The sequence below is a fragment of the Nicotiana tabacum genome, chromosome 17 (assembly GCF_000715075.1).
Source record: "Nicotiana tabacum cultivar K326 chromosome 17, ASM71507v2, whole genome shotgun sequence".
NCBI classification, from domain to species: Eukaryota; Viridiplantae; Streptophyta; class Magnoliopsida; order Solanales; family Solanaceae; genus Nicotiana; species Nicotiana tabacum.
In genome coordinates this window covers 47,786,499-47,858,587 of record NC_134096.1, presented here as the reverse complement: position 1 = coordinate 47,858,587, position 72,089 = coordinate 47,786,499, and the positions used below count along the sequence as shown (strand labels likewise).

Below are 72,089 nucleotides of genomic sequence, written 5' to 3'. Positions count from 1 at the left end.
ACAAAGCCAGGTTGGTGGTTCAAGGTTATAATCAAGAAGAAGGTATTGACTATGATGAGACTTTTGCTCCAGTTGCACGAATGGAAGCCATCAAAATTCTCATTGCTTTTGTATCTCATATGGAATTCAAATTGTTCCGAATGGATGTCAATAGTGCATTTCTAAATGGGTATTTAAAGGAGGAAGTCTTTGTGAAACAACCACCTGGGTTTGAATGTCATGAGCATCCTGAACATGTATTCAGGCTCGACAAGGCACTGTATGGTTTAAAGTAGGCACCTCGTGCATGGTATGAAAGGTTGTCCGGGTTACTTTTGGAAAATGGGTTTACAAGAGGGAAAATTAACAATACTCTCTTTTTGAAGAAAAGAGGGAGGAACCTGCTGATTGTACAAGTATATGTTGATGACATCATCTTCGGTGCAACAAATGATTCCTTGTGTGGTGATTTTTCAAGCTTATGGGAAACAAGTTTGAGATGAGCATGATGGAGGAACGTAACTTCTTTCTAGGTTTTCAAGTCAAGAAAACCCCTAAGGGAACAATGATAAGTCAACATAATTACATCAAGGAGCTTCTCAATAGGTTTGAGATGGAAATTTCAAAGACCATTGATACTCCTATAGCTACAGCCACTCATCTAGATATGGACGAACCCCGTTCCCCTGTGAATGAAACCATGTATCGGGGTATCATTGGTTCACTTTTGTATCTCACAGCCAGCAGACCTGACATTGTGTTTAGTGTGGGATTATGTGCTAGATTCCAATCAAGTCCAAAAGAATCTCATCTGAAAGCTGCTAATAGGATTCTGAGGTTTCTCAAGGGAACACAGGACCTGGTTCTCTACTATCCCTCAGGAAACAATTTCTACCTAGTTGGGTATGTTGATGCTGATTATGCTGGATATTTGGTGGATATAAATAGCACATCTGGGATGGCACATTTTCTGGGATCATTCTTGATTTCATGGGGAACAAAGAAACAAAACTATGTGGCTTTCTATATTGCAGAAGTTGAATATGTGGCAGTTGCTACCTGTTGTGCTCAACTATTGTGGATCAAGCAACAACTGGAAGACTTTGGTGTGTTTTCTAACTGTGTTCCATTACTGTGTGACAACAAAAGTGCTTTCAACATGGCAAAGAACCCAGTTTAGCATAAGAGGACAAAGCACATTGATGTGCGACATCACTTTCTCGAGGACAATGTTGAAAAAGGTCTCATCTGCATGAAGTTTTGCAAAACAGAGAACCAGTTAGCTGACATCTTTACCAAAGTATTGAGTAGAGAGCATTATCAAAAGAATCGACTGAAGCTGGGATTGATAAAGTTGAACTAGGAACCTGATCCCTCAATGATTGCCTATGAAGGAATGAAAAGGTAAATTGCTAAAAAGTATTTTCTGGAAATTTCTAACTCAATTCTATATCGTTACAGGTAAACATGCATGGAAACTACAGAGCAAACAAGCAGGTAATGACATTGCATTTTGGTAAAGGAATAAGGCTCATATTTACAAAATTCAGTCAGAGAACCTGGTTCCCTCGACTCAGGTTAGTAGTTCCTTTTACACTCATATGCATTTTAAATGGCTATAAAAGTGCCACGTCATTAAAAATATGTCTGCCTTTTCTCTCATCCTTTTTAAAGCCCAAATGGCACACCTATTACAAACCGACCCGTCTACCCAGTCCATTACACCCATTTGTAATTGGTCCCTTATCTCCTCTAAATAACCCCAAAAGACATCTCTCACAACTATCTACATCAAAGCCATCAAACTTTTGTCTTCTCTCAAAAACCCTCTCTTTCTCGTGTCTTTACTCCCAAAAATCACTATGTCTTCCCAGAATCTAGTGTATTCAAGTGCTACCAATGTCACTCCCACTGCGTCTTCGTCTCATGAAGCACTGTAGTGAGAGCTAGAGTCTCAACTGTCACCCAGTGAAAACCCCCACTCAAACCAACAACCAACCATTATTTTTTCTCCAACCCCATCAAGTTCTGGTTCTTATCTTAATCCTTGGTGATATGATCATTGGTTCTCAAGGGGGAGGAGAAGGAAATAGAGTTGGAAGTGGGGAACTGGTGCCTCATGATAACTTGGTGCCAGTCAGTACTACTGGGGAGACAACAGAGGGACCTTCTCCCTCTACTCAAGAAGAGCACTTTGTTCCTACTTGGGATGAAACCCCATGCTCTACAAAAGAGCCCATGGACAGTACTGACCCTACTCCTTCTCATCACTTTGATGCAGTTCCATTAGACTTTATAATCCCTGAGATGAGACCTTTGTCTGAAGAAGAGAGGGATAGCAGTGAGGAGGACTATGATGATGTGACAGTGGCAAGTTTTATTGTTGCTAAAAGTGGTAGGGCAATTCCAAAAGAGCTCGTTCTTAAAAGACCGACTACTAGACAGCAAAAGAAAGAAGCTCTTAAGAGTTCTTTGAAGAGAAATGAGGAGAAAAAGGAAAGAAGAAGGTTGGTAAAAGGGGGAAAGTTAGTGAATAAGTAGGATGTGCCTCCGGAAAACATTGTGAATATTGAAGATGAAGAGGTAAATGAGGAACCTGCATCCTTGGCTCGTAAATCCTCTAAGAAATATGTGCTTGCAAAGCCCAAGAGAGGATCGTCTGTGAAAGAGGTGGATATTGATGAAGAAAAGAGTGTTGAGGAAGAGGAGTGTGGTGAGAAATTAAGTCTGAAAAGAAGGAGAAGAGTGTGAGGATGGATGTCTCAGAAGAGGAAGGCAAGTGACAAAGAGGAACCTGGTTCCTCCAATAAAGCAAAAGTGGAAGTGTCTGAAGCTGAGAGACGAGAAAACCTGAAGAAACAAAAGGTGTTGTGGGGCAGAGCATACGCTGATATTCTTGATATATCATGCATGAGGCAACTTTTTGCAATCTGTGAGTTTCAGAAGTGGACTCATTTGTTTACTATTTAGAGTCCCAAAGTTTATGAAGAGGAGGTTTGTAGTTTCTACGCAGACCTATTCACTATGGAAGACGACAATATCTGCCTGAAGGTTAATGGAGTGGATTTTGTGATGGATGAAGCTGTATTGGGAAGTATCTTGGGTGTGCCCACAAAGGGGATCTCATATATTAAAGGGACATGTTCTCCTGACTTTAGGAAGATTATTCTAAAAGCTCAGGTTGTTCAAAGAGGGGAACGGGTGCACAAGAAAGCTCTCCTTCCAGAGTATCAACTTATGTTTGAGATGGTAAACAAGGTCCTGTTCCCACGTGCAGAGAGGCATTCCATCACTTCAAAAATGGACTTGTTCCTCATGGAAGCACTGGATGCATACACGTCCATCAACCTGCCTGGTATGATGATTGAGAATATCAAAAAGGTGGAAACCTTCAAGGAAAGGAACCATGGTTTTCCTTATGGGTTCTTGCTCACTAATAAGTGGGGATTTTGACTACTTATTAGTACCATTTTGCTTTTGTTTTAGTCCAAAAATATTGATTTATGTTTCCAAAACTAATGAAAGTGTGCAAATTACAGGAATGTTGGAAGTTTGGTCTCCCATAATGAATTCCGACTCAAAAATGAGTATTCCAAATCACAAGGCAAGAAAGGTCCTAGAACTAAAGAAGTGCGGTCCGTAGAAAAAAGTGCGGATCACAGAATTCCTTCTGGGACCGCAGATCAAGTGAAAGAGCCCAGCAGGAATTTGGCCATTGTGCGGCCGCAGAACAAGGTCTGCAATGACAAATGATTCAAAGTTCATAGAGTGTGCAAAACACTAAGTCCTGAAGCCTTGCAGAAGTGTGGACCACACAAGAATTTTGCGGCCGCAGAAGATGCTTCGCAGCCGCAGTCCAGAATTGTGCAGCTGCAGAATCCATAATCTTGCAACTGAAGAAATCTGCAGACCACACATGGAATTGTGCGGCCTCAAAACCTCCCGAGGGGCATTTTTGTCACCGAATTTTGGGCCACTAGACGAGTTTTACATTTTTAGGTCAAGTTTCGAAGTTTGAGCTGGTGTAGCCGTTACATTTTGCCATTTTAGGACGTTTGTGACTATTTTAGTGTTTAAACATTATATTTTATCATTTTAATCTTAGATTATGGGTTTAATTAGTATTTCTTCTTTATTTTCTTCAATTCTCACTATGAGTAGCTAGATTCGTGTTAGGGTTGTGACCCAACCCTAGTGTGTAAACCTTATGAGTATTTAATTTAATATCTATTTATGATTGGGTGTTGATTATGTAGCTTAATTTATGCTTCAATTTTAGAATTAATGATTGCAAGCATTGATTCATGCCTGTTTGACTTAGTCTCTACTTGAGAAAGAGGGGCCTAGTATAGGATAACTTAGCTAACAAGGAATTGGGCAAATTGAGGGTCTGATTATCCTAATTAAAGGATTCAAACTAGAGATAGTGAGAATCCGACTTGAGCTCATATCAACTATTTTGTTTGATACCTATTTGGACCTGAGAAAGCCAAATTGGGCAAAATCACTATTTGACCGAGAGGTATTGAGTGGGTAACATAGAGTTGAGAGCTATAATATACCCAAATCAACAAAACAAGTACTAACATATTTAACCCATTAGGCAAACACCTAGGTTATGGTCACATCCCTAGGCTTTTTAATTACTTGGAAAATACCAAAAACAATCATTTGCTTCTAGCTTCTTTTCTTAGCTTATAATTGATAGAGTAAAATTAGAATTAGAAATCAAAACATTTTGTGGAAGTGCAATTTAGTTATTCCATTCGCTTTCTTCAAGTGCATACTCCTAACACCCCAAGTAACTCCCTATGGAAATCGACCCCGACTCTTGTTGGGTACTATTCTTCCAACGATCATTTCCACTCACTATTGAGTGCGGATTGGAAGTGGATCAATTTTTCTCCCTTGTCGGGGAGTTAAAACGGTGTTAGCTATATATTTGGGTTTGTTTTTGGAATATCTTCTTTTCCTTCCATATTACTAACTTATGTGAGAAATCATAGGTACAACTATGGCGAACAATGAGCTCAAAAATTTGCCTTTGGGGGATTTGGATGCGGATGACGAGCAAGTAGAGGAGGTACCCCATGAGCCACAAGCCAATCGGAGAGGCCGGGAACCTCATGACAATGTGCCCGTACCATCCCCACCTCCACCACTAGAGGCTCCATACCGGATATTGCCTAATGAAGGTTATGCTAGTGCAATAGTCCCTCCCCGTATTAGGGAGGGAAAATTCCAAATCACCAATGTGATGCTCACTTTGCTTGAGCAATGGGGTTTCTTCATCGGTGCTCCGACATAAAATGCTTGTAAATATTTGAAGGGGTTTGTAGACACTTGTTGGGGGAGCAAGCAAACAAATATCTCTGAGGATGCATTGAGGCTAAGGCTTTTTCCCTTCTCTCTACGGGGGAAAGCTTTAGATTGGTTGGAACGACTGCCAAACCATTCAATTCACACTTGGGATGAGTTGGCAGAAAAGTTCATTACTAAGGTCTTCTCTCCCGGACACATGGATACACTTTGAGATGAAATTTTGGCATTCAAGCAAGAGTTGACTGAACCACTACACGAGATATGGGAGCGATATAGAACATTGGTTAACGAATGTCCCAACAACGATATAACGGAAAACATGATTCAACAAACCTTCTATCGTGGGATTAACACAACTAACCAATGTGTACAGAATCAACTAGCCGGTGGGAACTTTATAACTACGCCTTATGCGGAGGCGTGTGAGATTTTGGATGAGATGGCAGATACATAATCCTCTTGGCAATCCCGGGCCAATGTTCCACAAGGTGACCCGAATATGATCCACATTCACAAAGAATTGCAAGACCATAGGCAAGCCATTGCTGAGTTGACAACTACCATGACTCAACTAGAAAAGGCCCAACTAAATCAAGTGCAAACTCCGAAGCAAGTCAATGCTATGGAAGGAGTGAACATGATGGTGAAGAAGAGGAGGACCAAGGGTCCACAAGTGCAAAATCGAATGGAGAACTATGTGCAAGAAGATGGTTGTTTTGAGCAAGATGGTTCCTATAATGAACAAGAAGAAGAAGTGCAATATGTGAATAATTTTCAAGGGCAAAAGAAACAACTTCCAAGGCCCAAGCCAACAACAATGGCGACCATAAAACAATCAAGGCAATTGGAATTCTAGAAATCAAGAAAATTGGAGTAGAGGCAACAATCAAGGGAATTGGCATAACAACAACAACAATCAAGAAAATTGGAGTGGAAACAATCAAGGAAATTGGGGAGGTAACAATCAAGGCGGATGGAACTATAATCAAAGGCCCACAATGTACCAACAACCAGGCAACCTACCTCCTTATCCTTCCCATGGTTTGAGTTCTTCAAACAATAAGATAGGGCATATTGAAAATATGTTCAAGCAAATGATGGAAAAGAATACCGATTCGAATGCCCAAATTGCCTCACACAACACATCAATGCGCAACCTATAAGTTCAAATGGGGCAAATCTCTCAAGCTCTAAATTATCTCCCTAAGGGGGCACTACCAAGTGACATGGTGGTAAACCCAAAGGGTGGTAACAACACGGGGCATGCCATGGTGGTTATCACAAGAAGTAGAAGAGTAGGGAATGCACCCACCTCAAGTGGAAGGCAACTTGTTGATGATGATCAAGTGATGCAATAAGAAGAGATCCCGAACAATGTGGTACAACCTAATGATGAAGTTCGAATTAATATTGATGATAGTGTGGAAGAGACTCAAGAGGATATGAACCCATCTAGGGAACACATTATTGACATACCGGAGCCGGTAGGTGCAAAAGGCTAAGGCATCATTGCCTAAGCCTCCACCTCCATACCCTCAAAGACTTTCCAAGAAAAATGGTGAGAATCAATTCGAGAATTTCATTAAAATGATGAAGAGTCTCTCAATCAATGTGCCATTAGTTGAAGCTTTGGAATAAATGCCCGGTTATGCAAAATTTATGAAGGATCTTGTAATAGAGAAGCGGTCAATGAATTTTGAAACCATCAACGTCACTCATCAAGTGAGTGCAATTGTAAATTCAATGGCTCCTAAGTTGGAGGATCCCGGTGCTCTCACGATTCCTTGTATAATTGGATGTGCCGAGTTTGCTAAAGCTCTTTGTGATCTTGGGGGAAGTATCAATTTAATTCCCTATTCAATTTTTAAGACTTTGGGAACTGGGCAACCAAGACACACCTCTATGAGATTGCAAATGGCCTATCGTACCATAAATAGGCCTTTGGGAGTGATTGAAGATGTTTTGGTTCACGTTGATAAATTCATTCTTCTGGCGGATTTTGTAATTTTAGATTGTGAGGTTGATTATGGAGTGTCGATTATTCTTGGGAAACCTTTCCTTGCTATGGGTAAGGCTCTTTGTGATGTTGAAGCTGAGAACTCACTTTTTGTGTTGGTGATAAAATATGGTATTCCATGTGTGCAAGTCCATGCGGCAACCAAATAGCAATGAGGTGTGTTCTTTTGTGGACTTGGTGACCGATGTTATTGTTGATGAAACAAGTGCTACAAACAATTTTGGTGATATGTTGGAGGCCGTCTTGGTCAACTTTGATGATGACGAGATGGATGGCTTCATGGAATGTGTGAACTCTTTGCAAGGAATGGGGTCATACAACTATGCACCCCGAAAATTGTCCTTGGATCTTGAGAATAGGACAACTCCTCCTACAAAGCCTTCTATTGAAGAACCTCCTACCTTGGAGTTGAAACCATTGCCTCCACATCTTCGGTATGAATTTTTTGGTCCTTATTCTACTCTACCAGTTATTCTTTCCTCTTGTTTGACTAATGTTCAAGTAGATTCCACATTGGCGGTGCTACAAAAGAGGAAGAAGGCTATTGGGTGGACCTTGGTGGATATTCGGGGGATATGCCCCGCCTTTTGCATGCATAAGATCAAATTGGAGGATGGTCCCAAAACATCTATTGAATATCAAAGGAGACTCAATGAGGCTATGCAAGAAGTTTTCAAGAAGGAGATTATCCAGTGGTTGGATGTTGGGGTTGTCTACACCATCTCTGATAGTTCGTGGACTTCTCCGGTTTAATGTGTCCCAAAGAAGGGGGCATGATGATGGTCACCAATGATAATAATGAGTTAATTCCTACTAGAACGGTGACCGATTGGAGGGTGTGTATGGACTATCGCAAGCTCAACAAAGTCACAAGGAAGGATCACTTTACACTTCCTTTCTTAGATCAAATGCTCGATAGATTGGTCGGCCGTGCTTTCTATTGCTTTATTGATGGGTACTCGAGCTACAACCAAATTCTCATTGCTCTGTAAGATCAAGAGAAAATAACCTTTACATGTCCCTATGGTACTTTTACTTTCAAGCGGATGCCATTTGGTTTATACAATGCACCGACGACTTTTCAAAGATGTGTGATGGCTATTTTCACGAACATGGTGGAGGACTACCTTGAAGTTTTCATGGATGATTTCTCGGTGGTTGGATATTCTTTTGATGATTGTCTTGCAAATTTGGGCAAAGTGTTGGCTAGATGTGAAGAAACAGATTTGGTGCTCAATTGGGAGAAATGCCATTTCATGATCAAGGAAGGCATTGTCCTTGGCCACAAAATCTCAAGGAATGGAATTGAAGTTGACAAGGCAAAGATTGAGGTGATTTCTAAGCTTCTACCACCAACTTCGATGAAGGGTGTACGGAGTTTCTTAGGCCATGCAGGTTTTTATCGGCGCTTCATCAAAGATTTCTCTAAGGTGGTGAACCCATTATGCAAGCGTCTTGAGAAGGATGCTAAGTTTCATTACAATGATGATTGCATGAGATATTTTGAATTATTGAAGTTCAAGTTGACAACTACTCCCATCATCACCGCTCCAAATTGGAGTGTGCCTTTTGAACTCATGTGTGATGCAAGTGACATAGCGATTGGGGCTGTTTTGGGACAACTTATCAACAAATTTTTTCATTTGGTCTACTATGCTAGTAAGACCATGAATTCTGTCCAAGTCATCTATACCATTATGGATAAAGAGCTCCTTGCTATTGTGTTTGCAATTGAGAAGTTCCGCCCACACTTGATAGCTGCAAAAATCATTGTCCACACGGATCATGCGGCGCTTCGTTACCTTATGAGCAAAAAGGACTCCAAAACTCGATTGAGGAGATGGGTGCTCTTGTTGTAAGAATTTGATATTGACATCCAAGATAGAAAAGGTAGTAAAAACCAAGTGGCGGACCACTTATCTCGTTTGGAGGAGGAGGGGAGGCCGCATGATGGCCTTGAAATCAATTACTCCTTACCGATGAGCAACTCTTGGTAATTTCAATGAAAGAGGTGCCATGGTTCATAGATTTAGAAAATTTTCTTGTGTGTGGAATCATTCCGGATGAGTTCTCTTCAAGCCAAAAGAAGAAGCTCAAATGGGATTGTCAAGATTATTATTAGAAAGAACTATACCTTTTCCAGATTTGTACGGATGGGGTGATTAGAAGATATGTACCGGAAGAAGAGAAAGGGAAAATTCTTGGAGCTTGTCATTCTTCGCCATATGGTGGTCATCTTGGTGGAGCAATAACGGCGGCCAAAGTGCTTAGTTACGATTTCTATTGGCCTACTCTTTACAAAGATGGTAGTGAGCTAGTGAAAAGATGTGATAAATGTCAACGGGCCGGTGGAATCTCAAAGAAAAATTAAATGCCTCTCACAACCATTTTGGAGATTGATATTTTTGATGTGTGGGGTATTGACTTCATGGGCCCTTTTATGAGTTCTTGTGGAAATACCTACATCTTGGTCACGGCGGATTATGTATCCAAATGGGTTGAGGTTGTTTCTTTACCCAACAATGAGGCGAGAAGTGTGGTGGCTTTCTTGAAGACGAATATTTTCACAAGGTTTCGTACTCCACGTGCAATTATAAGCGGTGGGGGGTCACATTTTTGCAACAAGGCTTTCGACACTTTATTAAGCAAGTATGGTGTTACTCACAAAGTCACAACTCCCTATCACCCACAAGCTAGTGGACAAGTGGAAATCTTCAACAGGGAGATAAATAGTATCTTGTCCAAAATGGTGAATGCTAATCGGACGGATTGGTCCAAGAAGCTTGATGATGCATTATGGGCTTATCGGATGACTTACAAAACACCTATCAGAATGTCTCCATACCAGTTGGTGTTCGGGAAAGCTTGTCATCTTCCGATGGATCTAGAGCACAAGGCCATGTGGGCTCTAAAGAAGTTGAATCTTGATTAGGATGTATCTGCTAACTTGAGGGTTACACACTTGAATGAACTGGATGAGTTATGGTACCATGCTTATACGAGTTCGTCCTTGTACAAAGAAAAGATTAAATATCTTCATGACAAATACATTTGGAAAAAAGAGTTCAAGGTGGCCGATATTTTATTGGTTTTTAACTCAAAGTTCAGGATGTTTATCGGGAAGCTAAAATTCAAATGGAGTGGTCCTTTTGAAATTGTGGGCGTGACACCTTCTGGTGCATTAGACTTGAAGAACAAAAACAATGAAGTATTCTGAGTCAATGGTCACAGAGTGAAGCACTACTTGGGAAAGGTTGGATATAGCCACATTGTGGAGGTCATTCATTTCACTTAAGAGTATTCTATGTCATGTTGCGACGTTAAATCGGGCGCTTCTTGGGAGGCAACCCATGTTTCTTTTCCTTTTTATTTTGTAGTTAGGTGTTATTTTTGTTCTAACTTGATTTGAAGTGTGCTACAGGGGTGAGTGTAGCTTACAAGAATTGTGGACAAAAATGTGGCTAAGTGTTCAAGAGAGTACGGACCGCACTTTATTTGTGCGGACCGCACATTTCTAGGTGCCATAGCATATGAGAATTGCGGACGCACATTTATCTTGCGGACCGCAGAATTGAAATGTCAAAAATACCAACTCTTTGAAGTTTAAGCTTGTCAGTGCGGAGGTCGATCTGCAACCGCACCCAAAAATGTGTGGACTGCAGATTGGTTTCTAAAATTGATCCCAAAGATTAAAGAGTGCGGATCGCACATGAAAATGTGCGGCCGCACTCATCTCTAATCCCTTCTCATTTTGAATGGTATAAATAGAACAGTAGGGCTCATTTTACATTTTTCCCACTTTGAACAAACATTGTTGCCCTGCTAAGTTTTCTTGGAGATTTCAACTGTCCCCACATACAGTCACCTAGACTACTCACTTGGTGCATTCACTCTATCTGGTATGCTTTAATTTCATATTAATTTTTAAGTTAGTTTAATTTGTAGATTTTATTTTCAGTTCTTTTTTGGCTATCTGTTATTAGACTTCCATTGTGTATCCATGTGGGGTAGAAATGAACTGGGTTAAATTGATACATGCTTTACGAGGATTGGGTTAGTGGAATTTCATGCTTTTACAATGTTGCCATGCTTATTTGTGCAAGAAATTGAAAACTCTTAGACTAAAAAAAGTTGTCTATTTGTAAGGGTTTGAATTCTGCGGCCGCACTTGAATTGTGTGGTCCACATAAATGCATTTTTAGACACTTATGTGAGGCAGGCATCTGCGGCCGCAGGTCAAATTGTGCGGACCGCAGATTTCCTCTTGCGGCCGCAGATTAGGATTTTCTCTATCATCAAAGAGACTTCACTTTTGAGACTCCAAGGTGCGGCCGCAAGTCAAATTGTGCGGACCGCAGATTTACTCTTGCGGCCGCAGATTGACCATTTCTCTATCATTAGAGAGTTCACATTTTTGGGGACTCAGAAGTGCGGCCGCAATCTCAAATGTGCGGACCACACTTCACATCTGCGGCCGCAAGACAAATTGCGCGAACCGCAGATCCCTTATCCTGCAGGCATGACTCAACTGTACAACCCCACTATGTCTTATAATTTCTCCCTTACCTACATGTCTATTGTATTTGTTTGAACAATAAATTGCAACTAACAACCTCCTCTGCTTGATACAGATAATGGTTTGATCAAGAGGACGAGGCGACACTTCAAAAGGGAGAGGTAAGTCTTCTCGGGGTCGAGGAAAAAGTGCCTTGACCCTTGGCCAGCCCAAGACAATAAGAAAGAAATCAACAACTAGCAGAGGGAGAAGTGCAGACCTCTTCGAGTCTTGCTCCTATGTCCCATCTAGGGAGGTGTCACAGGGAAACTCAGCCTCTGTTCAGGAGGAGCAAATAGCAACATAGTCGAGGCCGCAGGGGAGATACCAGCAAAGGGACGAGCCATCTTCTTCTCATATCACCTCTGAGGGGTCAGAGAGTGCTAGCCAGGCTTCTGAGGCATCAGTTGCACCAGTCCCTGAGGCACTTGTTATACATGGCATCCCTGATGATGGCAAGGGGAGATGCTACAGCTACAAGCCTTGAAAGATCAAAGAAGAAAGAGGTTTGGGAGGATCGCTTTGTCAGCCTGGCCGCCTTCACCGGTTTTCGTATGTGGTGGCCATTGAGGTCGCTAACTCTTGAGCGACAGTTTCTGTTAAAGGATTTGAAAAAGTACAACCCAGCTATATTGAGACAGTTCATGGCACGAAGGGGGTAGATCTGGTTCACCGAGAGGGTAGAGGATTCCAAAGAATACTTCGTCCAAGAATTCTATGCCAATGTGGATCATATAAAGAAAGGAACGAAGGTGACCAAAGTACACAACCTCAAGGTGAGGTTTGATCAGCATATGCTAAATGCATATTTGGTCTATGAGTATGTTGAGCCGAAAGAATATCTGGAGAAATGCGCATTGAAGGATGAAGTCTGACCTTGGTTAGCTGATATTCTAGCACCACCAGGGCCACCACCACCATGGATCGCTACTGGGGTTCTCATCCATCGGAACACTCTGAGCTTTGAGGCGATGGGGTGACAAACCTTTGTCTGCAGCAGACTGGATCCGTGCCAGAATGAGACTCACCTTCCTATCCTTCGGGAAGTTCTTGTGTCTTCCATCATGGCCGGTTACCTAATCAATGTGGGTGTCGTGATATCGGCCAACATTTCAATGATTGCACGCCAAGACAGCTCGGCCTACTCTTATCCCAACACTATCACAGAGTACCTCACCGATACAAAGGTAGAGCCGAGGGATTTTGACACCAAGGAGAAGGCAAATAAGCCCTTCGAATGGTATTCATTGATGGATGCAAGCAACCCAAAGAAGAAAGTTCAGCCTTTTCTACCACCACAGGCCAGTCTGATGAGCCAACAGTGGTAGCTTCTGAGGTAGCTGATCTTCCATCAACCTCTCTCGAGCCCTCTACCAGTGCCACTACTATGCCTCCACCATCATCTCCAGCTCTTACTACAGTCCCTAGATTTGCTCTAAAGCCAGTGCCCACAGTTCCCCTATCTACTCTGTGAGTCTTCTAGACATTGGCGAGTCTCAACAATTGGATGCAAATAGCTACTTCTAAGTTGTCTGACTTGTGTAGTATTGTTGCAGTGCATTCCACTTCTAAGGCACTGCAGACTCCTTCCGACATCGATGAGACACTGAAGAAGATTTTGGAGAACCAGAATACGATCATGGATACCTTAGTATAGCACGGGTCAGTGATTGAGGAGCTAGGAAAGGAAGTAAAGAAGATGAGGAAGTCCCAGGTCAGCAAGAAATTAGTGGACAAGCTCTAGAAAGAGGTGACTAGACTTGCTACTGCTGGCGACCTTCCCTTTGACATGCTGCTTGTTGATAAGTGGGGATTTTGACTGCTTATTAGCACCTTTTCGCTTTTGTTTTAGTCCGAAAGTATTGAATTGTGTTCCCAGAACTAATGAAATTATGCAAAATTGCAGAAATGCTGGAAGTTTGGTCTCCCGAGATGAAATCTGACTAAAAATGGAGTGTCCCTAAGCACAAGCCAATAAAGGGACGCAGAAGCACAAATGTGTGGTCCGCAGAAGAAATTGCGGACCGCAGAATTCTATCTATGGCTGCAAAACAAGAAGAGAAATTTAGCAGACCTTTCAGTAATATGCAGACCGCACATGAATTGTTTGGCCGCAGAACTCGGCTAAGAGTAAAAGATTAGAGAATATCCAAAAAGATCAAGTATAGGATCCTTTGTGAATTGCGGACCGCACAATAATTGTGCGGCCGTAGAAGATTGCCTTGCGGCCGTAGTCCAGAAATGTGCGGCCACAGAAGATTGCCTCGCTGCCGCAGTTCAGAAATGTGCGGTCGCAGAACTCCACTTCCAGACAACTGAAGAAATATGCGAACCGCACATGGAATTGTGCGGCCACAGAACCTCCCGAGGGGTATTTTTGTCCGATATTTTCGGCCCTGTATAAATAGACGAGTTTCAAAAAATTAGGTCAAGTTTTGAACATCTGAAGTTGCTGTAGCCGTTTATCTTTACTAATTTAGGAAGTTTTACATTATTTTGGTGTATTTACATTAGATTTCATCATTTTAATCTTCCATTATGAGTTTAATTAGCTTTTCTTCTTTATTTTCTTCAAACCTCATTATGAGTAGCTAGACTTTAACTAGGGTTGTGACCTAACCCTAGTGTGTAAACCTTATGGGTATCTAATTTATTGCTTGTTTATGATTGGATGTTGATTATTTAGCTTAGTTCATGCTTCAATTTTAGAATTAATGGTTGCAAACATTGATTCATGCCTATTTGACTTAGTCTCTACTTGAGAAAGATGGACTTAGTCTAGGATAACTTAGGTAACAAGGAATCGGATCAATTGAGAGATTGATTAACCTAATTAAATGGTTCAACCTAGAGATAGTAATAATCCGACTTGAGCTCTTATCAACTATTTTGGTTGATACCCATTTGGTCTTGAGAAATCAAAATTGGGCAAAACAACTCTCTGGCCAAGAGGTATTGAGTGGGTAGTGTAGAGTTGTGAGCTATAATACACCCCAATCAACAAAAAATGCATTAACAACTTTACCCCATTAGGCAAACACCTAAGTTATGGTCAAAACCCTAAGCCTTTTACCTAATTGGAAAAACCTTAAAAACATTTATCTCTAGTCTATTTCCTTTATCTTGCAATCATAAGATTAACAATAGACGTAGAAAATAAAACTGTGTTGTGGAAGTGCAATCTAGATAACATATTTGCTTAGTTCAAATATATACCCCTAACACCCCTCATAACTCCCAATGGATTTGACCCCGACTCCTAGTTAGGTATTTATTATTGCATACGACTGTGTCATATCTCTTATTGAGGTATGTTATGGACGTGATAAATTTTTGGCACCGTTGTCGGGGAGTTAAAACGGTGTTAGCTATATATTTGGCTGTATTTTTGGAATATCTTCTTTTCCTTCAGTGTTACTAACTTGTTTCAGAAATTGTAGGTACAACCATGGCGAACAATGAGCTCGAAAATTTACCTTTGGGGGATGTGGACGTCGAGGATGATCAAGTTAATGAGGTTCATCTAAAACCTCAAGCCAATAGAAGAGGTCGAGTGCCTCATGACAATGTTCCCACTCCACCCCCACCTCCACCACGAGCGTCTACACACCGGGTGTTACCCAATGAAGGATATGCTAGTGCAATAGTCCATCCCCATATTAGGGCGAGTAACTTTCAAATCACTAATGTGATAATCACTTTTCTAGAGAAATGAGGTTCTTCACCAGTGCTCCAAGTCAAAATACATGCAAACATTTGAAGAGATTTGTGGACACTTGTTAGGGGAGCAAACAAATAAATGTCTCTGAGGATGCATTGAGGCTAAGGATGTTTCTCTTCTATCTACGGGGGAAAGCTTTATACTGGTTGGAACATTTTCCGAACCATTCCATTCACACTTGGGATGAGTTGGCGGAAAATTTTATTTCTAAGTTCTTCTCTCTGGGGCATAAGGCTACACTTCGAGATGAGATTTTGGCATTCAAGCAAGAGTCGAATGAACCACTACACGAGATTTGGGAGTGGTATAGAACAATGGTCAAAGAATGTCCCAACAATGATATGACGGAAAACATGATTCAACAAACCTTCTATCGTGGGATTAACACAACCAACCAATGAGTAGCAAATCAACTTGCCGGTGGTAACTTTATGACTATGTTGTACGCGAAAGCATGTGAGATTTTGGATGAAATGGCAGAAACATCATCGGCGTGGCAATCCTAGGCTAATATTCCACAAGGTGATCCGAACATGATCCACCTTCACAAAGAGTTGCATGACCATGGGCAAGCCATTGCCGAATTGACTACCACCATGAATCAACTAGAAAAGGCTCAATTTCAACAAGTACAAAATCCTAAGCAAGTCAATGCCATGGAAGGGGTGAACATGACGGTAAAAAAAGGATCAAAGGTCCACAAGTGGAAAATCGAGTGGAGAATTATGCGCAAGAGGAAAGTGGGTTTGATCAAGATTATTCTTACAATGAACAAGAAGAGGAGGTGCAATATGTGAACAACTTTAAAGGGAAAAGAAACAATTTCCAAGGCCCAAACCAACAACAATGGAGACCTCAAAACAATCAAGGCAATTGGAATTCTAACAACTAAGGAAATTGGAGTGGTGGCAAAAATCAAGGGAATTGGCATAACAATAACTATCAAGGAAATTGGAGTGGCAATAATCAAGGAAATTAGGGGGGGTAACAATCAAGGCGAATGTAACAATAATTAAGGTAACCGGGGGTTGGGTTTTCAAAGGCCGTCGATGTATCAACAACCGAGCAACCCGCCTTCTTATCCTTCTCATGGTCCGAGTTCTTCAAACAATGAGATGGGGCGTATTGAGAATATGTTCGAGCAAATGATGGAAAAGAATGACGATTTGGATGCCCAACTTGCCTCATACAACACATCGATCTGCAACTTAGAAGTTCAAATGGGGCAAATCTCTCAAGCTCTAAATTCTAATCCTAATGGGGCACTACCAAGTGACACAGTAGTAAACCCAAAGGGTGGAAACAACACGGAGCATGCCATGGCCATTTCTACAAGAAGTGGAATTGGTGGGAATGCACCTACCTCAAGTCAAAGGAAACTTGTGGATGATGAGCAAGTGGTATAAGAAGAATAGGTCCCGAAAAATGTGGTGCAATCAAATGATGAAGTTCGGATTGATATTGATGATAGTGTGGAAGAGACTCAAGAGAAGGTGAACTCGTCTAGTGATCACATTATTGACATACTGGAGTCGGTAGTGCAAAAGGCTAAGGAACCATTGCCAAAACCTCCAGCTCCATACCCTCAAAGACTTGCCAAGCAAAATGGCAAGAATCAATTCAAGAAGTTAATTCAAATGATGAAGAGACTCTCAATCAATGTGCCATTAGTTAAAGCTTTGGAACAAATGTCCGGCTATAAAAAGTTTATGAAGGATCTCGTGACAAAAAAGCAGTCAATGAATTTTGAAACCATCAAATTCACTCATCAAGTGAGTGCAATTGTGCACTCAATGGCTCCTAAGTTGGATGATCTCGTTGCTTTCACGATTCCTTGTACAACTGGAAGTGCCGAGTTTGTAAAAGCTCTTTGTGATCTTGGGTCAAGTATCAATTTGATGCCCTATTCGGTTTTTAAGACCTTGAGAATTGGGCAACCAAGACCCATCTCTATGAGATTGCAAATGGTCGATCGTACTATGAAGAGGCCTTTGTGAGTGATTGAAGATGTCTTGGTTCATGTTGATAAATTTATTCTTCCGGCGGATTTTGTCATTCTAGATTGTGAAGTTGATTATGAGGTGTCGATTATTCTTGGAAGACCTTTCCTTGCTACGGGAAAGGCTCTTTGTGATGTTGAATCCGGAGAACTTACATTCCGGGTTGATGATGAAAAAGTGGTTTTCCATGTGTGTAAGTCAATGCGGCAACCGAATAGGAATGAGGCGTGCTCTTTTGTGGATTTGGTGACCGATATTATTGTTGATGATACAAGTGCTATGATCAATGTGGGTGATATGTTGGAGGCCATCTTGCTCAACTTTGATGATGACGAGATGGATGGCATCATGGAATGTGTGAACTCTTTGCAAGGAATGGAGTGGTACAACTATGCACCCCGAAAATTGTCCTTGGATCTTGAAAATAGGACAACTCCTCCTACAAAGCCTTCTATTGAAGAGCCTCCTACCTTGGAGTTGAAGCCATTACCTACACATCTTTGGTATGAATTTCTTGGTCCTTGTTCTACTTTACCGGTTATTCTTTCCTCTTGTTTGACTAACGTGCAGGTAGACTCCACTTTGGTGGTGCTACAAAAGAGGAAGAAGGCTATTGGGTGGACATTGGCGGATATTCGGGGGACAAGCCCCATATTTTTCATGCATAAGATCAACTTGGAGGAAGGCGCCAAACCCCCTATTGAACATCAAAGGAGACTCAATGAGGCTATGCAAGAAGTAGTCAAGAAGGGGATTATCAAGTGGTTGGATGTCGGGATTGTCTACCCCATCTCCGATAGTTCGTGGACTTCTCCGGTTCAATGTGTCTCAAAGAAGGGGGGCATGATGGTGGTCACCAATGACAAGAATGAGTTGACCCCTACAAGAACGGTGACGAGATGAAGGGTGTGTATGGACTATCGCAAGCTCAATAAAATCACAAGGAAGGATCATTTTTCACTTCCTTTCTTAGATCAAATGCTTGATAGATTGGTCGGTTGTGATTTCTATTGCTTTCTTAATGGGTATTCAGGATATAACCAAATTCTTATTGCTCCAAAGGATCAAGAGAAAACTACTTTTACATGTCCCAATGGTACTTTCGCCTTCAAGCGGATGCCATTTGGTTTGTGCAATGCACCGGCGATTTTTCAAAGGAGTATGATGGCTATTTTCATGGACATGGTAGAGGACTACCTTGAAGTTTTCATACTTCTCGATGGTTGGATATTATTTTGATGATTGTCTTGCAAATTTGGATAGAGTGTTGAGAAGATGTGAAGAGATAAATTTGTGCTCAATTGAGAGAAGTGTCATTTCATGGTCGAAGAAGGCATTGTCCTTGACCACAAAATCTCAAAGAATAGAATTGATGTTGACAAGGCAAAGATTGAGGTGATTTCTAAACTTCCACCTCCAACTTCGGTAAAGGGTGTTCGGAGTTTCTTAGGCCACGCGGGTTTCTATCGGCGCTTCATCAAATATTTCTCTAAGGTGGTGAATCCGTTGTGCAAGATTCTTGAGAAAGATGCTAAGTTCAACTTCAATGATGATTATATGAGAGCTTTTGAATTTTTGAAGTTCAAGTTGACAACTACTCCTATCATCACCGCTCCAACTTGGAGTGTCCCTTTTGAACTCACGTGTGATGCAAGTGACGTAGAGTTGGGGCTATTTTGGGGTAACGCATTAACAAGAATCTTCATCCGGTATAATATGATAGTATTACCATGAATAGTTCCCAAGTTAACTACATCGTTACGGAGAAAGAGCTCCTTGCCATTGTGTTTACAATTGAGAAGCTTCGCCCGTACTTGATGGGTGCAAAGGTCATTCTCCACACGGATCATGTGGCACTTCGTTATCTTATGAGCAAGAAGGACTCCAAATTTCGGTTGATGAGATGGGTGCTTTTGTTGAAAGAGTTTGATATTGACATCCAAGATAGAAAAGGGAGTGAAAACCAAGTGGCGGACCACTTGCATTTGGAGGAGGATAGGAGGCCGCATGATGGCCTTGATATCAATGATTCTTTCCCCGATGAGAAACGCTTGGCTATTTTAATGAAAGAGGCGCCATGGTTCGTGGATCAAGCAAATTTCCTTGTGTGTGGAATCATCCCGGATGAGTTCTCTTCAAACCAAAGGAAGAAGCTCAAACGGTATAGTCAAGATTATTATTGGGATGAACCATACCTCTTCCGGATTTGTACGGATGGGGTGATTAAAAGATGTGTACCGGAAGAAGAGCAAGGTGAAATTCGTGGGGCATGTCATTCTTCGCCATATGGTGGTCATCATGGTGGAGCAAGAACGGCGGCCAAAGTGCTGAGTTGCGGTTTCTATTGGCCCACTCTTTACAAAGATGCTAGTGAGCTAGTGAACAGATGTGATGAATGTCAACGAGCCGATGGAATCTCAAAGAAAAATGAAATACCTCTCACTACCATTTGGAGAATGATATTTTCAATGTGTGGGGTATTGGCTTCATGGGTCCTTTTGTGAGTTCTTATGGAAACACCTACATCTTGGTCGCGGTGGATTATGTGTCCAAATGAGTTGAAGTCGTTTCTCAACCCAACAATGAGGCGAGAAGTGTGGTGGAGTTCTTGAAGAAGAATATTTTCACAAGGTTTGGTACTCCACGGGTAATTCTAAGCAATGGTGGTCACATTCTTGCAACAAGGCTTTCAACACTTTACTTAGCAAGCATGGTGTTACTCATAAAGTCATGACTCCTTATCATCCACAAGCTAGCGGTTAAGTGGAAGTCTCCAACCGGGAGATAAAGAGTATTTTGTCCAAAATAGTGAATACTAACCGGACGGATTGGTCCAATTAGCTTGCGGACCGCACAAATGAAAGGTGTAAAATTCCAACTCTCTGAAGCTTAGTCTGTCAGAGAAAAGGTTGATGTGTGACGCAAAAGGCAATCTTCGTCCGCACACAAAATTGTGCAGACCGCAGATGAGCTGCTGACTTAGAGTCACCAGGTAACAGAGTGCGGACCGCACATGAAATTGTGCGGCCGCACTCGCCCTTTTTCCCCTTAGCTACCCAAGTCATATAAATAGAGGAACTAGGGCAACTGTTATGTTTTTTACCTCTTTGAGCACAAAAATAGTACTCTCTTGAAATTTCTTGGTGAATCTATATGTACACACACACTACATCTTTGATCAGTCACTCATCACACTCGTTCATCAAGTATGTTTCAATTTCTTGTTAATCATTTTCTTTTAATTTGTAGATTTTGTCATTTTTAGGCCATTTGTTAATAAAATTCAATTGTACATCCATAAGGGGGTAAATCTGCACTGGATTAACTAATACATGTTATGTGGGGATTGGGTCAACATATTATCATATCTCTATGATATTACCATGTCAAACTGTGCACGAAATTGCAAAACCTAGAATGAAATAACTGAACTGTTCGTAATTTTTGAATTCTGCAACCGCACTTGAATTTGTGCGGTCCGCACAAATTGATTCTTGGGTATCATTATTGAAGAAGGGATCTATGTCCGCAAGGTAAAATGTGCGGACCACAGAATTCCCATTGTGACAGCAGAAATACAATTTTACTGTCATCAGAGAGTCCCTACTTTGAGACTCCAATGTGCGGCCGCAGGTTTAATTGTGCGGACCGCAAAAATCATGTTGCGACCGCACATCAGCAAATTCTCTATCATCAGAAAGTTGGCATATTTTCATTTCAGAGATGCGGCCGTAAGTGAAATTGTGTGGACCGCACTTCACTTCTGCAGCCGCAAAACAAAATTGTGCGGTTCGCAAGGCCTCATCTACGGCCACAAGAAAATTGTGCGGACTACAAATCCTTCTCCTGCAAGTATGCTTTAATTGTGAACCTCATTGTGTTTTTTGGTGTATACTTGCGTATCTCTTGTATATGTCTGAACATTGAATTGCAACTAACAATCGCATTTTCTTGGTACAAACAAAGATTCGATCTAGGGGTAGAGGTGACACTTCTAAAGGGATGGGTGAACCTTCTCGGGGTCGAGGCAAGAGTGTCATACCCATTGGCCAACAAAAGACAATTTCAAAGAAAGCTACAGCCAGCAGGGGGAGAAGTGTATATCTTTCTGACATGAGCTCTTATGTCTTATCTAGGGAAGCTTCAGAGGGCAACTCAGCCTCTCTTCAGGAAAAGCCAGTCGTACAGTCAATTCTGCAAGGGAGGTACCAACTCAGGGACGAGTCGTACTCATCTCATAGCACTTTCGAGGACTTGGAGAATGCTAGTCAGGCTTCTGAGCCATCGATCACGCCTATCCTTGTTATATCAATTCAGGATATCCCCGATGATGGCAGAGGGGGAGATGCTATAGCTGCCGGCCTTGAAAGGTCGAAGAAGAAAGAGGTTTGGGAGGATCAATTTGTTAGCTTGGCTACCTTCACCAGCTTTCATACATGGTGGCTAGTGAGGTTGCTAACTCTCGAGCGACAGTTTCTATTGAAAGATTTGGAGAGGTACAACCTAGTAGGGCTGATACAGTTCAGGGAACGCAAGGGGTGGATGTGGTTCACTCAAAGTGTAGTGGACACTGAAGAGTACTTGGTCCCGGAATTCTATGCAAATATGGCTCATTTCAAAAAGGGGACAAAAGTGACTAAAGTACGGAACTTAAAAGTGAGATTTGATCAACATACACTCAACACGTACTTAGGATTCAAAGATATAAAGCCAAAGGAATATTTGGAAAAGTATGCATTGGGAGATGCAGCCCGACCTTGGTTAGCGGAGATTCTAGCAGCACTGGGGTCACCACCTCCATGGATTGTCACTGGGGTTCCTATCCACTAGAGCACTATCAGTTTCGAGGCGAAGGGGTGGCAAACCTTTGTTTGTAGTAGACTGGACCCGAGTCAGAATGAGACTTAACTTCTGATTCCTCGGGAAGTTCTGGTTGCTTCTATTATGGTCGGGTACCCTATCAATGTGGGTGTTGTGATGTCGGCCAACATCTTAGTGATTGCTCGGCAAGATGACTCGTCCTACCCGTATCCTAATACTATTACAGAATATCTCACGGATGCAAGGGTAGAGCTGAGGGATTATGACACAAAGGTGAGGCCGAAGAAGCCTTTTACTTGGTATTCACTAATGAACGCGAACAATACAAAGAAGAAAGTTCAGCCTCCTACCACCGCTGGCCAGTCTGATGAGCCAGCTACGGTAGCTGCTGAGGCAGTTGATGTTCCATCCACTTCAGTTGAGCCTTCCTCTAATGTCGCTGCTATGCCTTTGCCATCATCCACAGCCCCTACATCAGTTCCTACCACAGCTCTCACTTCGGCTTTGAAGTTGGTGCCCATGCCTACTAACCTACTCTCTGCGTTGCGAGTCTCCCAGACATTGGTGAACCTCAATAACTGGATACAGACAACTACTACAAAGTTGTCTGACTTATCCAGTACTGTTGCAGCACAGTCTACTACTCAGGCACCTCAGTTTCCCCTGACAGTTGAAGAGATATTGAAGAAGCTCCTAGAGAACCAAAACACTATTATGGCTACCTTGGTAGAGCACGGGTCAGTGATCGAAGAGCTAGGATAAAAATTTAAGAAGATGAGAAAGTCCCAGGCCAGCAAGAAATCAGTGCACAAGATCCGGAGACAGGTGACCAGGCTTGCTACAACCAGAGATCTCCCTATTGACATGCTAATTGACCCACACCATTCAGGCGCAGATCCTACAGCACCGGTGGCACCAGCTGGCCAGTATGAGGAGCCAGACCTTGCTACCGAGGTAGTACGTCAGATGTTCACCAACCCAGCCACACCCAGAGTTGAGGATGATGAGATTCAATTGGATGAGGCTGAGGGCAGTGACATTGTTGGGGACACAGATATGTCCAAGGAGCCATATGGAGTTTTCTTCACTATTTCCCCTCTTTTACTCTTATTTTGTTAAGCATTGGGGACAATGCTTATCTTTTTTCGGGGTAAACTTTATTGATTATATTTTATACATTCTAAGACATTTGGCTTGTAATAACTTCATATTATTCTCTCTTTTCTTATTATGTATATATTCTCTCTCTTTCTCTCATTATGTATATTCATTCTACCTTCAGTAGTTTTTGCTTATTAGCTTCTTTATTTTTGTTTCTTTACTAGTTCTTCGTTTGATTTAGTAGCTTCTTTGTCTGATTTAGCAGCTTATCTTTATGTTTTAGTAGATAATAAACCTTTGGTTTTCTTAATGCCACGTTCATTTCAAAGGTAGTTGTTGTGTGAACTAGGTGGCTCGTCCCAACGATGGATGGTGTGACAACCTTCTTAAGGGAATGCGTCTGTTTTTGTATTTAGGTACTAATAGTAGTAGTGATGAATAAAAAGACCTAATTAAGTCATGCTCGATGAGTCAATCATTCTTCAATTGGTACCAACACACATAACTACGTGCTTATGGTTAGAGATAAGTGTTTTTGAAAGAAATAGCTCTAGTTAGTAACTTTGTGACTCTTGTGTTGACTTTGGCAATCATCGAGTGGTTTAATTGAACTATAGTGATCTTTAACCTTGAATGTGGTCGTTGTGGGCCCTCAACTCTATCCTCTTTAACTATCCAGTTGCGTGAGAGGTGAGATGAATTGTTGCTAGTCCAAGTATCCGTGCGAAGGGTCTAGAACTTGCACCGAATGTGTTTCAAGCCAAAATACTAAGTTTTCTTTGGTTTGAGAAGTGATTGTAGGCTCTCATTGGACCGTTTGAGTTTTCTATTGCCAACCAATATCATTATCCCTAGTCAATCCCTTTGAGCCTCTAGCCTTTCTCATTTGATAACCATGTTACAAGCCTTTACCCGTTTGGTCATGACCCTCTCTTGGCACCTGAGCTTTCCTTAACACTCTCGTGAAATAAATGGCTTAAAACGTAAGTTTGGGGGAGAGATGAGGAACTTGAAAAAGGTATCAAGGGACAAAAAGAGAAAAGAAATGATCTATATGAGAACAGAAGGCAAGAAAAGAAAAGAACAAAAAGAAAAGTGCAAAAATTGAATAAGTGGAAGGGTTGAATGGATCCAAAAAGGAGTAATGATCCCAAACATGGAGAAATCAAAAGGGAGAAAAGGAATGAAATGATCAAGAAAGAGTGATGTTAAGTCTCTCTAGTCCCCAATGAAAAGAAAGTGCCTCTAAGAATTGGCAAAGTGTGAGCCGAGAAATGAAAGATGGAGTGCTTAAGGAAAGGTGTAACCACTAACCCATACTGTATCCGGCCCTAATCCAAAAGCCTTCATTACATCACGAAAGAAGTTCTACTTGATTTCAAGATGAGTGAGCTTACATTAGTGGCGATCTACATGAGGGGCAAACCTATGGTACTTGGAGTCGTACTTGTGGCATTCTCTTGAGAGAGATGAGTGAACCTTTCATAAATCTTTGGATTGAGTGCTAAATTTCTTAAGTGAGCCTGGCAAATGGAAAGTAGAGGAGGAAGGGTTTGGAGTCCACCACGACCTACATGATAGAGCAAGAGTCCTTGATGAGTAAAGTCAATTCTTGAAGCTCAAATGTCACATTAGAACTATATATGCATGAATGCTTAACTTGTCACCTTAATTATAATACATGAATAATGTGGGTAATTGTTGGTCCCAACTAATGTGTAGATGGCTCACCTTTAAATTGTTGAAATGAACCATAACTTTTGGAGGTGGGAACTAAATTATTTGCTTGAGGACAAGCAAAGACTTAAGTTTGGGGGAGTTGATAAGTGTGGATTTTGACTGCTTATTAGCACCTTTTAGCTTTTGTTTTAGTCCGAAAGTATTGAATTGTATTCCCGAAACTAATGAAATTATGCAAAATTGCAAGAATGCTGGAAGTTTGGTCTTCCGAGATGAAATTCAACTCAAAAAGGAGTGTCCCGAAGCACAAGACAATAAAGGGGCACAGAAGCACAAATGTGCAGTCCGCAGAAGGAATTTTGCGGTCGCAAAAGAAATTGCGGACCGCAGAATTCCATCTGCGGCCGCAAAATAAGAAGAGAAATTCAGCAGACCTTTCAGCAATGTGCGGCTGCAGATCTAGGCTAGGAGTCAAAGATCAGAGAGTATGCAGAAAAATCAAGTCCAAGAGCCTTTGTTAATTACGGACAACACAATAATTGTGCGGCCGCAGAAGATTGCCTTGCAGTCGCAGTCCAGAAATGTGCGGCCACAAAAGATTACCTCGCGACCGCAGTTCAGAAATGTGCGGACACAGAACTCCACTTCCTGCCAGCTGAAGAAATTTGCGGACCGCACAGGTAATTGTGCGGACTTAGAACTTCCCGAGGGGCATTTTTGTTCGAGATTTTAGGCCCTGTATAAATAGACGAGTCTCACAAAATTAGTTCAAGTTTTGAACATCTTAAGCTTCTGTAGACATTTTCTTTACTACTTTAGGAAGTTTTACATTATTTTGGTATATTTACATTAGATTTCATCATTCTAATCTTCCATTATGAGTTTAATTAGCTTTTCTTATTTATTTTCTTCAAACCCCATTATGAGTAGCTAGACTTTAACTAGGGTTGTGACCTAACCCTAGTGTGTAAACCTTATGGGTATCTAATCTTAGTTCATGCTTCAATTTTTAGAATTAATGATTGAATACATTAATTCATGCTTATTTAACTTAGTCTCTACTTGAGAAAGAGAGGACTTGTCTAGGATAACTTAGCTAACAAGGAATTTGGTCAATTGAGAGATTGATTAACCTAATTAAAGGGCTTAACCTAGAGATAGTAATAACCCGACTTGAGCTCTTATCAATTGTTTTAGTTGATACCCATTTGGTCTTGAGAAAGCCAAATTGGGCAAAACCACTCTCTGACCGGGAGGTATTGAGTCAGTAGTGTAGAATCGTGAGCTATAATACACCACAATCAACAAAACAAGCATTAACGTATTTACCTTGTGGGAAGAGAAGCAGTGGAAACTCGAAAGCAAACATTCTCAATGACAACCTTGGCGGAGTGTGAAGTGTATTGACAAGAAGAGGGGTGTTGGCAGCAATTCTACTATTTCTCAGTTAATTAATGGTCAGATTGCTGCTAACGAAGAAATAAGGAGGCTGAAGGCTATGAATGCCATTCTTGAGGGACAACTCAATCAAGACAAAGAGGCACCTGGTTCTAGCAGTGCACAAGGTGCAGAGGTTGCCCGCTTGATGGCTGAAAATGAAGACTTGAGGAACCAGGTTGAGAACCTGACTCAACAGCTGATACACGAGCAGAGGTCTGCAAATGCTCGAGTAGATGCCCTTCTTAAGACACTTGCCCCTTCATCCTTTCCTCCTTCTTCTGGTGTCCCTTAAACAGTTCCCTTTTCAGTGTCTAGTTTACTGATGTTTGTCGTAGCCCCAGTTTCCTTTTTTTTTGGTTTGTTCATGATTGTGGTACTTTAAGTTTGTTTTGTGTGTGGATGTTTTGTAAACAATGGTACTACTGCTTCTGTTTTCTTCTCAAATTAATTAATGAGTATCTCAATCTTTTGCTATGCATGTTATACTCTTATGCTCTATTTTCTTTGCTATGTTGTGTGCACACAAGTGGCATGAGTTAACTTTGCTGAACTTTCTTTTTGCTTTTACTTGCATATATTCTTTTTATGTTGTCAAAAAGGGGAAGAAATTGAAAGGGGGGACAAGGATTAAATTGAAGGGGAGACATATAGAGAAACAGGTTTTCAGGGGGGATATAACGCATCTGCATGGGGAATCATATAGAAATCTGATTCTTAGAGGGAACTTCAATTCTACAAGTTTGTCATCATCAAAAAGGGGAAAATTGATAGGTTAAGTGCTTTTTGTATTTTGATGATTTAATAAACTTTTTATGAGAACCAAATTGAGATCCCGATACTAAGTCATCAAAGTGCTCAGAATAACAAGTTTCATGTCTGGCACAAGTTCCAATATCATCAGTCAAAGAAACGGCAGAGGGAACAGATGGCTATAAGTTCCTTCGGTCACAGTACAAGTCAACTCCTTACAGTTGTTAAAGTCGCTGCATTGTTTCTCTGCACACGCAAGTGTTCCGAGCTCGTCATGGAGCATGCCTTGTATCGGATACTTGCTTACATCATCCCAATGACCTCACCTGTATATTATCAACATGAGGCAAGGAAAAATACACACTTGCAAACCCTAAATCATTTAAGTCTCTCTCAAGTGTGCTGCCGCCTTCATTCACTCTAAGGCTTGAAGAACAAAGCAACAACAGAACAAAGGACTTGTAATTCCTTAGTTTTTTTGTATTTTTGTTAATGTTATTTACTTGTAATTCCTACTCAGTTTAGTTAGAAGCATCTTGTAGGATATCTTTGTAAACCATAAACGATGTGTTTGTGTTTTGTCTAGAGTTAGTCAAAGTGGTGTGCTTTGTAATGGAGTTATTACAGAGAGTCTTGCAATATAGTTATTGCAAGTAAGTGAGAGATTAAGAGTTTAATTCCTATGTTACAATAGGTTGTAATTTGAAGCTTGCTCGGCGTAGTGAAGTTGAAATCCTACGAGTGTAGGTCGTGATTTTTAATCCCGTGAGCTGGGAATTTTTCACGTAAAATATCATTGTGTTGTTTACTTACAATATGTGGGTGTTACGTGGGAACTGACATTTTAGTGGGCTCTTAGTTTCCATCAGCATAGAAAGCTAAAGTTAGCTCTTTATTCTGATTGAATGAGCACAATCAAGTGGAGAATGAACTTTTACTAGCTTGAAGAAGAATAGTGCATTAATTACTCAAAAGTAAATTAAATGTCAAATGACTATTCAGAAGAGAAAAAAATGAGGATTTTCTGTGAATTATAACCTGATTAAAAATATAATCAGGTATAGTCCAAATTAAACATGGACAAACAATCCATGGTACTAAAAATATTTTGTTGCTGAGTTATTGTTGTATCTGTAAAATATTTACCCTGACCCCAAACTCTCAAATCTGTTGAAGCAGCAAATGTGACATAAAGCTAGTTACTGTACGGCAATGCCCCCTTCTGTTATTGGATCTGCACCAGAAAAAGTGCAGGCTCATATTTTGCTGCGTAGCCATATTTAGATGTGCTATACTTCCTATGTACTCCTGTTAGTTTCCCTGTTGCTGCCTTTCGGTGGTAGCTCACGATCGATCTTGAGCACTCCCTAAGCAAGAAAAAAAATGCTAAATCAGACCAATCTTGAGAGGTGAAGTGAGAATCAAACAGAAATATGGAGTTAGTTCTCACACAAGTTGATCTTCTGAGTAACTTGTATGCCATTCACAGGTTTTATTCCATTGCTTGACACCATAAAGCGTGCACTGAGCTGTATAGACTACCGCAGCAGCCATGAAAGATGGTGGAAACTTAAGCATTTCATATTCCACGAGGCAAAGCTCGATTAAGAAAAAGGACAGGACCTCAAGCTGTTAATAAGAACCAAAGAAGCGTTAATGTGACGTACAATACATTTAACGTGTTGTCATTAAACTTTACCAATTATAATAGTAAAGTCAAAAGAACTATTTTTTTATCACATTAAAGTAAGTGAATGTCACCAACTATAACATTTAAAGTCACAAGATTATTTTCTGTCACATTATAATAATTGAACTATGTCTGAATTTTCAGAAAATACAAATGACCAGAAGGTCAAATGAGCCACTATTACAAGTGCCTTCCCACACTAACCTTTTTATCAGCTTGAGCAGCCTTGAGAAATCTTCTCATAAAAACATATGCAGTTGGAACTGACATATTAAACTGCAGTGTATTGAGCATTAATGTTTCCTGCAGTAAAATAAAAGGAAAGGATTCAAGTACCAAGTAAAGTAGAGGCACTGCAGTAGTTGTTGATATAATAAGATCAGCATTACCATTTCAAGAACCTCTTTCCTCCTATAGGCGTTGTCCGAAATAATCACCAAATCATCCACTACTGGGACAGAGACCTCTTCATATTTGCATGCTAATAGCATAGCAACCAGCCCAACAAGCTGCAACTTCTTTCTTGCAACTGTTTGCTTCTCCAAAAATCTGTCTATCGAATTAACGGTCAAGAATAACGTCTCTTCCCTGAGCTCAAACTTGTGATGTACCTGTTTGTTTAGAAAGTTAACATCACAATGAAATACTAACTTAATTCCACTACCTGATTATTTTCATTGTGAAGAAGCATCAAATATACCTCAATGAGCCAGTCTACTAATATAGCTCTCATCCTTTCATTGATATCAAACTGTTGTGTCATATAGTTTGGTGAAACACAGCTATAACCCTGAAATGCAAATGGCCAATATCAATTACAGCTGCCAATCTTGAATCTAATTAAATTCCAACGCCTCGTTCAACTACCCCTTAGTTAAGTTAGCCTCATGAAATGCATGGAGTTGGTTTTTCAACTCTAAACTAACATGCTTCTTTAAAAATGAAAAAAGGTAAAATCTTTGTGCAAGGTGTTTAATTGCGTTTAATGTGAATATGTTATGTTAGTTGAGGAAAGGGGCTATTGCTAATAAAAGTTTACATAAAAAGGGGAAGGTTGATAGTTTTAATGGACAATGAATTTAGCATTTGAAAAACTATCTATCCATCGATGGCCAGTTAATAATTAAGATAGGAAGGGAAGAACACTTTATAGTCTTGCTGAGAGGGAGATAATATTTTTACTTAACGTTGGAAACCTAGAAATCATTTACAATCATTTTTCATTTGAAAATGCAATTAATGATCAATCCTAGTAAAGCTGGTGTTTGAACAGAGGGGCAACAGACATGATAAGTTGAATCTGCCCTTGCCTCATTAAATGTGAGATTTACCCTGGCAAAACTGTAAAATTTTTATTCAAACTAGAAAAACTTAGGTTGTGCCCAGTGTTTGTGTACAGATACTCCCTCCGTCCAAGTTTCGTTGTCCATTATACTAAAAAAGATAGTCTATTTTTACTTGTCCAGTTTGGAAAACCAATCAACCATTTTATATCTATTTTACCTTTCTTGTTAAGTATTACTTAATTATTTCCAATTCATTTTCCAACATATAATAAATAAGGGTGATATAGTAAAATTACTATGTTATCTATTGTTTCTTAAGAGGTGTGCGAAGTCAATTGTGAACTAGTAAACTTAAACGAAAGGAGTATTTCACACCATCTGGTTAAGTCAACCTAAAATTACAGCTAACTTTTCATAGCAAGTCTAAGAAGGTAACTCGGAAAATAGATTAAATAACCTGTTATATCCGTAATTAGTTAATGTATATAACTTAAATCATTCAATTCTAACAGAACCAGAACCTGAATGGAGGACTGACCTCCATTTTTCTGTAGTTGGGGTATAAATCATTCACATAGTCAACAACTGCAAGTGGGTTCTTTGCATCATCACTGTCAATATCTATTAGTGCCTCCTCAAATATATCCTCCATTTGAATCTCCTGCAGAAATTTACAAAGTTAGCTGTTTAATAAAGTATACACAAAAAACAACTCATTAAAACATCAAACACAAATAAACAAGAAAGGGAAACTCTTTTTACCATTTCTGTCTTGTCATTTGAAAATGTTGCTTCTTGTTCCAAAGACATAGGCATGGGTTGGTCTTTAGCTGCCACATGTTCCTCCCAAATCCTAAAATCTTCAGCTGCTAGTTTTGGTTTCTTTGTTTCCTGTTCAACATCATTGTGCCTGACTTCAACTTTTAAGCTATTTGACACTTTAATTTAACCAAAAAGAAATCAACTATTTTTACTCCATGATATCGAAATTTTGTACCTCGGGGTAATGCTGGTGTGAGCTAGCAATTGGTGCAGTCAATTTCCTTCATTTTAAAAAGTTATACTTTATGTATCAGTCAAGCACTATACATATATATATATATGATTCCAATTATAACCTCTTGATTACTGGGATGTGTCCAAATGGACAAGTGAGCTGAAATTTAAATATACAAAATTCATAGAAATGGAAGTTTTACTGACTAACCTCGTAGGATTCTTATCGTAGATGATTCCATTTGCACTGAAAGCAAGAAAATTTTAGCACCAGATTAAAAATGAAACTCAGAAAAAATAAAAAGTGAAAACTCTAAAGTTGAGAGCCAAGTATTACTGTGATAATCCTCTCTTGTTAACAACACAACGATATGGATTAGGTCCTAACAAATTCTGATTAATCACTCTCAGTGCTCTTCTGTTGTGTCTTGTCTCCACTCCAAAGTCAAACTTGTTGTTTCCCATTTCTGCCTCATCACCTTTCATTCATAATAATGACAATGACAATGATAAATTTTTTAGGGGAAAAACGACCATCTTTTATAAAACTGGCATTTTTATAACAACAACATACCCAGTAATTTTCCAGAAGTGGACTGATTCTCATCGTCAGATATATCCATGTTTTTTTTTCCTTGAGTAGGAAAGAACAAATGAAGAATGAGATTGATAGCAAAAATTAAAGAAACAAGCAAGAAAGAGGGGGGGGGAGGATAGGATTAATGGGCGAAAACGATGGGTATATGTCTGGTGAAACACAAGGGATGTCTTTATATATTCAAATGAAACGGCTAATGAAATATGGCCGTTGTGAAAGATTTTCACAATTTCGCCTACACCAGCTAGGCATATGTGGCGAATGAAGTATAAGGGAGACGTTACTTTCAAATTAGTCTAAAAATGTTAATGTGCTAAATTACTTTCCATGACTTCCTAAGTTAATAGGATTCTGAGTTATTATTATACCATCGGTATAGTTTAATATATTACGTACAGGGGATTATTTAATTTACGCTATTATCAAAGTTAATAAGTTATAGTTGCCCTAGATAATTATATATAATTGACTTTTAAATAATAGTTTGATTAATACTATAACAGTGTTTATGTTGTCACTTGTCAGTGTATAAAATAAAACTTCAAATAAAGTTAATGAGGTTTGCACTTTTAGGAAGATAACCGTGAAATATAGAATGCGCTCTCGCGCGCCCACTTTTGGCTCCTTCCTACTTTTTGCTCTTTCTTTCTTTTCGACCAATGACCATGGATGATCAAGTTTTCAATCCACTTTCTTTCTAGTACAAGCGCTAAATTCTTAGCATGACAAGACTATAGTATCATTTTCCTTTATGTCTAGACTATAATTTCAATGATTTAAGAAATCATTGAATTTTTTTACTAAATTATTCTTGTTAATGATTATTAAAGTTATAACTTCAATTAATTTGGACAGTATGGGTACTTAATACTAAGGGTAATATTGAAAGAGAATAATAAATTTATTTTGATTTGTTTAAATGGACAAGTACAATAATAACAACAATCCAGTAAAATCTCACAAGTGGAGTCTGGGGAGGATAGTGTGTACGCAGGCCTTACCCCTACCCCGATAGAGTAGAGATGTTATTTCCGATATACCCCCGACTTGAGAAGATGAAAAAGACGACGAAAAGATTTATTTTTGGTATAAAGGACTAATAAAAAGGACGTGAGAGTAAATTTGAATTAATTTTTTGTTAAGTATGATGAGTTGCTTGGTAATATCAAACCATCACATTTTCAATGTTTATCATTAATAAGTTGGTGGGGATACTCCAAGAGAGGATTAAAAACTGTTAGGATTGGGAACTCGGGTAGTGCAGAAGTTAGCCAAACAACGATATAATGACAATAACAAAGACAATGGAAGTTAATAATAACGGCAATTAAAGAAGATAAGGAAGACACAAATTTAACGTGGTTCTGTCAAGGTGACCTACGTCCACATGCGGAGAGTCCATATGCGGAGAGGAGTAATTTTACTATACCAACAAGAATACAAAAGAGAGTACAAAATTAGAGTAAATACTCTAATTAATCCCAAATACCCCAAGAGAATAACCTCACAAGATCACTCCAAAGACAGGGCTCACACAAGTATTTTCCGACACTAACTCTCTTACAAAATACACTATAATGAAATAAAGGAGGAGAAAGAAAGACAAGAGTGAAAAGCTCTTGAATTGGTGTGTTTTCAAATGAGCAGAAACTCCTCTATTTATAGCAAGAAATTCTTGGCCTAATAATGGATATTATGTCATGGCAAATGTCATGATCCACAAATTTGTTATAATGGATATTATGTCATGGAAAATGTCATGAACCACAAATTTGTTATAATGGATATTATGTCATGGCAAATGTCATGAAAATTTGGCCATATCACAAATCTCCACCTTGGCCTAATTTTGGCTTATATATAGTAAATTTACTCCACCTTCTCCGCAAAAACCCCAATGGGCAAAATTATTCTTTATAAATGCCAATCAAGTTCAGGCAAAGCTTGAACTTGGACACTCGAAGAGGTTTTGTGAACATGTCAGCAGGATTGTCTCTAGTGTTGATCTTCTGAACAGAGACTTTTCTTTCAACAATGGTTTCTCGGATGAAATGATACTTTATATCAATGTGCTTCGTCCTCTCATGATACATTTGATCTTTAGTCAAGTGAATGACACTTTGACTATCACAGAAAATGGTAATATCACTTTGGTGTAAACTGAGTTTCGCAAATAGACCTTTCAACCATAAAGCTTCTTTGATCGCCTCGGTCACTGCCATATATTCTACTTCGGTAGTAGATAAAGCTACTACATGTTATAATGTAGCTTTCCAACTAATAGCGCAACCACCAATGCAAAATACATAGCATGTCAGTGATCTTCTTTTGTTAGGATCACCTGCATAATTTGAGTCTACAAAACCAACCAAAGTGTTAGTATTTCTCCCAAACTCCAAATATGAGTTTGAAATACCTCGCAAGTATCTGATAATCCATTTCACAGCATGCCAATGTACTTTACCATGGCAAGCCATACACCGGCTTACCACGCTCACTGCTTGTGAAATGTCTGGACGTATACAAACCATTGCATACATAATACTGCCGACTGCACTGGAATAAGGAACTTGTGCCATGTACCTCTCTTCTTCCTCTGACTGCGGGGAGTGAGCAGCTGATAACTTCAAATGAGCAGCAAGAGGGGTACTAACTGGTTTAGCATCTTTCATGCCAAACCTCTCTAAGACTTTCTCCAAGTACTTCTTCTGGGTCAGAAATAGCCTGTTGGCTTTTCGTTCTCTTTTGATCTCCATGCCAAGGATTTTCTTAGTTGCTCCCAAATTTTTCATCTCAAATTCACTTTTCAGCTGACTTTTCAAATTGTGAATTTATGTTAAATTCTTAGCATCAATAAGCATGTCATCAACATATAATAATAGGTACACAAATGAACCATTATTTAATTTCCGGAAGTAAACACAACTATCATACATGCTCCTCGAATAACCATGACCCAACATAAAGGAATCAAACCTTTTATACCATTATCTTGGAGACTGCTTTAATCCGTACAAGGATTTCTTCAACAAGCAAACATGATCTTCTTTTCCTTCAATTTCAAATCCTTCGGGTTGATGCATGTATATTTGTTCCTCAAGTTCGCCATGTAATAAAGTTGTCTTAACATCAAGTTGTTCTAATTCCAAATCATACATGGCAACTAAGGCAACCAAGACACGAATAGAGCTATGTTTAACAACAGGTGAGAAAATATCATTAAACTCAACTCCTTGTACCTGACTATAGCCTTTTGTAACTAATCGTGCCTTATACCTTGCATCTTCAACCCCTGGAATGCCATCCTTTTTCTTGAAGACCCATTTGCAACCAACAATTATTTTTCCTGATGGCGGCTTCACAAGAGACCAAGTACCATTCTTGTGGAGAGACTCAATTTCTTTATTCATTGCAATCAGCCACTTGACTGAGTCAGCACCAGAAACTGCTTCTGAATATTTTGATGGTTCTTCAATTTCTTCAGTTTCCTGTGCAACTGAAAAAGCAAATGCAACATAATCTCCAAACCTTAATAGTTGTTTACCTTCTCTTCTTGGTCTATGTTTGGCTATAGAATACTCCTCTTCTTCTGGTTCAACTTCAAGAGTTTCAACTGTATTTTGCTCCAAAGTTGATGAGCTTGGCTCAGAAGGAATGCCAATCTTAATCTCCACCTGGTTCTGTGTACTCTTTCCTTTATCTGTATTACACGAACTAGAAGACTCTTTTCTAGTATGTAACATAGAGGATTCATCAAAGATTACATCTCTGCTAATTATAAATTTTGGTGTCATTGGATCAGGATACCATAGTCGGTATCCTTTCACCCCAGATGCATACCCAAGGGAAATGCACTTTTTAGCCTTTGGCTCTAATTTTTCATCATTTACATGCATGTATGCAGAGCAACCAAATATCTTTAAATCAGAATAATTAGCAGGAGTACCTGACCACATTTCCTCTAGAGTCTTAAAGTTCAAAGGTGCAGAAGGAGCTCGGTTGACTATATAACAAGCTGTAGAGATAGCTTCTGCCCAAAAGGCGTTTGTCAACCCAGCATTTGAAATCATGCAACGAGCCCTTTCCAAAAGAGTTCTATTTATCCTTTCTGCCACACCATTTTGCTGAGGTGTCATTCTCACAGTACGATGTCGAGCAATTCCATCATTCTTATAAAATTCATTGAATTCATCATTACAGAATTTTAAGTCATTATCTGTTCTAAGCCGCTTAACCCGTTTTCCTGTTTGCTTCTCAATCAAAACTTTCCATTGTTTGAAATTTAAGAAAATATCACTTTTATTTTTCAGTAAATAAACCCAAACTTTCCTTGAATAATCATCAATGAAAGTTAACATATACCTGGCACCACCTTTTGATAGGGTACGTGAAGGACCCCAAAGATCTGAATGAATGTAATCCAAAGTACCTTTTGTTCTATGAATCGCTGGAGATTTGAAGCTGACTCTTTTCTGCTTCCCGAACACACAATGTTCACATAACTCCATATTTTCAGTACTTTGGCCACATAAGAGACCTCTTTTATTGAGGATGGAAAGACCGTTTTCACTCATATGCCACAATTTGGTGATGTCAGAATCTGATTTATCTGATATTGAAATGGCAGCAGCACCTGTAACAGTAGATCCCAAAAGAGTATACAACGTACCAGATCTGCGTGCTTTCATGATCACAAGAGCACCATGAGAAATTTTCAAAACTCCACCTTCACCTGTGTACTTGCACCCAAGAGATTCTAGAGTGCCCAAAGAGATGAGATTTTTCTTCAAGTCAGGAACATGTCTAACATCGGTGAGAGTTCTCACCACACCATCGTGTATTTTTTTATTCGGACTGTACCTTTTCCAATAACTTTGCAGGCGGAATTGTTGCCCATCAAGACAACTCCACCTCCAATAGATTCATATGTGGTAAATAAATCACGACTAGGATACATATGATAAGAACAACCCGAATCTAAAATCCACTCATTGTTAGATTTGAAACTATTATTAGTTGCTAAAAAAATAGTTCCCTCAGTCTCATCAGCAGCTACACTTGTTTCGGCAGTGTCAGTATTTTTGTGCTCATTTTTCTTTTCTGTATGCTTTTCTTTGTTTTTCAATTTAAAGCATTCAGAAATAATGTGACCTTTCTTATGACAATATTTGCACATGACATTTCTGTATCTGGATTTTGACATTGATTTAGGTTTCTCACTACTTGAATCTTTCTTATTGGATCTACCTCTTATGAATAAGCCTTCCCCTTGGTTCCCACTAGTTTTCCCAGTAATATCTCTATTTATTTGTTCTTTTAATTTCAAAATAGATTTGATATCTTTATAAGAGATATTATCCTTTCCATAAAGCATAGTATCTCTTATATGTTTAAACGACTGGATAAGGAAACAAGCAATAACACAGCTTGATCCTTATCTTTGATTTCAGCATCTATGTTACTTAAATCCATAAGAAGAGAATCAAAAGTATCAAGATGAGTAAGTATAGAGGTACCTTCAGCCATACGAAAAGTGTAGAGCATTTGCTTTAGGTAAAGTCTGTTTTCTACTGTTCTTTTCATATATATGGTTTTAAGCTTTTCTCATATGCCTTTGGCTGAGTTTTCTGCTGCAACTTCACGCAAAACCTCATTTGAAAGATTTGAAATAATACTTGCTTTTGCCTTTTTGTCTATGACGGCAAACTCCTCGTCCGTCATTTTATCCGGCATCTTCTTCTTTCCTTGCAGTGCCAAATCTAAGCCATCCTGAATTAGGATAGCTTCCATCTTTAATTGCCACATTCCGAAGTTTGCACTTCGGTCAAATTTCTCAACATAAGACTTTGCTAGAGTCATTTTGGCTATTTAAACTAACTCGATTAGATCTGGCTCTGATACCAATTTGTTAGGATCGGGAACCCGGGTAGTGCAGAATTTAGCCAAACAACGGTATAATGACAATAACAAAGACAATGAAAGTTGATAATAACGGCAATTAAAGAAGATAAGGAAGACACAAATTTAACGTGGTTCGGTCAAGGTGACCTACGTCCACAGGCGGAGAGGAGCAATTTTACTATACCAACAAGAGTACAAAAAGAGTACAAAATTAGAGTAAATACTCTAATTAATCCCAAATACTCCAAGAGAATAACCTCACAAGATCACTCCAAAGACAGGGTTCACACAAGTATTTCCCGACACTAACTCTCTTATAAAATACTCTATAATGAAATAAAGGAGGAGAAAGAAAGACAAGAGTGAAAAGCTCTTGAATTGGTGTGTTTTCAAATGAGGAGAAACTCCTCTATTTATAGCAAGAAATCCTTGGCATAATAATGGATATTATGTCATGGCAAATGTCATGAACCACAAATTTGTTATAATGGATATTATGTCATGACAAATGTCATGAAAATTTGGCCATATTACAAAAACCATTACGTGTTCAAATAAGTACATAATTGAAGCCGACTTATAACGTAAATGGATTAAAGTTATAACATATTTTGATAGTGCAAATAATTTTTACATTATTAGCATATAGTTTAACTTGTGATAGCTAGTAAGTTCGTTGTCATCTTAATCGGATTACCTATAAATAGCATGCTTGTATAAATATATATTTCTTACACCATCAGTACAAAAAATATAAACTCATAAAAAATTATACAATCAAGAAATCCAAAAATTTGTCTGAATTCTCCATCGGGGGACATCATATTAGATCAATATATACCAAAATCCAAAATATCCACCGCAAAAAATGGCATCAAAAGATAAAGGAATAAAGCTTGGGGGTCACATCTACTTAATTTTGAGAGCTCTAGAGAGAGGATTTCTTAGTTTGGGTTAAATGAGAAATGGATATTGCTTTTCAAAGGTTGTGGAAATGGAGGTGAAGAATGGGCAATGAGGGTAGCCACGAACCATCATAACTCTAGTTGGTTGAGGGGCTAAAGTCCACATATTAATTAGTTTGAGGACCACTTCAGTAGTTTGAAAATGGTGGTAAAAGAGATAAGTTTAATTAATTATATATTGTCCAGTTGGAAAATGACATTTGTAAATATTAGTCAAATTTCTAATTTATTTCGTCTCCCACGCGGTCTCAAGAAATTGTTTATAGTGATTTCTAGGTTTAATTAAGAAGAGCAATAGTTGTACAGACTACAGAGGCACGTAATTAGTACAATTTCTGGAATCACTTCGCTATTATCTGCAACTAATCTTGCGTGTTACTCCTAAACGAATATTTGCAGGATATAACAATCCAATTATTATTTCTGAAAATAGTAAAATCCTTTGAGTGAAACTTATTATTTCAATCACAAACTCTAAAAGAAGCTCAACTTCCAAAGAATGAGCTATCCCATGTCAAATTCGGTATAAAATGAAATCATTTCTTATGTCATTTATAATAAAGTTTATAATCACAAAAAGCACAATTGAACCATAGATACTCACTGCTAAAAATCCCTATAAAACCGTTCGAAAAAGTCGATCAAAATCTATCGGTAATGGCCAATAACCGTTCAAATCGAGACCATTTACGTGTGGTCGGTATTTTGAAGGTTGGAAGAGCATACCGATCAAAGTCGATCGGAAGTTACCGACCAATGTCGGTCGGTATGATATACACGACCATCTGACAATTTAGTTGAATTACCGACCAATATTGGTCGAAATGTTATTTTAATAATTTAATTTTACCGACCAATGTTGGTCGGTGCTCTAAATTTATTAATTTTGTTTACCGACCAACTTTGGTCGATAATGAAAAATAAATTAAACTATCATATTTTATATATCGACCAACATTGGTCAGTATTAGAAATTTTATATTTTTTATAAATAATTAAAATTTAATATTACCAGCCGTCGTTGGTCGGTAATCTGGACATGGCAGCCAACTTAATGTTGATTTATGGGAATTTAATATGCATTAACTGACCAACATTGGTCGGTATTTTGCAATTTAAATTTTTTTTTATTAGTTACTGACCAAGGTAGGTCGATTTTCTGGGATTAATTTTGGCAAAGAATGTATGTTTTGATAGCTATACCACCTGCCAAATAAAAACAGCATACCAATACCCCCAATTCACATCAAATAACCCCCAATTCACCACATACAATCCCTAATTCACCACAAATCCAACTAAACATCCAATTAATACTTTAAAACTAACAAAGTTCAATTAAACATCATTCAAAACCAAGCAAAAACTATGTAACTACAACAAGTTCAAAATTGTTCAATCGAATTCAAAACTAGTTCTATTAGTCTAGTTCAAAGTATATCAAAGTATTGGTCAAGGGGTGTTTTCTGCAACATCATCACCATCTGGTGAACTTTTATCTACAAGGCGGTATAGAACGGTCTTGTGAAGGACAGGAAGAACGATCACGGGGGGAGGAACGATCACGGGGAGGACGGGAGGACCGATCACGTGGAGGTCGAGCCTGTGGCGATGACTCACGAGACCAAGGCAACGAAAAAATTCTAGTAGAAAGGAGAGTTCTGATCTAAACTTGCATACCAAGGAATTGAGCATCTCTAAGCCTTTCTCTTTCCTTGGCTGCTTCTAGCTCGGATGTAAGCCTTGTCACTGTCTCCTGCATAGCCGAGAGGCTCTCCCTATTAAGTGCCTCGCCCTGTGAGGAAATCTATGTTCCTTGCATTCCACACCTGTAGCGATAAAAACTTTTCTCAGAAAGCCCGTATACCTTCCCCTTTTTTGGACCTCCAACCATATTCTTTCAGCATCCTTATCCGAAGGTTGATATTTGGGTCAACAAGTTCACTCATAAGGTCAATGAAAGAGTCCATGGCCGCTTGAGAAATATTCCAATCAGATTTGATAGTTAGTAATCTAACCGCAACAGACAGCTTGGAGTGCGAACTTCCTTCACATAGTGGACGACTAGCTTCCTCTAACTATTCATAAAAATATTTTGCATCATCATTAGGAGTTTGTTCAATATTTTCATTGGGATCACCCTCGGAGTGCATCCCAAAAGCATCTGCAGCCATATCATGAATTCTAGAATCTTGATTTCTAATCTCCACTGACCTACTACTTTCACCAACAACCATTTATGAAATATTCCACGGCTACCATCGATCTCTCCGGGATTAGTTCACACAAAGTAATTCTCTATAAACCCATTCCTATAAAGATGAAGCTTAACTTCCTCCGATTTTTTAAACTTCACACAATCGCACTTGACACAAGGGCACCTAATTACTCCTTCAATTTGATATGATGAAAGTGACATTGCATGTCTAACAAAGTCATCAACCCCTTCTACAAAATTCTCCCTCAATCCCCACCGATTAAGATAATTCCTGTTGTACATCCAAGTATGTTCCATCTATACAAATAAAATAAAATAAATTGAGATATTTCCATAAGTATTAGAACTACTTAATTTATTCTATAATTATAAATTAATTAAATTATTTTTAGTTAATTAAGATAATTAAATTTTTACTAATTACACCAAAATTAAATTATAATAAATATAATTAATTATGATTCATTCAATTTAAACATAAACTATAAGTTCAATTCATACCCAAAAGGTTCAACACTTATCCCTAAAAGTTCAATTCATATCCAAAAAGTTCAACCATTACCCCTAAAAGTTCAATTCATATCCTAAAAGTTCAACCCATACCCTATACAATTCAATTAATACCCTAAAAAATTCAATTAACCTCACAAAATACAAGCTCTATCCAAAAAGTTCAACACTTACCCCTAAAAATTCAATTCATACCCTAAAAGTTCAATTCACAAGAACAAATCCTAAAACCTCAATTTAATTCAAAGTTAAACATTCAATTCCTAACTAAACTACTCAAGTCAATACAAACTTAAACATTCAATTTACACCCTAGTTAATCAATTCAATTTTAACATGACCTAAACCCTAGATTTCAATCAAATTCAAAGTTAAACAATCAATTTAAACAATAATTAACTAATTCATAACTAATTAACAAAATATTAAAATTATACAAACAATGTAAGTTCAAATTGAAGCATGAAATTTTTAGGAGGTGGAGGAGGAGGGGCAGTGGAGGCAGTAGCAACGGCAGTGGTGGCGGCGGGGGCAGTGGCAGTAGTAGCAGCGACAGCGGCGGGGGCAGTGGCGACCTGGGGTGGGGAATGGGATTTGTGTGAAGGAAATAGAGAAGGAGTGGGGGAAGGGTGTTGTGTGTGTGAGGGAGAAGAGAGTGGGGAGTTAGAAATTTTTTAGAAGAGAATAAGAGAAATAAGGGGGAAATCCCGTATTTCAGATATGGAATTAAAGGTACCGACCGACGTCGGTCGATACACTTAAATGACCATTGACTGTGTTTGACCACAGTTAACCAACCGACTTCGATCGGTTATTTTTTTTTAAAAATCTAAATTAATTATTTTGTGTTATTATATTTTAAAATATTATAAACTTTAAAAAAATTATAAACTATAAGCATATATTTTATTCACATATATATATTTACTAATAAATAATTATAAACTATAAGAATAATCTTTATAAATAATTATATTAACTAATTACTTTTAATAAATTATAAGCATATACTTTATGCACACATATATATATATAATTAATCAATCATAATAATAAAAATAAAGGTATATATATGAAACGTTTATTTTATTCGAATTTTACATTTCGTCTTATATATTCATTCGTTTTATAACTAATTACAAATCACATAGATTAATAAATATCGGTCAAGACATTTTACCTTTTGTATTCATCTATCTAAGTTAATTTTCTAAGTTATAATTAAGTATATGAGTCATTTCACACACACACACATTATATTGTAATTGAGTATCAATCACATACATTACTACGTATGAAAACTTGATGAATTGGTAAACCAATATTATTTTATTTTAAATATGTTTTATCGATTGTTATATTAACTCGTTTACTTAATGCTTATAGCTTCTTTCGTTTATTTAATTTGTGATACATAAATACATATCAAAGAAGTTTAGTATTCTTCTATATTTCATTCATTCATCACTAATAATGCATGACATAGATTAATCGATATAGGTCGAGACGTTTTATTTTTAATATTCATCGATATAGATCGAGACGTTTTGTTTTTAATATTTATTGATGCATCTAAGTAAGTTATAAGTCGATGGATCAATTTACAAATAGATATATTTGATGATGATCAATTATATATACTAATTAGATTATTGCTTCTTCACAAGTCTATCCCCAAAAGAACCCGACCATGTGGTCCTAGCGCTTCGTGTTCTTAAATATATATACTTTGTTGTACTACTATAACTATATATAGCTTGTTATAGTATATGTTAGTGCATTCATTATTTGTATTACAAAATAAAGTGTTAATGGATTATATTTATATTATTTAGATAGTAAATTTTAATGTGATTCAAAAGTTTGACCATGTTTAACTTATGAACCGACCGAAGTTGGTTGATTATATTCCAGAAATTATAGATACCGGCCAAAATTGGTCGGAAATTGCTCATATAGTAACCGACCGACTTTAGTCAGTAAATTCAATTATAAATTTTATAAAATATTTTAAATAATAATATAATTATTAAAATTTAAAAATGTGGGTCCATATTACCGACCGATGTTAGGCGGTAATCAAAAAAGTGCTTTGATTAAGCAAGTCTGACCATTGCAGTCAAATGTTTGACCAATATACCGACATATTTTGGTCGGTATATAATTTCAAAAAATATAAAATATTTTTTGGGTAGTTTCCATCCGCTTTGAAAGTTTTTTTGGTCGCTTTTGTTGACCGACCAACGTTGATCGGTATGCCTCGGTCGGATTTTCCCGGATTTCTAATAGTGATTGTTGATTTAATAGTATGCCGACTTAATTTTTTAAAATCCATTTTAATAACATAATTCACTTGCTTGCATATGATTTTGAATCAAATTTGCCAGAATTTAATTACTAAACTAATATGAGTAATTATGCTCTCGTGCCTAACTGCCTATCACTAACCATAGCATGTAAAGAAATCTTTCATCTTTGCCACCTAATTCATGCACAATGTAGGCTACAAAAGTAGTAGAAAAAAACAAAAGATTAGTCCTCATCGACAATCGCTGGTAATATAGTTTTGATTAATGATATGTGAGGCGATGTTAATAAGAGGATGGAGATTTGGAGATGGATCCTTAAGTCTAAAAGTTTCAAGCTGAGCAGGATTAAGATAGAATATGTGGAGTGCAAGTTCAGCGGCGTGTCGGAAGAAGCGAACATGGACGTGAGGCTTGCCTCTCAAGTCATCCCCAAGAAAGAGAGCTTCAAGTACCTGGGGTTGGTTATCCAGGGGGATTGGGAGATTGACGAGAATGTCACGCACCGTATAAGGGTGGGTGGATGAAATGGACGCTAACGTCTGGCGTCTTGTGTAACAGGAAGGTGCCTCCGGAACTTAAAGGTAAATTCTATAAAGCGGTAGTTATGGCGGCCATATTGTATGGTGTAGAGTGTTGGCCAGTTAAGAATTCCTATATCTAGAAGATGAAAGTTGCATAAATGAGGATGCTGAGATGGATGTGTGGGCACATTCGGCTGGATAAGATTAAGAATGAAGATATCCGGGTGAAGATAGCTCCCATGGAAGATAAGATGTGAGAATCTAGGCTTAGATAGTTCGGGCACGTGAAGAGGAGAATCTCGGATGCCCCGGTTAGGAGGTGTGAACGGCTGGCCTTGACAGGTATGAGAAGAGGTGGAGGACTACCTAAGAAATATTGGGGAGAGCTGATCAAGCAGGACATGGTACGACTGCAGATTTCCGAGGTCATGGCCCTTGATAGGAAGTTGTGGAGGTCGAGCATTAGGGTTGTAGGTTAGGAGATATGAGGCTAGTCTGATAGTGTTTTATTTTAGGCTGATAGTGTTTTGTTTTAGGCTACTAGTGGCTCTAGTTGTGTCCTTAGTACTTCATTAGGGTTGTAGGTTAGGTTGTAGGAAGCTAGTCTAGAAGTGTTTTGTCTTAGGATGTTAGTGCCTCTTGTTATATCCATATTATTCTATCGCGTCTGTAGTACTGTGCCATTATTACTGCTTAGTGTTATTATTTTTCTCTCTATTTTCTGGTTATTACGTTGTTGGTGTTATATTTCTGGATTCCTTTGTTGTTAATATTACACTGTCTCGTTTTCATCTTATTGTGCCGAGAGTCTATCGGAAACAGTCTCTACTCCTTTTGAGTAGGGGTAAGGTCTTCGTATACACTACCCTCCCTAGACCTTACCTGTAGGATTTCATTGGGCTGTTTTTGTTGTTGTATTAGTCCTTAGCGACAACCAAAAACAAAACTTTGGCTTTATGATCACTAGTTTACGTTTTATGTCGTGTTTTATTTTATGACAATCTTGTTAAGTCGGTCATTTTCCTCAAGTTAAATGATTTTATATTGTTGCAAACATATAAACACTAAACAACCCCCTTTGTGGCAATATTTACTCCATTCTTTATGTAGACCATGTGTGCCATGCGGAATAATACAAACGCCAAGATGTAAAAATTAACTTATTTTGAAAAATAATTTTTTTTTTAAAAAGTGTTTTTCTCAAAAATACTTTTGGTGAGAAGCAGTTTGTGTTTGGCTAATTAATTTAAAAAACACTTCTGAGCAGCAATTCGTATTTGGCCAAACTTTTAAAAACTGCTTCTAAGTGTATTTTTCTTAAAAGTGCTTTTCAAAAAAGTATTTTTGGAGAGATTATTTTTTTCTGCTTCTGTATCTGCTTCTACTCAAAACACATTTTTTTTCTTCTAAAAGCATGGCCAAATTCTTCAACTTTGAAAACAATACACTTTTTTAATTAAAAAAAATGTGCTAGAGAAGCTTGACCAAATAGGTTATTAAACATTTTAGGCAACTACTATGGGTTTAATTAATTGAAGCAACTTAAACAGTGGTCCCATTTAAGATTTTAGATGTGGGACTTAGGATAGAGGAACTCAAAATAGTGAGGACCTAAGTTCCATGATTAGAAACTAACACTTAATTATCTAACTTAAAATTTATAATGCAACAAGTGCTAACATGATGTTAATATGGACTCTATAAAATTTCAACCATAACAAATTGAAGGAAATATAGTGTCATATTTTAGCGTTAAGAAAATATAATTACTCTCCATCTCAACTTATTATATAATCCTTCCGTTTTAATTTATATGATATTTTTCTTATTAGTTCGTTCTAACATAATGACATATTTTTATTTTTGAAAATAATTTAAATTTAATTTTTTTATTTTATCTATTTTACTCTTAATGAGAAGTTTTTATAGCCATACAAATATTATGGTCCCACAAAGTGTATAATCTTTAAACTTTTAAGACCACAAATTATAAAAGTCTTGTATAAATATTCACAAATTAAATATGTTAAGACTTACTTTGGTTTCGCTCCTTACAAAACTAAAAAGTCTTAAACAAAATAAAATTGTTATTTGTTATTACTAAGACTCACGTATCCCCCATCTTTCTAATGACCCTCTTTTGTTAGTGATAACTAGTTTCCATTAATAATACTATTATCTAGTTAAAAATAAAAAAAATCACGTGTTTGTAATATTATATTACTTTTGTATCAATTTAAAAGGCACGTTTTTTTATCGATCTATTCAAAAAAGAATGCCACGTTTCTATATTTGAAAATAATTTAATATTTAAATATTTTATTTTACCCACTCTATTTTTAGTGAGAATGTTTTCTAGCCACAAAAATATCATGATCCCACAAAACTTTTACCCTTAAGTTTTAAGATCACGTATTTTAAATTTTTTTTTTTCTTAAACTTCATGTCAAGTCAAACTACATAATCTAAATTGAAAGGGAGTATTGACTTTCTTTGAGTTTTTAGCCAAAATTATCTTTTATCTTTAGGGATAGTCTTAACTTTGTCTCTAAATATAACATTTAGCACTATTTGTCCAAGTTTTTAAAACTTGAGCACTTTTAGTCTCACTAACAGAAAATATAACTTCGGTTAAAAAACTAACATAATACTCTTTATAAATGTGTAATGCTAAACTAGCTACATAAAGGTAAAATCAATGAAAAGAGTCGGCATCACCTAAATATTCAGATTTCATTGAACATTATTGGTTCAAAAATGAAGATCATATCTATACAATTCCAATTCTATTAACTATCAACTCTAACTATTACCATAGACAAAAAAAGGAAGAAAAGAAACAGATTCAGCAGAATTAAAGTATCTAACAGAAGGAAAACAAAGCTTCGCAACATCAAAAATAATCTTCATCATCGACAACATTTCAACAGTAAAAAGGCCTTCATACTGCAAAGGTATCAGCACTTCAGCAGCAAAAATCAGCACTCCAACAACAAAAATCAGCATTCCAACAGTAAAAAAGCATTCAAAGTGCAAAGCTATCAGCATTTCAGCACCCAAAATCATCATTCCAGCAGTAAAAAAGCATTCAAAGTGCAAAGCTATCTGCATTTCAGTAGGAAAATCAGGATTTCAGCAGCAAAAATCAGAATTTCAACCGGAAAAATACAGCATTCCAGCATTTCAACAGCAAAAATATCAGCATTTCAGCAGCAAATCATCATTTCAACAGCGAAAATCAGCATTTTCAGCAGCGAAAATCAGCATATCAATAGCAAAATTTCAGTATTTCAGCGGCGAAAGTACTCATTCCAGCAGTTCAACAGCAAAATATCACCATTTCAGCAACAAAATATCAACATTTCAGCAACAACAATATCAGAACTTTAGTCATGTTATAAATCAAATTCTTGAGCACATTGCATATGTTTATGCGCCACATGTCCTCTTCTTACCTGCAAACAAAATATATGGTACTATTACTCGTTCATATTATAATAACTTAATAAACAGAATTCAATTGTAAGTTATTGATAATGGAAGTTTTGCATGAGTTGATGATGCAGGAGCATAAGATGAAGGCTCATCAACTTGAGAATCCGATTGAACAATATTAAATTTACATGTTCCTTTATTGTGGCCAGCATTATGACATAAGCTACAAAGCAAGGAATTCTGTTTTCTTTTCATTTTAGTTCTACTTGCTCCTACTTCATCTGGTTCTTTTCTCCTTAATTTTTGCTTTCTACCTTTTGTGCTTGTTCTTACTAATTGTGGAGGCAAAGGAGGCACGTTGCTTGACTTAGGCCACATATGTTGACCATTCATAGGTAGAATGACAAAGTCATAGACCTTTCTATATGTTTTTACCTTGTAGCAATCATGAACATATGAATTAATCTCATCTTTTTTAGCCCAAATCGCAGCAATGGCATGCTTGCAAGGAATTCCTGTCAGATCTCATTTCCTACAACTGCATATTTTGTTTAGCAAGTCCACAACCCACTTATTATGTATGTTTTCCCCTATAATCTCGTAGTTCCACTCATTAGATTTTCTAGGAGTAAACTCTGCAGCACCTGCTTGATTTTTATTCTTTATCTCTATTTGCCTTCATTCTAGCCATAAGTAAATATCTTCTTTTTTCCAATAGAGTGATTATTGCCTTGTCTCTAGCTTCGAGGATCATTCCATTAAAACTTTCACACATGTTATTAAGTAGGATATCAGATTTTGCATTTTCAGAAAAGTGAGATCTAGACCATTCACCTGGTGATTTGTTTCGGGACCAATTAGCAGCTTCAGGATCTAAATCAAAAATCTCAACCATGCAAGTATTAAACCACTTCCCTGTTGAAGCACTTGCGGCTTTCTAGAGTGCATTCTTCAACGAGATACCACTAAATCTCATCCTCTTAAAATTATTATGCAAGTGCCTCACACAAAATCTATGATTAACAAATGGCGACACATCACTCGTGTGTTGTCATTCGCAACCTAAGTGTCTACAAACTGCTCTCACTCGTGTGTTGTGATTTTTGCGCCATTTTATGTATTTTCCTTAACTAACTTCATGAGTTATCACAGCATGTATGAACTCTCTCTTGTTTCCAAAGGTTAACTCTAATGCCAATTTTGGATTTTTTCCATCTATTTTGGGGTTGAACTTTGAAAAGTTTAAACTTTCAGTATCTGAATCACTTTGTAAGCTCCTTGTGTCATTAGAGTTACAGCAGTCTGACTCCCCATCTTCAACATTCAACTTTCTCTGTAGCTCTTCACTAACCTCATATCTACGCCTCTCATTTCTAATTCTTTCTGATAAATCATTTTTATCTGACAAGTCATTTTCTGAATCTTCAAAATCTTCACTACTTGAAGAATTTTCACCTCCAACTTCTTTTAGATGTTCTTCAACAGTAACACGATTATCATTCTGTCACGACCCAAAATTCGACTAGTCGTGATGACATCTAACCCAACCCGATAGGTAAGACAATTATCAACTATCCAATTCCAATGAATTTAATAAGGTAATTAATTAAAAGAAAATATATGAAACCAATACATTTCCCCAAGTACTGGTAGTACAAATCATGACCTTCTAAGAATAAAATTTACAAAATTGGTATGAAATAAATACATCATCTGTTTGAAAAGTATATAAACAAAGTTTTATGAATCTAAGACTACCATGAACAAGAGGCAGCTACAACCGGAATGCAAGTTCACCTTCAGATCCAGATCCCGACGAATACAGCAACATCAGCAGCCAATATCTGCATGCAAGGTGCAAAAGTGTAGTATGAGTACAATCGACCCCATATACTTAATAAGTAACAAACCTAACCTTAGGTTGAAAGTAGTGACGAGCTTGTACCAAGGTCAGAGTCCAACTCCAATAACAAACAACAGTTCATAACCACATAAAGCAAGTAATGAAAGAAGTAACCCAAGGAATAAATGCTCAGCTAAATCATGATTTTTAAAAATAGTTCTGTCTTTCAAGTGTATCAGTGAAAGTCCCAAGTCGTTTACCGAAGTTGCCAAAAATACGAATAAGTTTGAAAAGAATAATTTTTCCCAAAAATCTTTTCAACAATGATAAGATGTTTTATTTTCTTTTCAGATAGCCAGTGGAAAAATGCATCACTATGCCCGTAGGTCAATATGTGTGAGAAGTCATGAATAACGTGATACTGTACAACATGAGAAAAATACATCTCTATGTCTGTATGTCATGGGTACATGTCAATGCAATGTATCTCAGTGATAAAACCATATGCATACGTCTCAAAGTATCAATTCACTCAGTCCTACCCATCACTCAGCCCTCACAGTCACTCAGTCCTCATAGTCACTCAATCCTCCCAATTGCTCGGCGCTCAACACTCGCACCCAGTAGATACATGCGCTTATTTGGGAGGGGGGTGTACAGACTCCGGAGGGGCTCATTCAGCCCAAGCACTATAATATGCACAAACAACTCACGTACTATAGTATCAATATCTGGATCCGCACAGACAACTCACGTGCTATAATAAGCCAATCTGGCATGTTGCGGCGGGCAGCCCGGTCCCATAATAATAAAGTATATAAAGCAAATATGGCATGTTGCGGCATGCAGTCCGATCCCATAATTATCCTCACAATCAGGCCCTTGACCTCACTCAATCATCAATTTCTTCAATCTCTCAGGCTCACAATGTCATGAAAATAACCCGAAAATGATGATATGATGTATCAATAGATAACAATAGAAACTGAAATATGATATGCAATGAAATGAATATGACTGATTATGAATTTTCAATTTAAAACAAATAATTCACAGCAATATGATCTCTGTGGGTCCCAATAATATTGGCACATAGCCTCAACATGATTTTTAATATGATTCTCAGCTAAATTTCTTCAACACATAAAACTACATGGAAAATGCCAAGATTATTTGACTACAAAATTCCACGGAATAATTACGTCACGATTTCTATGGTGCACGCCCATATGCAAGTCACCTAGCATGTACGTCATCTCCAAACAATTCACATAATACGTATAGTCAGGGTTCATACCCCCAGCTCCAAGATTAGAAGAGTTACTTACCTCGAACAAGCCGAATCTAATGTCGAGCAAGCTAAACAATGCTCCAAAAATTCTATTATGCGCGTATCAACTTCCAAAAGGCTCGAATCTAGTCATAACTAATTTGATTCAGTCAATACAAATTATTGTAATTAATTCCATAAGGAAATACTAATTTTCCAATAAAAATCCGAAATTAACTCAAAAATCGCTCATGGGGCCCACGTCTCGGAACCCGATAAAAGTTACAAAATATGAACGCCACTTCAACCACGAGTCCAACCATATAAATTTTACTCAAATCCGACATCAACTCAACCCTCAAATCTTGAAATTAAACCAAGAGGGTTTTCACAATTTTCCAACTTAATTCACCAATTAAATATTAAAAACAATCATGAATTCGGATAATTTGACCAATATTGAGTTAAGAGCACTTACCCCGTTGTTTTTCTTGAAATTTCCCAAAAATCACCTATTCTCGAGCTCCAAATCGATAAAAATTTCAAAACTTAAACTCTCTGCCTAGTCATTTCTTCTATGCAATCGCGGACCAACTCACGTGATCGCGAAGCACAATTTTTCATTGCCCAAAAATAACTCTACGCGATCGCGAAGCACAGTCTCTGCAAACCTACGCGATCGCGAACCTTCTCACGCAATCGCGAAGCATTAAGCACGTGGCCCAGCTCCTCCCTCCGTTCCTCTTCGCGAACGCGGCCTAGCCCACGCGTTCGCGATGCACATCCTGGCCCAACCTACGCGATCGCGGATGCCTTGACGTCATTGCATAGCACAAAATCTCACTGCTCCAACTTAGTCTATATGATCGCGGACATTCTCATGTGATCGCGTAGAAGGAAACTAGTGACAGAAAACCAACATTCTTCAGCTCGAATGCAAAGTCCAAGATTGATCACTTAGCCGTCCGAAACTCACCCGATGACCCCGTGACCTCAACTAAATACACCAACGAGTCCTAAAATATGATACGAACTTAGTCGAAACCTTAAATCACATCCAACAACGCTAAAACCACAAATCATACCCCAATTCAAGCCTAATAAACTTTGAAACTTTCAATTTCTACAAACGATGCCGGAACCTATCAAATTACGTCTGATTGACCTCAAATTTTGCACACAAGTCATAAATAATATAACAGAGGTATTTCAATTTTCAGAATCGGGTTCTGACCCCGATATCAAAAAGTCAACTCCCCGGTCAAACTTTCCAAAAATTCAACTTTCGACATTTCAAGCCTAATTTTACTACGGACCTCCAAATAATTTTTCGGATATTTTTCTAAGCCCAAAATCACCATACGGAGCTATTGGAATTATCAGAATTCAAATCTGAGGTCGTTTACACATAAGTCAATATCCGATTAACTTTTTCAACTTAAGTTTTCAATTATGAGACTAGGTGTCTCATTTCACCCCGAAATCCTTTCGGACCCGAACCAACTAACCTGGTAAGTCATAAAACAATTATAAAGCACAAATTGAACGGTAAATGGGGAAACGTGATTGTAATACTCAAAACAACCGGCTGAATCGTTACATTCTCTCCCACTTAAACATACGTTTATCCTCGAACGTGCCAAGAGTTGTTTCCAAGCCATCAAGTCACTATTCCATCCTACCACGCACGTACCCGGGGGTGATCCCACGTCACCCTATTTCACATAGGCCTGACAACATAATACAACTGAAAATCCTTAATTTAACCTTAGCCCGAAAACCTTGAAATTAAATTCCCAACCTTCAGAATTTCTTTTCAAGACACGAATCTTATATTTATACAATGTATGAGTCTGAACAAGTTGCATCGAGCTATAACTATAATCACGGATATAATCACCCAGCATATTACACAACTCGCCCGCTCGTAGCACCATTCATGATCACAGTAACTACTACAAACTAATCAAGTACTAGCATTAAACCCCACATCGAACAAAACCTCATCCCAACACCTTCATACACTGTTGATAATAAAAGAAACACACAGAATCTCGTAACCCGTTATCAGATCAACGCGTCATGGAGCTCTCTCGCCCCAATCAGAACCATAATCACTTGTTAAGCCGACTTTCAATATAATCCTTCTGAATATACTGTAATCAAACATGATAGTATTCATTCTAGGTCCAATAAACTTACATTATTAAATGCAACTATCCAACAGACAAGCCACATCAATATAACTCCAGCCACAACTGCGCAATCCGTGTACCCAAATATGGGAGATGTCTTAAGGAAGAGAACCGTATTGCAAGTTCAACAAGCACCACCACAACCATAATGTTACAACCAACTCCTCAAATTTCGTGAAGAGGATAACCGTAGGCACATGTACAGAATTGTAAAGGAAGGAAATTAATGAATTAGATAAATTATCATAGAAATAAAATTTTCACACACGGCACGGACAACTCACGTGCCAATAATATGAATCGCTTGGCATGGTCACATGCCTCCAGTCTCAGCATATTATACAGGAGCAATTAAACAAGTACACTTGTATATGATAATAAAATAAGATTCTCATGCTCCTGGACTGGTATAAATAACACGCCATAGTGTAAACATGTGCAAAGTCTGCTATCACACTTCAAATCGGCAATTTAACGCAGAAATAGTAACTACCCCGTTTATTCAGGGAATTAGCCTCTTGTAACCTCAAGTGTAGCCCAGATAGTTCTCAACAAAGGTAAGAACACGATAAACGTTATAACTTTACGCTTAATAGTCAACTCTAGGCATATCATAGCCTAAGCATTCTTTCGAGTATAAATACTTGCCCCGATGCCCGCACATTGGCTCAAACCTCACATATATGCACACTCATAGCGCGTAGCTATCACAAATAATTAACGCAACTAGTGCCTCCACTGGATTTAAATAAAATACTCACTTCAAACAGGTCGCAACCTTGGAAGAATATGCTTCTGAGAACTCCCAGTCTCCAAATTCATAGGACGCATGAATCATCATAATTGATCCCAACTCTAGCATTTGAATGACAAACACATCTCTCATGCACAATCATCCCATGAGGAATTCTTCCAAATATTTTCCGTGCCACATAGCAATAACTAGAATATCAACAGTCTATCAACCAGGTGAGTACCGCAATACCAATGAACATCTGTAAGTCAAAACACTATGCGCCTTCTAAAATGCGCACCCTTCTTAGGGATTACCGAGCAGTTATAACATTCACCTAAATATCTGAAACTGACCATGCTGTCCAAAATTCTTGACCTTCCCTTCAAGACTGAACTGCCAGCTTGTAGATGTAAATCTTAATCTCACACAACACACCACATCTATCATGCCATCATGTGACAAGCACAAGAATCTCATTATGAACTCTGAGTCACCAACAAATTACATACCTGGTTAGTTAGAAACCTTTTTCTTGCTTCCTTCCATGAGGAAATCACAATACACAACACGTTCCCCACACCGGAAAAAAAATATCTGGTTCAAATCATGGTAGAAACCATCAAGAACACTTTGAAATCCATTTGCACATAACCAAGTCATTAGAGTTGAATCTCCCTAATTCTAACCAAGCCACGCAGGTCACCAAACCCAAGAATATTGCCACCAAAACATCTGTAGAGCCTCACCACATCATAGGTAACCAAATCATACCATTACCATACTGGTCTAGCCTGCTACTAATCGTTCTATTTTCTCCGAGTTTCTTCTGAATTATACTCAAGTTGTCACTTCTCCTTGTCAAAGCTCCACAATCCTTACCCAAAGTTCAATACAAGACATCCTAACATAAAATCACATCGCCCTAAGGCCCATAAGTTACTGTATTCTTCTTAAGCACCCCATAAGCACCACAACCGAAACGCCCACTCTGAAAATAGCTTATGTGAATTTAAAATTGTTCTTTTACCTTTCTTATGCTGGACTGTAGAATCCATAATCATACAAAATTACTGCAAGTCCGACACCATTAAATGTAAATCTCAGATTCTATCCATACACATATTCGAAAAAATTCCCGATTGCCATATATAAATCTTGAACCCATTAGAACTTTCTCCAGAGTCACCCACTTTTCTCAAATCTAAATTGCACCGCCCAAACGGACTGAAAGACACGTGCCCCATTAGCACAACAACACTCAAAGAAGTAACCCTTCTTTAACACCACCATTCAAATTCATACTCCGTGCGCACTACATCCTTCAAATAACAACTTAATCATTCCATGTTTTTCATATTTTTATAAAGTGTAATATAACCCGTATCTAGGAATTTCCTTACTTGAGTCATCTCCAATCTCAACCTCTACATTCATAACTGATCTACAAGTATGTCTCAGACCAAAACTAAAATTTAACATATAACTATGAAATCAAACAGTCAATAGTAGGCTCCCTCACTTAGCTCAAAGCCATAGATCATTTCATTTAATAACTCACAACACCCATATCGTATTACTGCCATGATACTGCAGCGAGATTCAACAAAATTCTTCACAGGCTCATGCAACACCAACCATAAAAATACCTCAATCATCCGCCAAGCTCGCATTTATTCTCTTGACAGTCAAGTCAATTTTCTCACCCAAATTCAAATTCAGATCTCAACACATTCACTCTGCTGGTAGAAAAGAACTCTACGCTCAACATTATAATGACCGCACATCCGTAGTTTACCTCGCAGGTGATAACCCACCTCCTTAGCTTCAACCTGACATCTCTCCATAACCTTTCACAGCCACAACTACTATGCCATCACTTAATCTTCCTGGGTCTGAACTCACCACAAGATATGAAAAATCTACTTCATTCCACATTTAAACAACATGAAAAATCTTTCAACACACTCAAAACTCGAGACTATACGTCACATCAATATAGAAATCAAGCACCCAATAGTCCTTTTCACATCCCAAACAAACTCTTCCCGTCATATTTGAACTATCTGGACACATCCCACAGTCACATCATACTCTTCATATAGCCATTCAAGAGCTCATCGATCCATAAATTTCACTCATAGGGACATTACCAGATATATGAGTCCAAATGTACAAGTTCACACAATTGAAACTACTGAGCCTAAGCTGCGGTCTAAATCTGGCCTCAAGTCCTCCATACTAGCCCATCACCAAACACACAAAATACACATCTCGAACCTCGTTTAGAGAATCACAAGTCGGCGATGAACAACTGATACTGAGCACTCACATGCGCACACGAATGCGTGGAAGGAATTCAAAATGATTACGCTTCAAGCTGAATCAATACCGCACGATAAGGAAATAAAGATGTGATGTTTATCCTAAATGTCATGTAGTCTCTCAAAGATAAATATGGACGTCATCATACCGATCTGCAAGACTCTACTAGATATTTGCTCATGACATGTAGAACATATGAACCTAGAGCTCTGATACCACCTTGTCACGACCCAAAATCTGACTAGTCGTGATGGCACATAACCCAACCCGCTAGGTAAGCCAATTATCAACTATACAATTCCAATGTATTTAATAAGGCAAATAATTAAAAGAAAATATATGAAACCAATACATTTTTTCAAGAACTGGTAGTACAAATCATGAGCTTCTAAGAATAGAGTTTACAAAGCTGGTATGAAATAAATACATTATCTGTTTGAAAAGTACATAAACAAAGTTTTATGAATCTAAGGCTACCATGAACAAGAGGGAGCTATAACCGGAACACAGGTACACCTTCAGATCTAGCTCCCGACGAACGCAACAACATCAGCAACCAACATCTGCACGCAAGGTGCAGAAGTGTAGTATGAGTACAATCGACCCCATGTACTCAATAAGTAACAAATCTAACCTTAGGTTGAAAGTAGTGACGAACTTGTACCAAGGGCAGAGTCCAACTCCAATAACCAACAATAGTTCATAACCACATAAAGTAAGTAATGAAAGAAGTAACCCAAGGAATAAATGCTCAACTAAATCATGATTTTCAAAAATAGTTCTGCCTTTTAAGTCCCAAGTCGTTTACCCAAGTTGCCAAAAATACGAATAAGTTTGAAAACAGTAATTTTTCCAAAAATCCTTTTAACAATGATAAGATGTTTTATTTTCTTTCCAGATAACCAATGGAAAATGCATCACTATGCCTCGTAGACCAATATGTGTGAGATGTCATGAATGACGTGATACCGTACAATGTGAGGAAAATACATCTCTATATCTGTATGTCATGGGCGCATGTCAATGCAATGTATCTTAGTGATAAAATCATATGCATATTTCCCAGAGTATCAATTCACCCAGTCCTCACAGTCACTCAATCCTCACAGTCACTCAATCCTCCCAATCGTTCGACACTCGCACTCGACACTCGAAACTCACACTCAATAGGTACATGTGCTCACTGGGGGTGTGTACAGACTCCGGAGGGGCTCCTTCAGCCCAAATGCTATAATCTGCACGGACAACTCACGTGCTGCACGGGCAACTCACGTGCTGCACGGGCAACTCACTTGCTATAGTATCAATATCTGGATTTGCACGGACAACTCACGTGCTATAATAAGCCAATCTAGCCTGCTGCGGCGGGCAACCTGATCTCATAATAATAAAGTATATAAAGCCAATATGGTCTGCTGCGGCGTGCAGCCCGATCCCATATTTATCCTCATAATCAGGCCCTCGGCCTCACTCAATCATCAATCTCTCCCGTCTCTCGGGCTCACAATGTCATGAAAATAGCCCGAAAATGATGATATGGTGTATCAATAAATAACAACAAAGACTGAGATATGATATGCAATGAAATGAATATGACTGATTATAAATTTTCAATTTAAAACAAATAATTCATAGCAATATGACCTATATGGGTCCCAATAATACTGGCATATAGCCTCAACATGATTTTTAATATGATTCTTAGATATATTTCTTCAACATATAAAACTGCATGGAAAATGCCTAGATTATTTGACTACAAAATTCCACGAAACAATTACGTCACGATTTCTATGGTGAACGCCCACACGCCCGTCACGTAGCATGTGCTTCACCTCCAAACAATTCACATAATACGATATTCAGGGTTCATACCCTCATCTCCAATATTAGAAGAGTTACTTACCTCGAACAAGCCAAATCCAATGTCGAGCAAGCTAAACAATGCTCCAGAAATTTCATTATGCGCGTATCAACTTCCAAATGGCTCGAATCTAGTCATAATTAATTTGATTCTATTAATACAAATTATTGTAATTAATTCCATAAGAAAATACTAATTTTCCAATAAAAATTCAAAATTAACTCAATATTGAGTTAAGAACACTTACCCCGTTGTTTTCCTTGAAAATCTCCCAAAAATCGCCTCTTCTCGAGCTCCAAATCGGTAAAAATAGAAAATGGAACTAAGTCCCATTTTCAGAACTTAAACTCTCTGCCCAGTCATTTCTTTTATGCGATCGCGGACCAACTCACGCGATCGCAAAGCACAATTTTTCATTGCCCAAAAATAACTCTACGCAATCGCGGGAAATTCTACGCGATCGCGAAGCACGATCTCTACAAGCCTACGTGATCGCAAACCTTCTCACGAAATCGCGAAGCATTAAGCGCGTGGCCCAGCTCCTCCCTCCGTTCCTCTTCGCGAACGCGACCTAGCCCACGCATTCACGATGCACAACCTACACGATCGCAAATGCCTTCATGCGATCGCATAACACAAAATCTCAGTGCTCCAACTTAACCTATGCGATCGCGGACATTCTCATGCTATCGCGTGGAAGGAAACCAGTGACAGAAAACCGACATTCTTGAGCTGGAATGCAAAGTCCAAAATTGATCTGATAGCCGTCTGAAACTCACCCGAGACCCTCGAGACCTCAACCAAATACACCAATAAGTTCTAAAACATGATACGAACTTAGTAGAAACCTCAAATCACATCCAACAATGCTAAAACCACGAATAATACCCCAATTCAAGCCTAATGAACTTTGAAATTTCCAATTTATACAAACGGCGCTGGAACCTATCAAATCATGTCCGATTGACCACAAATTTTGCACACAAGTCATAAATGGCAAAACAGAGGTATTCCAATTTTCAGAATTGGGTTCTGACCACGATATCAAAAAGTCAACTCCCCGGTCAAACTTTTCAAAAATTCAACTTTCGTCATTTCAAGCCTAATTCCACTACGGACCTCCAAATAATTTTTCGGACATGCTCCTAAGCCCCAAATCCTTCCGGACCCGAACCAACTAACCCGATAAGTCATAAAATAACTATAAAGCACAAATTGAGCAATAAATGGGAAAATATGGTTGTAATACTCAAAACGACCGGCCGAATCGTTACACATTCCGTAAATTGCTTTGTCCCTCATATATAGCATCCTCAATACCCATTTCTATATACGAATCCAAATATTCAAAGTACACGTCAACTACCCGATCACTAGGAATATTTTTTGCAACAATGACGACTTCCTTATCAGTTGAAACTAGCCTCATTTTGTCACCTAGCCTCCTGGGCTTGTGCTAAAAAGTTACCGAGTCATTCCCATAATCGCGTAATTCAACCATAAATTTGGGACTATTGAATATTGGAATAAAGAATGGAGTTCACATGAGTACACACACAATATTTATTTTATATTGTTCACCTTTTGTATGACATATAAAATTCGAGATAAGGACCACAATATTATAGAACTTCAAAAGACAATAAAGTATTATAAAAATAGTGGAGATTTCGAAAATAAATTAAGAAGGAATATTTACAAAATACAAGTAGCAAGAACACACACCATAACCAGGGTGTATTTCACCATTGCTCATAATAATTATTGATGGGATCGCAAGTAATAAAAACTTGAACTATAATCAAGAATGCTAGTTTTTTTTTACTTACCGTAAAAGAGATAAAATGAGTGAATTGGAGAAGGGAGGCTCTTGGAAAATGAGGGAAACTGACTGAATTAGGGATGAAAGAGCGGGTATTTCTTTTCCTTAAGCATCACGTGCAATCATGTGTTATGTTTCTGTTAGGTTTTTAACGGGAGTGAGTATTCTAGACTAAAAATACCTCAAGTTTTGTAAACTTAAAGAACAAAAAGTAATAAAGGTTTATATTTAGAGGATAAAGTTAAGCCCATATAGGGTAAATTTGGCTAAAAATTTAACTTTCTTCTCACACTGTATAATACTATATCCGTTCAATTTTATGTGAAACTATTTATTTTTTGGTTCGTTCAAAAAAAAATGAGCCTTTTTAAATTTAAAAATAATTTTACTTAAATTTATAATTTTATCTCTAATAAATTTTTATAACCACACAAATATTGGGACCCTTTTTGAATTGTTTAGACCTCAAAATACTAAAATTGGAATGTAGGGTAATATACAACAATTATTATTTGTCCCATTACTACATTATACCAAACAAATAGCCCATCATCTCTCACTCTCTCTAACTATCTCTTCCCCTATAAGTGTGAAATCCTCCGAGCTAGGGCTTCAATTCCATTCCTCCACCGATCCCTCATTCAAACTCCATACTCTCCGCTCTCACCAATTCAATCGATATTGATTTGAGTATGGGCGGAGGCGATACTACTACTACAACGGTCAAAGACGAAGTAGCCGAGAATAACGCCGGCGGTGGTGGTGAAACAGTTACGATCAACGTTCGATGTTCCAACGGCTCCAAATTCTCCGTTCAAGTGAGCCTCGATTCCACCGTCGGATCATTCAAGTCCGTCCTTTCTCAGCCGTCCGATATCCCTGCCGAACAGCAGAGGTTGATCTATAAAGGCCGGATCTTAAAGGACGACCAAACCCTAACAAGCTACGGTATTAATTATATCTAATTGTTTTTGTTCCTTTTTTGCGCAATATAGGTAGGCAATTTTTTGTCGTATTTTTATTGTTAATTAATGCTGAATTATTTGTATTAGGTAAGTATTCTTTTTATTTGTTATGTTACTGATCAATCAATCAATTGTACTTCAATTATAAGCTAGTTAGGGTTTGTGATGCAAATGCTATAAATTTCCTGCTTTATTTATCTTATTTGTTGATGTAAAAAGGTTCTTGTATCTTTAAATGTTTTTATGTTTGTTTGCATAAATGTCTAAAAGTCTAGATTTCTTGGAGTTTAGCTACTGAATGTAGGCTAATATGAAGATCAGGGACTTCAATTGGTTTTGCTCATGAATTTTTCTGTTCAACTCATAAAGAGTGTATTAGTTCTTGGGATTTGCTAATACATGGTCCCAGTGATGACTGGGGCAGTTAAAAAGCGGCGATTTTGAGGAATAATGTTAAGAATTTGTTCCGTGCTGAAATAAATGCATATAGGAAGCTGTTTTAAGGAATAAAAAAGGAATGCATGTAGAAGCTGTTTCCCGAACTGGAGGGGAGTCTTAATTTTGGAAAATAATTCATTGGGAATATTAGAGGATGTTGTGAATTTTTGGAACGGAGAAGTATCTTCTTTGACTGCAGTGAAGGAGATTTCCTAGTGATTGAGTAACTTTGACATCTTAGATACGAATCTTCGGTGCAACACTTTGATCTGAGCCCATTTTGCTCCATCTTTGGTAGGTAGGATAACCTTTACAAGGTATTCTCAATACTTTCTCGATTTAGAAGTGCAAATACAGCCTCTATGTCTGTATTCTTTCCCGAATAGATGGAAATAATTGATAAATAAGGTGTTATTATATTAGGAAGCACCATATTTCAATTCTAATAGACAAAAGATCTTGCTCGTTTAATTACCAAATACTACGTACTATATCATGGTTTGTCTTGGGACAAGAAATAGGTAAAGGTCAATAAGTGGAGAAAAGTGTGGAGGAAAGATGCAGTGGTACTGGGGTCTTTGGCTCTTTTGTTAGAGGATAAAATATGCATCTGGAACTGCATATAGTGGAGACTGTGAATTTTGTTGTTGGAGCTCTGTTTCCACTTTAGTAAGTAAATTAAATTTGGCATGGATCTCCCCCCCTCGCCCCGCACACACACCAAAAAAAATGTAATTAGCTTCTGATTCGTTTCTGCACATGATGCCTACTTTGATGCCAATCAAGCTGATCCATTTCATGATTGGTTAGTTATCACTGCGTTACATTCAATATTGAGTTTTAAAATAAAATGCTATCAGGATGCGGGGCCAAACTTCTCTTTTATCTGCTTGCTTATTGCATGTTATCAGGCTGTCAGACTGATAATCTTAGCAATCTTATTTTATTTTTGTGGCAAACAGGTCTGGAGGCAGATCACACAGTTCATCTGGTTCGAGGTTTTGCCCCAGCTGCTTCCGCTGGTGCAACCAATGCTGGAAATCCAAATACTAATCAGAATATACCAGGGGATGCCCCGCCAAATGTAGGGGGGCCATTTGCAGGAGTAGGTGGAGCTCCACTCTTTCCCGGACTTGGAAGTGGTGGTGGTCCGTTTGGAGCTGGTCTTCCAGATTTTGAGCAGGTCCAGCAGCAGCTGACTCAAAACCCCGACATGATGAGAGATATGATGAATATGCCTCTTGTTCAGAATCTAATGAATAACCCAGAAATCATCCGCAACTTGATCATGAACAATCCTCAAATGCGAGAGATCATGGATCGTAATCCCGAGCTCGCTCACATACTCAATGATCCTTCTACTCTTCGCCAGACAATGGAGGCTGCACGAAACCCTGAAATTATGCGTGAGATGATGCGCAATACTGACAGGGCAATGAGCAACATTGAATCCTCTCCTGAGGGATTTAACATGCTAAGGCGCATGTATGAAAATGTTCAAGAGCCATTTCTGAATGCAACAACCATGGCTGGAGATACAAGAAATGATTCAGGGGCAAACCCGTTCGCAGCTCTTTTGGGAGCCCAAGGTGGGGGGCAAGGCAGAAATCAGGCAACTAGTCCTCCAGTTACTGGTTCTGAGACAACTGCTAATCCTCCCGCTCCCAATACTAATCCACTTCCGAATCCTTGGGCATCAGCTGGCAGTAAGCTTCAACCAATTTCGTGTTCTATAACTGTTTTAGCTGCTAGTTTAAACCTTTTTATCTCATATTCTGTTGACTCAGGGTTCTTTGCATATTAAAAAAGCAACTTTTATCTCTCTTTTGTTGTTCTTCTGGAGATACTTTCATGCATCTTCACAACTGAGGGCGCCATGAAGTCATACTTGTGCAATTTGTGCTTAGAGCTTGTACATTTCAACACTTTTTTTCTACAGCCATTCTTTTCTTCTTTGTTCTTTTCTAGTAAATATTTTAAAGTTAGCATAATCTTCTCAGAATTTAGTAAAAACAGTTTTATACTTAATATGGAGAATCTAATTATGTAGTATTATTAGGGGCCTTTGGCTAATCAGAAGCCGAGGTCTTTTTTATGCAGTGGACTTCCTCTCAATGTGTTGATTGAGCATTTGTAATCTTGCTTTATTTTTATTGTTATTTTCTTCTTCAACTATTTCTGATAAGCAGGGTATCTTCTTCAACTATTTTTGCAGCTGGAGCCGCCCAAACGAATACCACTGCTAGGTCAAATGCTGCTGCGGATACTAGGGCGCCCCCTCTTGGTGGCTTGGGCGCTTTGCCAGATTTGCAGCAAATGCTAGGTGGCATGCCTGATGCCTCTTCTCTAAATCAGTTAATGCAGAATCCAGCCATCTCACAGATGATGCAGTCTCTCCTCTCAAATCCTCAGTACATGAACCAGGTATTTATTTACTCGTTTAAACTAAAGTTGCTGTCAGTGAGTTTAAGGCCTTATTTCTTCTTTCTTGGTTCTTTGTTTTCGTTTGTGGTGGAAAATTTCTTGTTAAGCTTCTCATTTCTTGAGCATCTTGGTGGCTAGATTTCTGGGCTCAACCCACAGCTAAGAAGCATGCTTGATTCCAACCCCCATCTCAGAGAAATGATGCAAAACCCTGAATTTATTCGTCAGTTGACGTCCCCTGAGACAATGCAGGTAATTGATGTCTTTATGTCGTGCTTGTTTGTCCTCTGGAGTGTGTACATGGTGCTGCATGAGTTGTAGCAAATATAGAAAATTGCATCACATTCTTTTTTTGATATGTAAAGATAAAAGTTATACCGTAACTCAAAAAGGTTAAAAGTACAATCCGGTGTAGACCCGGTTTGATTCACCGCTGGTGCATATCTATTTCCTTATTTAAAAAAAAGGTCAAAGTACTATTAGAAATACACTTAGTAGAATTGCTGCAGCAAAAGATAATGCGAAAAGGAAATAAAAAATACAAGATTACTTCTCTGGAAGCCTATATATTTGCCTTGAGCTTTTGCAGATCGATCTGGGGAGAACTTGAATCAGATTGTTTCAAGGGTCACATGCTTATCAATTGAGTTTATAAATGCCTCACTATGTATTAAAAAATGTAGATGTAGCCTTAGTGTAACCATGCACATCAAGCTGTCATATTGAAAGGCACTAAATCTTAATGTTGGGCAGCTAGAAGGAAAAAGAATAAAAAAAAGTTTTACTATGGAAAATGGAGGGGAAAAGAGCAACAGGAAAAACTCAAACAAATATGTTACTTTTTTCTTTTATTGGACAATTCTTGATCTACCTTCCACCCCTTGTTTACTCACTTAGATTCACTTTCTTACTAAATAAACTATGCTCTGACAATGTTCATTTACCATAAGTAAACTTCTCAGATTTTAGTGTCATGTATGATACGGTAGGTACTATATTTTATTGTTTCAATATAGAAACTGTACTTCAGATTTATTATTATTGAAACTGTTTTACATTTTCATTTCATTAAATGGAGTAAAATATTACTATATCTAATTACTTTGAACATGATCTAAGTTAGTTCTCGTATTACTGGTTAAGTGTCACTGATTCATCAAACATGCTTCCTGGGCACAATGTAAGAGATTCTAGATTGAATGTTTTCCATCCTTATAATTTAAAAGTTATTGTCCTGTCTATTGGAGCACCTAGGGTGCAGAAAGAAGCCTTTTGATATGTGTCTGGACATAAAACTTGATGAGTGCATAACTCTTTGGGTGTATTTTCTTTCTTTTTTTAAAAATAAAAACCCACTGTTCTGACATTTTTTTGACTATAATTCTTCTTCCTTTCAGCAAGTTATGACTTTACAGCAAGGGCTGTTGTCTCAACTTGGTCGGCAGCAAACAAACCAGTAAGTCTGGACATATCTGTGAAGCTTCCTTGGCCAGAGAATCTCACGCTTCATGGTTTATCTGATATGATGATATGCATCTCCCTGGATTCGCATTATTACTCACCATTATTTTAATACACTCACCAAAGAAAAAGAATTATCATCTTACATATTCTCATATTTCACTTGCCAAAGAGTAGTCTAGACCTTTCTAATTAGGAAGGATAAAAGATAAGCTTGTGAGTGGCTCTAGATCTTTATTCTGATTATTTGTATCAGTGGAGTAATTTTCTGCATTATGTCTATCTTTTCTGACAAAGTATCTTTCCCACTTGCAGAGGACAGGGTCAAGATGCTGGCCGAACAGGTGAAATTTTATTCTCTATTTCTCCCAATTTGATATCCTTATAAGAGTAATATACTCTTAGGTTGTTTTGAATTAGGCTGGGAGGGAAATGGTCTCTTGATTAATAATGTTATCTTGGAGCAAATAAATTTTCTTACACTTAATTCCAAGCATTGCTTAAGACTAGTATTTTGATGCAGAACTGGCTTGCTAGGAATACTACAATATATATATATATTTTTTTTTTATGCTCATTTATTTACCATATGTTTCATGAATATTTTGCCAAAGATTTGTTTAGGCAACTGAGATACCTACTTCTTAGTTTTGTTTTATTGCATAAGGATTCTAATATTTACAAGGATGACAGAGAACTCATTTGGATTTATGCCTGTTAGATCTACAACAGAGTTTATATTTTTGTTAAGAATATTGTTTGAAATTCTTAGGATGAGAAAAAATGGTTCTTTGAGGATTTAAAAGAAGTTAATTCAAATAAAATATATAAACGTCACAAATGAAATGTACAGAGGAGTGGCATATGACCAGCCATCCTTGTTCATAGTGGTTGGGGAGTCTCTCCAAACTACTAGTTCAGGGGTTCAAGGTTGGTAGACAATCTCAAAAAATAGAGTGGCATAAGTGTGAATAGTGAGACGAGATACAAATCAGTACCCAAGTAGTTTACTCTAGGGATCCGCATGTACTATTGTAGGCCAATTATGGATAAGCTGAAGAAAGGTTCCATGACGCATGCTATTTGTAGATGATTTTAACATCTTAATTAGTGAAATTAGCGAGTAAGTCAATTAAAAGTGGGAACTGGGAGAAGCACTCTAGTTTTATGATAAGTAAAAATAAGACGAGCTGCAAGTTATAATAATAGCAGTGAGATGAGATCAGATGATATAATGGTGCATAAATGTAGACAATTCAAATATTTAGGATCATATGTGAGTAGAATGATGTGATAGATGAAGACAGCAGCAACAACAACAACAACCCAGTGAAAATCCCACAAGAAAATCTCACAAATGGGGTCTGAGGAGGGTAGGATGTACGCAGCCTTACCCCTACCCCGGGAGGGCAGAGAGACAGAGACGGTTTCCGATAGACCCTCGGCTAAAGAAGATGGAAGAAGCGCTGATAGATGTGATAGATGAAGACGCAACACAAATTAAAAGAGGATCGTTACATGGAGGAGTTTTAAGAGAGTTATGAACTATGCGGATGCCTAACAAAGTGAAACCCATGTTCTATGCAATGGCTGTGAGATCAACAACCTTATATGGGAATGAGTGTTGGAATTTTAAAGCCATCTGTATCCACAAGATAAATAACACCAAATTTTATAAAAATGCATATGTAAGATATGGATGTAAGTAGCAAACATAGAGGATAAGATGAGGTCATTTTTTCCATCTCCTAAGTAGATCTCCATATGCACTAGTCAGACTGATGTGCTACAACCTGATGATTGAAAGTGCTAAAAGAAGACAATGAAAACCTAAAACTATATGGAAGAAAGGATTAGTAAAAGGACCTGCAAATCTCGAAATTAATATGGATTTAGCCCAAAAGATCATACAATCAAAGCAAAGAATCCGTATATGCGTTGTTAGACTTATATCTGGTCAAGTGTTCGCTAGAAATCTCTTTTTGTTGTTAGAGACTCATCTCTTCGAATAAGGATATGTACCAGATTTAGAAAAACTCTACTTTAAGGGAATCTCTAATGTTTATTTTAAGTAGGGAATACATAATATTCCGTAAAAGATAAATTATTTAGTACTGGAATAAAATGGACCTGAATAGAACAGAATTTAAAACAGACGAGTCACTGATTTGAGATTCGTGATTAGATTGATGGGTGATTTTCAAATCATTTTTTTGACTGTGAAGCTCTGATATTCAGGTTGCCCTGTTGACTGAAGGGGATAGCAATTTGTTATGCTGATAGAAGCAATATTCAGCTTATTGTTTTGAGTTTGTTGAAATGCTATGTACAATTAAGGTTGGAGAAATACAATGCAATTTTGTGTGCATTATTGGTTAGTTTTACTCATATCAGCTAGGTGATTTTAATAATTGCAGCATTTGACAACATGGGAATGGAAATGCTGATGAACATGTTCGGTGGACTTGGGACGGGGGGATTGGGTGTACCCAACAGATCCAATGGTTATTTGACTCTCTCGCCGTCTGTCTCTCTTTCTCTCTCTCTCTCTGACATGACCTATGCTCATTTTCCTCTTGATGTGTTATTGTAGTGCCCCCAGAGGAATTATACGCCACTCAGTTAGCCCAGTTACAAGAAATGGGTTTTTTTGACACTCAAGAAAATATCCGGGCACTTATTGCCACTGCAGGGAATGTGCACGCTGCGGTAGAGCGACTTCTAGGGAACACTGGACAGTAGTGTATGGATATTCTCTTTTGTACGACTATATAGCTCCTGGTGGGGACAGATGAAATTGTTGATGTGGACAGAAGAAGCATCAAATCTTGGATAGAAATAAATTTGTGGAGTTTGATTTTTTGGAACGAACTCTCATCTCATCCCTCATTGTCTCTTACCTCGGGCCAAAAAGGAAAAAAGTTCTTCAGTTCATTGTACATACAATGTTAAAATCAGCCCCTTAAATTGTTCATTATAATATGATATATCGTACAATTTACTGTAGCATTTCCTTTTCGATTTTCTAGTTGGAACATTATGCTGGATGTTATCTGCCTGCTGTATTTGTCTATTTTGGTTTTGTGCTATGGACTAATATGTCAGAGGTGGTTTTTGTACTTCAAGCTTAATGATTGTTACTGCTGGGAATCTTTAATTGTTGTAAGGCAGGTTGTGCAAACCGGCTATGAATTGGGCACTTGGTGCATGTCGAAGGATGTATTGCAAAAGGCAACTTAGGCAATGCGAGATATTCTTATCTTAAGGGTGAATGGGTGCACATAGGAGTAATAACCTAAGATCAGATTCTAATTGTAGTTATTAGTGCGAGTCATTTGCTTCAGCCATGGTATGCAGGTTCACTTGACATCTGTGCTTGTAGGCTGTAGCAACTTGCATGTGCACGTACACGCGCAAGTTGGTTCGGACACTATGTTACCATCCCAAAAAAGAATAAAATTGGAACTCACTTGTTATTTGTAGGCAAATGAGTGTTACATATTTGGCAAATGCCAAATTTAGCAACTGATAGCGATATTAATAGTGTGAACTGTGAACAATGAGGGATAAGCTCAAGTGTACCCTGATTCTTTTACTCAAATCTGATACAATATAGGGGTGTTCAAACCGAATTGAAAAACCGCACCAAATCGAAAAGTCAAACCAAATCGATTAAAAAACCCGACTAGGTTTGGTATTGAGTAAAAAGAACCTGAACCAAACCGACATATAAATATATAATTTTTATATATACTTTTAAGATTTTATATAGAATTTTCTTTAAAAAATGTCTAGAAATATTTGGGATTCTCTTACAGGATATAGTATTAAATAGAATATGAAGTGTTCCATTTATTAACCTTAAATAATGGGTTGTATGATCACTTTCTTATCAAGTGTTACTGAAATGCGTCAATCTCTTTGTTCTTCCATATTAATATGTCAAGATCTATTAAATTCTTATATCTTTTTCGAATTTGAAGTGGTTATTATTATTTAGGTATCATCTTGATTTTTATATTTAGTTACTAAATTCGATTAACCTTGAAAGTGTACATCAACGAAAATTATTGTCAGACGACTAAAAAATTAACTATCATGTGTTACTAACAAAATTCTCCCATAAGAATATTTTAATAAATAATATATTTGTCAAGTTTTTAAATTTTTACTATACATAAATTTACTTATAAAAAATTTAACAAAGTAAGATTGAAATAATATTTAAGTAACAAAAAACCTGAAAATCCGACAAAACCGAACCAATCCAAACCGATATAACTGGTTTGGTTTGGTTTTGATAAAAAATAAACCAACCCGGTCCATGTCAAATCTGATACAATATAGTATTGAAAGTTGTACGATGTAATTTACTCATGGAGTGCTAAAATTAACAATTAATGAAGTGCTAAACTCGTGGGAATTGCAGGCTGAAAGCATGATTTTTGAATCCCAGTTTATTTATTTTTGGTAAGTAAAGAATTTTATTTACCAAGTAATAAAGTGTACAGTACAAAAGTAAGAACAAAATCAGGCAGTCAAGCAACAAGCCTTAGACTCCCTAACCCAACTATCTCTACTAAACTCACTTCTCAATTCTCATAAATACAAATGGGTCAGAACTATATAATCAACTAACTCAATCAGGATAGAAGTATAGCTGCTCCAGTTCCTTCTTAGCCTTGCTTCATGAATCCTCTATAGTAAACTTCTTGTACAATCTGCCTAACAATATCATTTGAATCCCAATTTGAAAGAACAAAAGCAGAATTTTCAATTAGTTGAAGGTTTAGCATATTTAATAGAATACTACAGGTTCAAAGTCAAAGTACCAAATAGCAAAGAGTTTAGATACATATATACATAGAAATCTTGTATGTTTATTTACTTAAATAATATTATGTTTTCTTCCATTAATGTTTCATAAGCTTGTTTCCGCTCAAGTCACTAAAAAATAACTCTATCAACTTCTGTACTACCAATCCGCCAAAGAAGTAGTTTCAGAATTTCAGCTTTTCGTCTATTCGTGACATACACAAAAATTTCGTAAACCAGATCGACATAATTATGTTATAATTCGCCTTGTAATTATATTTTGGTCTAGGTTGTACTGATTTTACGGATTTACTTCCTGTCATAAATTGATGTGTCTGTGAGAGAAAACAAATATTAATATCACAACCGTATGTGTAAATATAAAATAAGAATTTGCGAAGCAATGTAAATGACACTCATTACTAATTAGGTGTTGCCGCGAGGGTATACATGAATCAGGTTGGTTTGGTTTTTATCAAAATCAAACCAAACCAACTATATCAGTTTGGATTGGTTTGGTTTTATTGAATTTTTCGGATTTTTTTGTTACATGAATATTATTTCAACTTTACTTTGTTAAAGTTATAGATAAAGTTTTGATAAGTGAATATATATTCCGTAAAAATTTTAAAAAAATGAGTAAAATCTGTATTAAAATATTCTTATGGAAAAATCTTTTTAGTAACACTATTTTCTTAATCGTCTAACAATAATTTTTCGTTGATGTATACTTTCAAGATTAACCGAATTTAATAATTAAACATAAAAATCATATGATACCTAAATAATGATATTGTTATATTTAATTTTAAGTTATCGAAATATCATTTCAAATTTGAAAAAGATAAAGTCTTGGCACATGAATATGGAAGAACAAAGAGCTGATTGACGCATTTCAATAACACTTGATAAAAAAGTAATGAAAAAAATAACAACCCAATATAATCTCACTAATGGGGTCTGGGGAGGGTAGTGTGTACACAGACCTTACCCCTACCCTGGGGTAGAGAGGCTGTTTCCGATGGACCATCGACTCCCTCCCTCCAAGAACTCCCCACCTTGCTCTTGGGGTGACTCGAACTCACAAGAGCTTGGTTGGAAGTGGAGGGTGCTCACAACTAGAGCAACTCACTCTTGTCATACAACCCATTATTTAAAATAAATAAAAATGAATGCACTTTGTAATTCTATTAATTATTACATCCCACGAGAGAATCCTAAATATTCTAGACATATCTTAAAGAAAATTTTATATAAAATCTTAAAAGTATATATAAAAATTATATATTTATATGTCGGTTTGTTTGAGTTTTTTATACCTAACCAAATCAAACCAAGCCTAATTGATTTTTTTAATATGTTTGGTTTGACTTTTCTAGATCGGTTTGAAAACCCCTACTCCGCAACTATCTTTTATGAAAAAGGATTAAATTAGCTATATTTTTCTTTAATGAAATCGATCGTCTTAAAAGTTATATTTTAGTGGACGCTTTTCCTCTGCTTGATCACAGCAAACAACAAAATTAGGCAGACATTTTTTTCCTCCAAATATAGGGCACATATTTCACGTCGAATTCATTTGAAAGGCAGCAAAATCCTTCATCATACATCACGAAAGGTAATTAATTTATTAAGTATAACTGTTTTTAAAATTGCTAAAACGCAAATCTACCAAATGATGCTAGGTTTAGAAACTCAATAATGATCTTTTCATTTAAGATACTGAAAATTTTCACGGGTGAAAATCAGTATTTGTCTTTCGTGTGTATTACCACATAATTAAAACAAATATTTTTTTAAATCTTTCATATGAGAGAAAATGAATATCAAATCCATCTAAAATTAATTTTAAAAATTGATTCTTTTTTATCTAATGTACCAAGAAAAATTCGACTAGCTAAAAAAAAGGTTACTTTTATATGTGCTGTTTACATGATTATGTTTTTGTTTGAGTTTCAGATATGAGTAAATAAATATCAATTTTCCATCTAAATTACGTTAAAAAGAAGTGTTATTTCATCGTTATCTTAGTTACACCAAAATGGTCTTTCCCTTCTGTTTCAACCCATTTTCAAGTCAAAATTATAGTATTACGTGAATATTGACATAATCCTAAAAG

At 37.7% G+C, this 72,089-nt stretch overlaps 2 protein-coding genes across 3 annotated transcripts; one reads left to right on the top strand and one right to left on the bottom strand.

The window, feature by feature from the left end:
* Positions 1-28,359: 28,359 nt before the first annotated feature.
* Positions 28,360-32,108, bottom strand: LOC107794100 (G2/mitotic-specific cyclin-2-like). Its single transcript, XM_075233762.1, has 11 exons — positions 31,933-32,108; positions 31,696-31,837; positions 31,570-31,605; positions 31,360-31,405; positions 31,125-31,253; positions 30,901-31,023; positions 29,777-29,866; positions 29,466-29,687; positions 29,281-29,379; positions 28,839-29,015; positions 28,360-28,753 (listed from the first exon to the last, which is right to left on the bottom strand). The coding sequence occupies exons 1-11, from the start codon at positions 31,979-31,981 to the stop codon at positions 28,685-28,687; spliced, it is 1,182 nt and encodes a 393-aa protein (XP_075089863.1). The 5' UTR covers positions 31,982-32,108; the 3' UTR covers positions 28,360-28,684.
* A 28,273-nt stretch (positions 32,109-60,381) lies between these two features.
* On the top strand, positions 60,382-68,204 carry LOC107794104 (ubiquitin domain-containing protein DSK2b). Of its 2 annotated transcripts, XM_016616562.2 has the most exons (8): positions 60,382-60,815; positions 62,233-62,976; positions 63,486-63,694; positions 63,833-63,946; positions 65,092-65,150; positions 65,471-65,499; positions 67,573-67,659; positions 67,749-68,204. In XM_016616562.2, exons 1-8 carry the CDS (start codon positions 60,560-60,562, stop codon positions 67,895-67,897), a joined length of 1,647 nt encoding a protein of 548 aa, XP_016472048.2. In that variant the 5' UTR covers positions 60,382-60,559; the 3' UTR covers positions 67,898-68,204. The 2 variants fall into 2 exon arrangements, with proteins under 2 accessions (XP_016472048.2, XP_016472050.2); XM_016616564.2 differs by lacking the exon at positions 67,573-67,659.
* Positions 68,205-72,089: the final 3,885 nt, after the last annotated feature.

What these genes read in the sequence shown, in the direction of transcription:
- LOC107794104 (XM_016616562.2), top strand. Translation starts at nt 60,560, where the DNA reads ATGGGCGGAGGCGATACTACTACTACAACGGTCAAAGACGAAGTAGCC. An exon ending in CCAAACCCTAACAAGCTACG is followed by an intron (nt 60,816 to 62,232) that starts GTATTAATTATA and finishes TGTGGCAAACAG; the next exon opens with GTCTGGAGGCAGATCACACA. An exon ending in TCCTTGGGCATCAGCTGGCA is followed by an intron (nt 62,977 to 63,485) that starts GTAAGCTTCAAC and finishes CTATTTTTGCAG; the next exon opens with CTGGAGCCGCCCAAACGAAT.
- LOC107794100 (XM_075233762.1), bottom strand. Translation starts at nt 31,981, where the DNA reads ATGGATATATCTGACGATGAGAATCAGTCCACTTCTGGAAAATTACTG. An exon ending in CACTTCTGGAAAATTACTGG is followed by an intron (nt 31,838 to 31,932) that starts GTATGTTGTTGT and finishes TATGAATGAAAG; the next exon opens with GTGATGAGGCAGAAATGGGA. An exon ending in CAAATGACAAGACAGAAATG is followed by an intron (nt 31,024 to 31,124) that starts GTAAAAAGAGTT and finishes AAATTTCTGCAG; the next exon opens with GAGATTCAAATGGAGGATAT.